This window comes from Salmo trutta, chromosome 27, assembly GCF_901001165.1.
Source record: "Salmo trutta chromosome 27, fSalTru1.1, whole genome shotgun sequence".
NCBI classification, from domain to species: domain Eukaryota; kingdom Metazoa; phylum Chordata; class Actinopteri; order Salmoniformes; family Salmonidae; genus Salmo; species Salmo trutta.
Genome location: NC_042983.1, coordinates 17,546,230 through 17,618,318, shown reverse-complemented (window position 1 = coordinate 17,618,318; position 72,089 = coordinate 17,546,230). Strand labels below are relative to the sequence as shown.

The following is a 72,089-nucleotide window of genomic DNA, read 5'->3' as shown; positions in this document are numbered from 1 at the left end:
GCAGGTGGAAAGGGTAAATCAGGAACTGGGTTGGTACCTTCGTGGTTTCTGTCAGGACCGGCTGGGGGAGTGGGCTGCATTTTTGCCTTGGGCAGAATACGCACAAAACTCACTCCGTCACTCCTCCACTAACCTCACACCCTTTCAATGTGTCCTAGGCTATCAGCCGGTCCTGGCACCGGAGTCAGACTGCGGTGGACAATTGGTTCCGGCGCACCGAGGAGGTATGGAACACTGTGCACACCCGTCTCCAGCACGTCGTCCTCCGGCAGAAGGCACAGGCCAATCATCACCTCAGTGTGGCCCTGGTCTTTCACCCCGGTGACCATGTCTGGCTTTCTACGAAGGACATGCCCCTCCACCTGCGCAGTCGGAAGCTGAGTCCGTGGTTTGTCCTGAGAAGTCCTGAGGAGAGTCAATGAGGTGACATCTCTCCTCAGGCCGGTGGCAGCTGGTCCCTTGGCTAGTGCTGGACCCAAGAACGCACCCCCCCGTCCCTTGGATGTCGAGGGGGACTCGGCATACTCCGTCTGCAGCCTGTTGGACTCATGCCGCCGTGGGGGTCTTCTCCAGTACCTGGTAGACTGGGAGGGGTACGGTCCCGAAGAGCGGTGCTGGGTTCTGGCGCGGGACGTCCTGGATCGTTCTCTCATTCGGGACTTCCACAGGCATCGTCCCGATCGACCCGCATCGTGTTGCGTCTCCGGGGTCATCCCCAAGGTCGGCGGCGCCCCACGGAGCAGCGCCTCAGAGGGGTACTGTTACACCAGCCTTCGCTTTGGCTCCCCCTCCTGTCCAGCTCAGGCGTTCGGCGTCGCCGGCCTTCTAGTTGCTGCCGAACCTACTGCTGGCAAATTACCTTCACTCATCAGCCCAGGACTTGTCTCGTCATCATTACACACACCTGGTTTCAATCCCCACAATCACTGTATATACAGTTGAAGTCGGAAGTTTACATCCACTTAGGTCGGAGTCATTAAAACTCGTTTTTCAACCACTCCACACATTTCTTGTTAACAAACTATAGTTTCGGCAAGTCGGTTAGGACATCTACTTTGTGCATAACACAAGTAATTTTTACAACAATTGTTTACAGACAGATAATTTCACTCTATCACAATTCCAGTGGGTCTGATGTTTGCCTTTAAACAGCTTGGAAAATTCCAGAAAATTATGTCATGGCTTTAGAAGCTTCTGATAGGCTAATTGACATCATTTGAGTCAATTTGAGATGTACCTGTGGATGTATTTCAAGGCCTACCTTCAAACAGTGCCTCTTTACTTGACATCATGGGAAAATCCAATGAAATCAGCCAAGACCTCAGAAAATAAATTGTAGACCTCCACAAGTCTGGTTCATCCTTGGGAGCAATTTCCAAATTCCTGAAGGTACCACGTTCATCTGTACAAACAATAGTACGCAAGTATAAACACCATGGGACCCCACAGCCGTCATACCACTCAGGAAAGAGATGCGTTCTGTCTCCTAGAGATGAATGTCCTTTGGTGCGAAAAGTGCAAATCAATCCCAGAACAACAGCAAAGGACCTTGTGAAGATGCTGGAGGAAACGGGTACAAAAGTATCTATATCCACAGTAAAACGAGTCCTATATCGACATAACCTGAAAGGCCGCTCAGCAAGGAAGAAGCCACTGCTCCAAAACCGCCATAAAAAAGCCAGACTATGGTTTGCAACTGCACATGGGGACTTTTTGGAGAAATGTCCTCTGGTCTGATGAAACAAAAATAGAACTGTTTGGTCATAATGACCATCGTTATGTTAGGAGGAAAAAGGGGGAGGCTTGCAAGTCGAAGAACACCATCCCAACCGTGAAGCACCGGGGTGGCAGCATCATGTTGTGGGGGTGCTTTGCTGCAGGAGGGACTGGCGCACTTCACAAACTAGATGGCATTGTGAGGGAGAAAAACTATGTGGATATATTGAAGCAACATCTCAAGACATCATTCAGGAAGTTAAAGCTTGGTTGCAAATGGGTCTTCCAAATGGACAATGACCCCAAGCATACTTCCAAAGTTGTGGAAAAATGGCTTAAGGACAACAAAGTCAAGGTATTGGAGTGGCCATCACAAAGCCCTGACCTCAATCCCATAGAACATTTGTGGGCAGAACTGGAAAAGCGTGTGCGAGACAAGGAGGCCTACAAACCTGACTCAGTTACACCAGCTCTGTCAGGAGGAATGGGCCAAAATTCACCCAACTTATTGTGGGAAGCTTGTTAAAGGCTACCCGAAACGTTTGACCCAAGTTAAACAATTTAAAGGCAATGCTACCAAATACTAATTGAGTGTATGTAAACTTCTGACCCATTGGGAATGTGATAAAAGAAATGAAAGCTGAAATAAATCATTCTCTCTGCTATTATTCTGACATTTCACATTCTTAAAATAAAGTGGTGATCCTAACTGACCTAAGACAGGGAACTTTTACTAGGATTAAATGTCAGGAATTGTGAAAAACTGAGTTTAAATGTATTTGGCTAAAGTGTATGTAAACTTCCGACTTCAACTGTATACTCCCTCTGCCATTGGTCTTTGTCGGTCATTGCAAATGTTACTTGTTTTCCTGAGAGGAATCTCCTACTATTTCCTGAGTACTTTATTTTTTGCACTTTGGGTGTGCCCTGTGACTTTTTGTTTATGAAGATATATTTTGAGCACAACAGCGTTTGGGTTTCGTCCCGCTTTGATCTATGGTGCTTAAATAAACTCAGTAGTTCTAAACCTGCGACTGCCTCCTGCCTACTCCTCTCTACACCAGTGACTGCCTCCTGCCTACTCCTCTCTACACCAGTGACTGCCTCCTGCCTACTCCTCTCTACACCAGTGACACGAATGATGCCATTGGAAACACGTATCTTTATCTTTGATTGCACCAGCCAATAATACATCACAATAAATACTCAATAAAATACCAAGACACACCGACACTAAAGCAGGACATCATCATGAATGTAAACTAGGTGTTCATGTAAAGCCTCATTGCATCTGGGTAAGAAACGACGAATCATCCTGGGTAAAATAAATCGTATTGCGATGCCCTAGCAGATGCTGTGGAAGGGGTTGCTTGTGTTTGCCACTATGTCACCACGACCTCACCATACTCTTGGCAGTAACAATGCCATCATGCCATAACGACTATGTGCAGAAGATACAGGACATAACAGCCAATGCATGAATTAGCATTAGCATTGCATCGGAAAGGTGATGAATACAGAGCCTTAACATGCACATGCTCCCATAAAAGCAATATCGGTAGCCATGCCATAATGCAAAACTGTGCGCAGATAATGAAGCAAATATGTCAGCTAACACCTGAATGTGTGAGCATTCACCATAGCACAAAAATTGCAGCATGAAACACATGAAGAACTAGTATGTTTAGACCTGAAGATAAAATGCAAGCAGAATAATTAATATGAGCTAAAACATGACTAGGATGAAGTGATCACTACAATAGCATACAATACAATAGCATATGATAGAATAGATAGTCACTAGGCTGTCACTACAATAATACTACTAGATTGCAAGATAGGCAGTCCCTCCCTGTCGGTCTATGTCAAATGCATGGCGCATGATAGAAGCATCGCTATAAATCAGCTTAACCTACTGTTGATAATGATGAAGTAAATATAACTACATTACTGAAATTATACCATAAAATGTATGTAAATAGGTGACTCATTGCAACAGCACTAATCAAAAACACATTTATTTATATAGCCCTTCGTATATCAGCTGAAATCTCAAAGTGCTGTACAGAAACCCAGCCTAAAACCCCAAACAGCAAGCAATGCATGTGAAAGAAGCACGGTGGCTAGGAAAAACTCCCTAGGAAAAACTCCCTAGAAAGGCCAAAAACCTAGGAAGAAACCTAGAGAGGAACCAGGCTATGAGGGGTGGCCAGTCCTCTTCTGGCTGTGCCGGGTGGATATTATAACAGAACATGGTCAAGATGTTAAAATGTTCATAAATGACCAGCATGGTCAAATAATAATAATCATAGTAGTTGTCGAGGGTGCAACAAGCACGTCCGGTGAACAGGTCAGGGTTCCGTAGCCGCAGGCAGAACAGTGGGAACTGGAGCAGCAGCATGGCCAGGTGGACTGGGGACAGCAAGGAGTCATCATGCCAGGTAGTCCCGAGGCATGGTCCTAGGGCTCAGGTCCTCCGAGAGAAAGAAAGAAAGAGAGAAAGAGAGAATTAGAGAGAGCATATTTAAATTCACACAGGACACCGGATAAGACAAGAGAATACTCCAGATGTAACAGACTGACCCTAGCCCCCCGACACATAAACTACTGCAGCATAAATACTGGAGGCTGAGACAGGAGGGATCAGAAGACACTGTGGCCCCATCCGATGATACCCCCGGACAGGGCCAAACAGGCAGGATATAACCCCACCCACTTTGCCAAAGCACAGCCCCCACACCACTAGAGGGATGTCTACAACCACCAACTTACCGTCCGAAGACAAGGCCGAGTATAGCCCACAAAGATCTCCGCCATGGCACAACCCAAGGGGGGGGCGCCAACCCAGACAGGAAGACCACATGAGCTTGCAAAAACGTTGGTTGCTCAGAGCAGAAAGCAGCAAGGTGTAGTTGTACAAGCACACTAATCCAGACCAGTCTGCACTTAAAGTGAATGCATTTGACCATAAATCATTTGTACAAAATGTAAAAAGTGACTGCCCGGCGCAAGTCACACTAATGTGACAGATGACACCATAAAATGTATTGCTGATAGTGTACCTTGCAGCAGTCTAGTGAGCTGCGTGACATGTAGTTATAGCTACACTATATATACAAAAGTATGTGGACACCCCTTCAAATGAGTGATTTTGTATATTTCAGCCACACCCATTGCTGACAGGTGTATAAAATTGAGCATGCAGCCATGCAATCTCCATAAACACACTTTGGCAGTAGAATGGCCTTACTGAAGAGCTCAGTGAAGAACTCTAGCGACTCTTTGTGGAGCTTGCAAGCTGACTTTGGTCGTCAGTGTTTCCTCCGACACATTGGTGCGGCTGGCTTCCAGGTTAAGCGAGCAATGTGTCAAGAAGCAGTGCGGCTTCGATTTCAACCTTCGCCGAGTCCATAGGGGAGTTGCAGCGATGAGACAAGATCGTAACTACTAATTGGATATCACGAAAAAGGGGGTAACGCCATGGGCCATAAAAGTTTGAATATATTGGCCATGCTGTCAATCCAGCATGACTTCTGCTGCATTCAAAACAACTGGAAACTCTGAACTGGGAAATCTCAAACTTCAATGAGTTCAAGACAACTGGGAAATCGGATAAAATTAGCTCCGACTGGGAAAATACGGAAAATAAAAAAATCCAACTCGGAATTCCAAGTCGGGATTTCAGGCCTCTTTCAAGAGCCCACAAGAAGGACCACCGAACCACCTTCCTGTTGAAGTGAGCACAGCACACCAAGGTGAGTCCAACAAATGTTTTGTATACTGCTGCATAAATGATGTAATATGCCAGGGAGATACAGTGCCTTCGGAAACAATATAATCCCCTTGATTTATTCCACATTTTGTTACGTTACAGCCTTAATATAAAATTTATTAAATCGTTTTTTTTCCCTCATCAATCTACACACAATATCCCATAATGACAAAGCAAAAACAGGTTAAGAAATTTTGGCCAAAAAATTACAATAAATAACTGAAATATCACATTTACATAAGTATTCAGACCCTTTACTCAGTACTTTGTTGAAGCATCTTTGGCAGCGACTACAGCCTCGAGTCTTCTTTGGTATAACGCTACAAGCTTGGCACACCTGTATTTGGGGAGTTTCTCCCATTCTTCTCTGCAGATCCTCTCAAGCTCTGTCAGGTTGGATGGGGAGAGTTGCTGCACAACTATTTTCAAGTTTCTCCAGAGATGTTCGATCGGGTTCTGGCTGGGCCACTCAAGGACATTCAGAGACTTGTCCCGAGGCCACTCCTGCATTGTCTTGGTTGTGTGCTTAGGGTCGTTTTCCTGTTGGTAGGGGAACCTTCTCCCCAGTCTGAGGTCCTGAGCGCTCTGGAGCAGGTTTTCATCAAGGATCTCTCTGTACTTTGCTTTGTTCATATTTCCCTTGATTCTAACTAGTCTCCTTGTCCATTCTTCTGAAATAAATCCCCATAGCCTGATGCTGCCACCACCATGCTTCACCGTAGGGATGGTGCCAGGTTTCCTCCAGATGTGACGCTTTGCATTCAGGCCAAATAGTTAAATATTGGTTTCATCAGACCAGAGAATCTTGTTTCTCATGGTCTAAGAGTCTTTAGGTGCCTTTTGGCAAACTCCAAAAGGGCTGTCGTGTGCCTTTTACTGAGGAGTGGCATCCGTCTGGCCACTCTACCATAAAGGCCTGATTGGTGGAGTGCTGCAGAGATGGTTGTCCTTCTGGCAGTTTCTCCCATCTCCACAGAGGAACTCTTGAGCTCTGTCAGAGTGACCATCGAGTTCTTGGTCACCTCCCTGACCAAGGCCCTTCTCCTCCGATTGCTCAGTTTAGCCGGGCGGCCAGCTCTAGGAAGAGTCTTGGTGGTTCCAAACTACTTCCATTTAAGAATGATGGAGGCCACTGTGTTCTTGGAGAACTTCAATGTTGCAGACATTTTTTTGTACCCATCGCCAGATCTATGCCTCTACACAATCCTGTCTCGGAGCTCTACAAACAATTCCTTCGACCTCATTGCTTGGTTTTTGCTGTCAACTGTGGGACCGTATATAGACAGGTGTGTACCTTTCCGAATCATGTCCAATCATGTCCTATCAATTGAATTTACCACAGGTGGACTCAAATCAAGTTGTAGAAACGATTTCGAGTCTCATAGTAAAGGGTCTGAATACTTTGTAAATAAGGTATCTGTTTTATTTTTAATACATTTGCAACCTGTTTTCGCTTTGTCGTTATGGGGTATTGTGTGTAGATTGATGAGGAAAAAAATATGTTTGATAAATTTTAGAATAAGTCTAACGTAACAAAATGTGGAAAAAGTTAAGGGGTCTGAATATTTTCCGAATGCACTGTATATCAATATTTGCTCATAAAGGTGTTTTCAACCACCATTTTTATGCATAATTCATTTTACAGACAAAAAAAGATCAGATCCTTTCCAATGAACAAATTATCTGTAGGCATTTATAACATTTTACTGAAACTTCCTGTTTCCATCACAGCTGTCATGTTTTTTTTATACGCAATGGCTTTACTCGCATAAAAAATGTAGATTGAAATGTAGTTTATGTCATGGAAAGAGCAAGTGTGTATAAGTAAGTGACTATTTACCAGTGGTGCACTACATTTTTGTTTGTTTTGGGGATGTCTGTAGAGACGTGGGACGGTTTTAAAATTGTATTTTGTCCGGCATCTCGCAAACACACTGTAAGCAGTGTCTGACTCTCTAGTTGCCTACTTGAGCCGACTGCGAGCTGGGGTAGTTTGTTTAACTTCTCAGGCCCTCTGTCTGTGCCGCGAGAGGGCTGGGTTAGCCGTTTGAGAGACTGGTGAAAGTACGCTAAAAAAGGCAAATCCGGGGACGCAGGCGAATATAACGAACAAACAACTGTTCACGATTCCACTCTTTCACAAAGAGGCAGGCGCAATATTTAGACCAGGGCTGTTCCTGGAGAGCTGCTGTCCTGTTGGTTTTCACTCCAACCCTAATCAAGCCCACCTGATTCTAATAATTAGCTAGTTGATTAGCTGAATCAGGTTAGTTACAACTGGGGTTGGAGTGAAACCCTACAGGAAGGAAGCTCTCCAGGAACATGGTTGGAGAGTCCAATTTTAGATGTTGACCCATAACTGATTTTCTTTGAGTACAAAATATACTCAAAGATATATACTGCTCAAAAAAATAAAGGGAACACTTAAACAACACAATGTAACTCCAAGTCAATCACACTTCTGTGAAATCAAACTGTCCATTTAGGAAGCAACACTGATTGACAATAAATTTCACATGATGTTGTGCAAATGGAATAGACAACAGGTGGAAATTATAGGCAATTAGCAAGACACCCCCAATAAAGGAGTGGTTCTGCAGGTGGTGACCACAGACCACTTCTCAATTCCTATGCTTCCTGGCTGATGTTTTGGTCACTTTTGAATGCTGGTGGTGCTTTCACTCTAGTGGTAGCATGAGACGGAGTCTACAACCCACACAAGTGGCTCAGGTAGTGCAGCTCATCCAGGATGGCACATCAATGCGAGCTGTGGCAAGAAGGTTTGCTGTGTCTGTCAGCGTAGTGTCCAGAGCATGGAGGCGCTACCAGGAGACAGGCCAGTACATCAGGAGACGTGGAGGAGGCCGTAGGAGGGCAACAACCCAGCAGCAGGACCGCTACCTCCGCCTTTGTGCAAGAAGGAGCAGGAGGAGCACTGCCAGAGCCCTGCAAAATGACCTCCAGCAGGCCACAAATGTGCATGTGTCTGCTCAAACGGTCAGAAACAGACTCCATGAGGGTGGTATGAGGGCCCGACGTCCACAGGTAGGGGTTGTGCTTACAGCCCAACACCGTGCAGGACGTTTGGCATTTGCCAGAGAACACCAAGATTGGCAAATTCGCCACTGGCGCCCTGTGCTCTTCACAGATGAAAGCAGGTTCACACTGAGCACATGTGACAGACGTGACAGAGTCTGGAGACGCCGTGGAGAACGTTCTGCTGCCTGCAACATCCTCCAGCATGACCGGTTTTGCGGTGGGTCAGTCATGGTGTGGGGTGGCATTTCTTTGGGGGGCCGCACAGCCCTCCATGTGCTCGCCAGAGGTAGCCTAACTGCCAGACCTGAATCCAATTGAGCACATCTGGGACATCATGTCTCGCTCCATCCACCAACGCCACATTGCACCACAGACTGTCCAGGAGTTGGCGGATGCTTTAGTCCAGGTCTGGGAGGAGATCCCTCAGGAGACCATCCGCCACCTCATCAGGAGCATGCCCAGGCGTTGTAGGGAGGTCATACATGCATGTGGAGGCCACATACACTACTGAGGCTTATTTTGACTTGTTTTAAGGACATTACATCAAAGTTGGATCAGCCTGTAGTGTGGTTTTCCACTTTAATTTTGAGTGCGACTCCAAATCCAGACCTCCATGGGTTGATAAATTGGATTTCCATTGATTATTTTTGTGTGATTATGTTGTCAGCACATTCAACTATGTATAGAAAAAAGTATTTAATTACAGTGCCTTGCGAAAGTATTCGGCCCCCTTGAACTTTTCGCCCTTTTGACACATTTCAGGCTTCAAACATAAAGATATAAAACTGTAATTTTTTGTGAAGAATCAACAACAAGTGGGACACAATCATGAAGTGGAACGAAATTTATTGGATATTTCAAACTTTTTTAACAAATAAAAAACTGAAAAATTGGGCGTGCAAAATTATTCAGCCCCCTTAAGTTAATACTTTGTAGCACCACCTTTTGCTGCGATTACAGCTGTAAGTCGCTTGGGGTATGTCTCTATCAGTTTTGCACATCGAGAGACTGACATTTTTGCCCATTCCTCCTTGCAAAACAGCTCGAGCTCAGTGAGGTTGGATGGAGAGCGTTTGTGAACAGCAGTTTTCAGTTCTTTCCACAGATTCTCGATTGGATTCAGGTCTGGACTTTGACTTGGCCATTCTAACACCTGGATATGTTTATTTGTGAACCATTCCATTGTAGATTTTGCTTTATGTTTTGGATCATTGTCTTGTTGGAAGACAAATCTCCGTCCCAGTCTCAGGTCTTTTGCCGACTCCATCAGGTTTTCTTCCAGAATGGTCCTGTATTTGGCTCCATCCATCTTCCCATCAATTTTAACCATCTTCCCTGCCCCTGCTGAAGAAAAGCAGGCCCAAACCATGATGCTGCCACCACCATGTTTGACAGTGGGGATGGTATGTTCAGGGTGATGAGCTGTGTTGCTTTTACGCCAAACATAACGTTTTGCATTGTTGCCAAAAAGTTCGATTTTGGTTTCATCTGACCAGAGCACCTTCTACCACGTTTGGTGTGTCTCCCAGGTGGCTAGTGGCAAACTTTAAACAACACTTTTTATGGATATCTTTAAGAAATGGCTTTCTTCTTGCCACTCTTCCATAAAGGCCAGATTTGTGCAGTATACGACTGATTGTTGTCCTATGGACAGAGTCTCCCACCTCAGCTGTAGATCTCTGCACTTCATCCAGAGTGATCATGGGCCTCTTGGCTGCATCTCTGATCAGTCTTCTCCTTGTATGAGCTCAAAGTTTAGAGGGACGGCCGGGTCTTCGTAGATTTGCAGTGGTCTGATACTCCTTCCATTTCAATATTATCACTTGCACAGTGCTCCTTGGGATGTTTAAAGCTTGGGAAATCTTTTTGTATCCAAATCCGGCTTTAAACTTCTCCACAACAGTATCTCGGACCTGCCTGGTGTGTTCCTTGTTCTTCATGATGCTCTCTGCGCTTTAAACGGACCTCTGAGTCTATCACAGAGCAGGTGCATTTATACGGAGACTTGATTACACACAGGTGGATTCTATTTATCATCATTAGTCATTTAGGTCAACATTGGATCATTCAGAGATCCTCACTGAACTTCTGGAGAGAGTTTGCTGCACTGAAAGTAAAGGGGCTGAATAATTTTGCACGGCCAATTTTTCAGTTTTTTATTTGTTAAAAAAGTTTGAAATATCCAATAAATTTTGTTCCACTTCATAATTGTGTCCCACTTGTTGTTGAGTCTTCACAAAAAATTACAGTTTTATATCTTTATGTTTGAAGTCTGAAATGTGGCAAAAGGTCGAAAAGTTCAAGGGGGCCGAATACTTTCGCAAGGCACTGTAGATTATTTCATTCATTCAGATCTAGGATGTGTTATTTTAGTGTTCCCTTTATTTTTTTGAGCAGTGTATTTTTAAAATCAGATGAGAAACAATTACTGAGGTCCGGACCTCAGTGTCCTTGTATGTAGTTACGGCCAGGTTAGACACCTACTTGTTTAAGAATAGGGAAGGGGTTTACAAACCTCTCCTCAAGACCCCCAGCCGTTCCATGCATTTGAACTATTCCACAGCTAGCACACCTGATTAAACTGTTCAATTAATCATCAAGCCCTTGAGTATGTGAATCAGGTGTGCTAGTTCAGGGCTACAACAAAACTGTGAAATGTCTGGGGATTCCTGAGGGGAGGGGGGGGGGGGGGGTTTGAAAGCCACTGGCCTAGGGTCTACATTGTCCCAAAAAGGTGTATTATTCTGTAATGGAGATAGCCCCAGAGGTAGCCTGGGGACCACCAGTCTGTTTGGTATAACAAGGAGTGACATGGATGGCACAAACATGTTTGGTATGGCAAGACATTGACATGATAGCATGAACACATCTGGGACCAGGCTACCCCAGAGGAACAATTGTGTGACCTGCATACTTTTGGTAGTGAGACAAAATAAATTGTGCCGCATGTAGCCTATTGTAGGCCTACTTCATATACCAGTGACAATTCTGTCGTCTTGTTGCTAAAAATTGGTGTGCTAATTATTTTTCAGAACCACCAGGATCCTCTTCAGAAACCAAAGCTGCAATAGATGGTCCATTGTCATTGCGACTGCTTTGTTGATGGGCTTCCTCTTTATGATGATGGACCTCAATGTCCCACCTCCAGATAGTGCTCAGACTGTGGCGTGTGAATCACACAGACTGGCACTGGAACACCTCTGCAACACCACCAGTCACAGCCCACTGTGGATGTTTTCAAGTGCTCCCTGAATGACAGCATGCAGAACATTCTGTCCTCTATCCCACCTCCGCACCGTAACTTCCTCATGTACAAACACTGCAGGACATTCCCCCGCCTGCTGTCTCCGAAACCCCGTGAGAACAACCTCTTTCTCCTGCTGGCCAATAAGTCCACAGCCATCCAGGTGGATGGCAGGATTGCACTACGGAGCACTTGTGGGAAGAGGGTGTACTTTCAGGGTAAAAGGGGGAAACTGTTGTTCTTAGTAGGCAAGTCATCAGACAGAATACAGGGATTCCCGCTGCAGCAGCTACTGGCGTATTAGAACAGGCAGTTTGCAGACATCCTGCAGTGGGATTTTGAGGACAGTTTTTTTCAACCTGACCCTGAAGGAGGTTTATTTCCTGAACTGGTTCAGCCTGGAGTGCCTGCGGGCCCATGTGTTCTAAGGGGACGATGACGTTTTTGTTCACACCAGCAATCTGCTGGAACGTTAAGGACCACAAGCCCTCTGATCAATTGTTCGCTGGTGATATTATTCCAAGAGCCTATCCAATCTGGCACATCCAATGGATGTACTTCATACCAGTGGAGATGTACCCTAATAAGCCAGACCCTCCCTACGCTGGCGGTGGGGGCTACCTGATGTCACGTCAGACTGCTGAGCCTGGGAGTGGCAACGTCCAGCTCTGATTTGTTCCTCATTGATGATGTCTTTGTGGGCATGTGCATCACACTGACGCACGCATCAGATCAGCACAGATGGTTAAAGAACCATTTAAGAGTACAGAGGTATTGATGGTACATTTTAAAAACAGGTAAATTGATTTAGAGGTAATGTGAAACAAACAGGTCTATTGTGTTCTAAGGGGGGATGTTGAGAGCTGTGGTGTAAAATTAGACACGGCAGAGGCAAAAAACGTATTACTTAATAAATAGTTTTTAAAGGGAACAGTGATTAAAACGGCACCATAGCTGTAATCTGTGTAATGTATATTTAAACGTGATGTCATAACTCTAGCTGAAACCATGAAGTGCTTACAGTACAAGTGGTCATTTCCAAGGCTTACAATCACTTTATTTTCAAAGAAACTGTATTGCTTAGCATAGAGTACTCAGGAAGTAATTGTGTACAGAAAATATTTGGTGAGAGAACTTTAAAAACAAATACTGTAATATGAAATTTGTTTGAAGGGTAAATTCCCATGAGCTCCTGCAACTGTTATGAAACAAACTTAAAATGTATCCATAAATGTCATTTATTTTTGTACAGATATTCAACAATCAAAAAGTTAGGTACAGAAATTCATGAGCATCATACCATCTGTATACAATATTTTATGCTTAAATTATAATTTAATTATGCATCGTTCTTGTAAAGGCCATTTAAAAAGGAACCAAGGATTTTAAACAGAGGAGAGGAATAAAGTGTGTGCAGTGCTTTAGGTTTGTTTAGCGGCTTCAACCTTGACCACCATCCCACACGGCCGAGGTAGTTTTTTTTTTTTAAACAAAAAATCAAATGGTGTTGTTTCACTTCTCCAACCCTGCCAGGCAACAGGCGCCAGCCACGCCCCTCTCCATGCCTGTCCACCACACAATTATCACAGACAGATTGACAAGGCAACTTTTTTTTTTAAGTACAAAGTATGTCCAAGTGTAAAAAAATAAAGTATAGCCTCATCTTTTGCACACGCTGAAGAGGGTCGCAACAAAAACAGCGGATTTTTTAAAACAAAAGTCCTCTACAATTCCCAATGAAAACCTTATCACAATACGTCGGCATTTCTGCCCCTTTCGCTAGTCAATGACGTGTGGGTGCGGATAATTAAGTTGATTGTTTTGAGACAACATCCTCCCATTAGAGCGCTTAGGGGCTTGTGCAAGAAAGACTTTCTGCACAAACAAACACATGCACACACCCATACAGTAGAGAACTCCATGTGCACTTGCGCACCGCAAAAGTTGAGATTGTGCCAAAGATGGTTCTAGAAGGCTTTAGATTAGAAGGTCTGGTCGTCGTTACAGGAGTCAGTCCAGTGTCCAAAGGCCTCACAGATGTCACAATAAGCTCTCTCCTCATCCTTACTGCCGTGGTAGGTGGTGTGGGGTGGGGAGTCCGGCATCTGCATCTGAGTGGGACAGTCTTCTGTATCGTGGAGGTCGAAGCAGTCACAGATGTCACAGAAGAGCCTTGGTGGGACCTTCTTTTTGGAGGGACCTTCATTAAAACCGCTGAAGAGAGGGTGGGAGACACACAGGGTCAGGGCGTGAGTATGTACAGAAGACTAGACAAATGAACAAGTACTGTATGGGGGGGCAAACTAGGACTATGATGAATTGTTAAAATATAAATACTGCTTTATGCTCTGAACTAACTTCATAAAATTAACAAAAAGTGAAAAAGTAAGAGGTTAGTGTGGGCTTGAACTTGTCTGACTCAGGGTTAGTGTTTAAAAGCATGGGAGAAGGCTGACCCGTCATAGTTATCAAGCTCTCTTGCATTATTCCCATTAAGGGAAGCCTCCGCCATCTTTTCCAGCTTGCCCTTAAGGTCTTCATTCTTCTTCTGCAGGTCCACGATAACCGAGTTCAGGAACTCGATCTGCCGCAGACAAGAAGGGAAATCACGGACAGTAACACAGTTCTTTATGCTCATACGGCACAAACTTCAGTTAAACATAAATGTAGTCAATTTAGAACTTAGGAAAATGGAACAAACAGGTCATCTAACAGCATCCATATCCCATTGAGTGCTAATATCACACAAGCTGTTAATAAATTCACCCCTTACCCCAACCCACCCTGCTACAAGAATAATAGTGAACCATCACCTTCACTAATGTGCTTGTCCAGTTTCTAAGTTATGAAAACAAACCCCACATCCTTGATTGAGCAATAGTAAAGAGGGCAACACTGAACAGTAAAACTCTGGATCGTCCACCAATGAGAAATTGTGGCATCCAGACATGCCAATTTGCTGGAAATCATAACTCTGGTACATTTCCTTTATGAATAGGATATGGTGTTAATTTTTTTTAAAGCTAATTGTAAATATATCCGTATGGTAAATTATGTCAGAGATAAGGCCTAATTCCTCCTTGGGAGACGACCAGAAATGTAAACCAACAGGAACTTTTAGGAATTATTTTCCAGCACACACAACAGCACAGATGGAACGAGAACCATGGGGAAATCTACAGACAAATAGACATGCATGAGTGGAGCTGATGAAAAACAGTAACAAACCGCTGCCTGATTTTCGGGTAGCATTGCCAACATCAGTGACAGAGGAGGAGGTAAATGAGAAAGAGGAGAGGGAGGAGACAAAACAGATCAAAATTAGGACCCACCTAAAGCCAGACAACAGACTCAAGTCATCACTGACAGAGAAAATAGTAGGCAAGCAGTACAGCTAGACTACATCATAGTAAATAAAGGGATGATGAACTATGTATAAAAGCCTGTTAGATTATAAAAAACATTTATTGATCTGCCAGTATATTCATTTAGACTCCAGTCAACGTTTTGATGTTAACTTTCATGTGTCCTATCAATTATCATTTGATTATTCACCATGGCAACCAATTGTTAGTATAAAAACAGAACTTATTTCTCAGTCCAGTTGGCTTTTGTGGAGATCAGACCCTTTTTTATTTGCAGGGATATTTGTGCATTTTTGACCAAATACCACACTCTGTTTCATCATTAAACTCCTAGACTGGCTTCTGTGTCTGTGATCACTCTTTGACCAGAGTGCAGTCAGGTATTTGTTTACTCCCAGTGGCCTATCCACACAGAGAGTACCAGACTCTGTTTCATGGCCCTTCGAGATGGATGATGGACATCGAGACTGAGGACAACCAGATCTCCCAAGGGACCCAGCCCCAAGGAGATGAATGTCCACGACGGCAGATACAGCAGCCTAAACGACTGGAGGACTACATAGTCAACCACCCACGCACTCGAACAACCACTCCTAGTGGGCATGCCCACCAAGGTGAGGGTATTCTAACTGGTGAGCCCTCCCCCATAGGTCAGCTTCAGGCAAGCCACACCCCCAAAGAAGAAGACCTTAAGGAGGATTCTGATGAAGAGGATCATCACCAACCTCAACAAAGCGAACTGTTGAGCCCAGTGCAGCCACAACAAGGTACGGCATTACAATCCCCTCCAAGGAAGGGGGTCGCCAGCCCCCAGTCAACAAAGCAGTAATGGCGACAACAGTGATCACTCATATATTCAAGTTCATCTTAAGAAGATAGCACTTGAAGAACTGGGACACCAGTTAGCTTAAGAGAAAGAGGCAGCGCGATTTAATTCCGAAAAAGAGATGGAGAGACAAACTCACCATGGAGAGAAGATACCAGGAGATGCAGCTGAAGAGTAGAGAAAGACAATGGAGGGAGCAGCAACGCCTTCGCCAGGCCCAGAACAAGCTGAAGAAGGTGGCGCGGCTTCTTCAGCTCCTAAAAAAATCATGTGAAGGGCACTCCGGATGGCCCCAGACCAGCCACCCGCTCATACCAGAGCAACCTCCAGCATAATCCCATGTCATGACACCAACCAAGGACGTACCTCAGGTCCAGGTGTCCACAACCATGGTCAAGTCAACCAGAGCGATGCCTCATCCTTGCTGCTAGGCCCATACCATTGGATTGATCCACCTCCATTGTCTAATTAGCCAGCTCTCGGCATCAACTGCTGGGCATGCCAGCACCACGTCTGCTCTTATCCTCCAAACGGTCTTGGGACGGCGCCACCACACAGGCTCAATCCATGCCAGCAGCCAACACCTGCGGTGCCTCTAGCACCTGTGACTCCAGGCCCAAACCTAATGGACCTAGTTGTAGCCTCCTCCTTTCGCACTGAGGATGACCAACGACAAGTACAGGTCTCATTCCTCGTGGCAAGATCTCGAGTGGCACCCAAGCGTCAAGTCTCAATGCTCCGCCTGGAGCTCAGTGCTGCCGACTGGAGCCCAACACTAGCTCGTCTTCTGCAAAACTGAGGTTACTTTTTATGTCCGCAGGACCACCCTGTGGTCAGATTCAACAACCCTCTTGAACTGGCTTCAATCGGAATCGTGTCATTACAAAGTGTTTGTCGGCACCAGAATCGCTGAGATACAAGATCTCACTGATAGCGGTGTCGACATATCTCCACTCCCTAACAACCCAGCAGATGACATTACGAGGGGGAAAACTCTGGCTGAGCTAACCCGTCTCACCACTCAATGCACCGACCTCAATGTTCTGACCAGAACGGACACAGATACCTTCCTGATGGCTCCCGCCGCTTCATTTCCCAATGAGAATAACCCTTTGAGATCCTGTCGGACAATGGGACCAATTTCTGAGGGGCGGACAGAGAGCTGCAAGAGTCCTTCATGGCCCTCGGGCCTGCACTCCAGGAACAGTTGGCTGAACAGAAGGTCACCTTCCGGTTCAACCCCCCGAATGTACCGCATTTCAGAGGCACCTGGGAGAGGGAAATAAGGTATGTGAAGTATGCTCTTCATGAAGACGTCCTCCTGACGATCCTTACGGAGGTGGAATGCATTCTGAGCTCCAAGACCCTTGGCTGTTTCAGCAGACGTAGCAGACTTGATCCAGTTAAAATTAATCTGCACGATGGAACGGCATGCCAAGTCTTCAGCAGAGGCAGAAGTGACGGATTGACACTCCAGACTTGAAGGTTGGACAAGTGGCCATGATAGTGGGTCCTCAGCTACCACGAGCTTTGTGGCCCATCGGACAGATAGTGAAGACGATACCAGATGCAGATGGAAGGATCCGGTCAAGGATCGAATCTACCTGCGTCCTGTAGCCCGATTGGTGGAGCTTCCCACCATGTTAGACGACGCAGACCTGCCTTCATAGAAAGGAAGATGGGACGGCTATATAAAAGCCCATTAGATTTGAATTTAGAATCCTCAAAATGTTATTAGATCTACAAAGACATTTATTGATCTGCCAGTATTTAAATTTAGAGACTCCGGTAAACTGAGGTTTCCTTTCATGTGTCCTATCAATTATTATTGGATTATTCACCATGGCAACTAATTGTTAGTATAAAAACATAACTTATTTCTCAGTTCAGTTGGCTTTTGTGGTGATCAGACCGTTTTCATTTGCAGGGATATTTAAAACATCCAGTGCATGTCATATGGCAATAGTATGGAAACATTAAGTGAATGCACAAATCGTCCAAAAATATACATATTGGTAAAAAACCAACTGAATGGCATACCCAAGTTGTGTTTTATATACCAATTTTTGCTAAATTGGGCCATAATAAGTCATGCATACCTGGCTCTCTGAAGCCTCCTTGTCCTCCTTTAATTGGTTCAGAGCTGCATCACCTGAAGGGAAAACATGTATATTAAGCATTCAGTGACAGTGGAGCTCAATCTGTAGAGTTAAGTTTTGACTGCCCAGTCATACCGGAGGCGCTGGTAAGAGTATCCTGTTCTCCTGCAAGGCTCTTCTCCAGGCTCTGAACGCGTTCCTGCAGCCGCGACTTGTCTTTCTCCAGAGACTGGACAGTAGACTTCAGTGTCTTTGCTGTGGCGCTCTCCCCTTGCAGCACTGAAAACTGCTCAGAGGGAAAAATACAATACTATGTCATATACTGGCCATTTTGAGCCTGTAACCGAACCCACAAATGTTGATGCTCCAGATTCACAACTGGTCTAAAGATGGCCAGTTTATTGCTGCTTTGATCAGGACAACAGTTTTCAGCTGTGCTAGCATAATTGCAAAAGGGTTTTCTAATGATCAATTAGCCTTTTAAAATGATACACTTGGATTAGCTAACACAACCTGCCATTGGAACACAGTAGTGATGGTTGCTGATAATGGGCCTCTACGCCTATATAGATATTCCATTAAAAAAATCTGCTGTTTCCAGCTACAATAGTCATTTACAACATTAACAATGCCTACACTGTATTTCTGATCAATTTGATGTTATTTTAAAATGGACAAAAAAATGTGCTTTTCTTTCAAAAACAAGGACACTTCTAAGTGACCCCAAACTTTTGAACGGTAGTGTACATTATACAATGAATATAGTATACAAATGCTGAAAAAAAAACATTCTCCTGAAAAGAGAACTCATTACAACTCCAGACCTAATAAGACTACCCCAATGCTTTTTGGCCTAGAAATAGTGCCAGGAAGCCTGCCATGAGGTTAGGGAATTAAAATGTCTAGAAATAGGGAAGAGCTCCAATTCTTACCTCACTCTTTAGGGTCTCCAGCTCCTGATCCTTCTCGGAGATCAAGGCACTGCTTTTATGGATGGACTTCTGGAGGGAGGCTTTCTCCTCATCTAACTGTTTCTTCAAGGCGGTCTCTCTGTCAAGGACAACACACAATTATTATGAATAGAGTTTAACCACTCCAACAAGGACTAGTGGAGCATTGACCATGCATAATCTGTGTTAAATCTAATGTATATTGGAATACCACCAACAGCCAATATAATGTGACTTTTACCTGCAATGAACTGTGGCCGGTAGTTTAAGTTTGGTAAAGATCGATCTTTATACAGTATATACAGTGTGGTCTGAAATTGTTGACACCCTTGTTAAACCTTTCACTATTAACAATAACAGGGGAGGTTAGCATGTCTTGGGGGTATGATCTTTGACACACAAACTCTCACTCATCATTATTCACTATTCATTCAGGATTATCCCCAATCATGGTAGCATCCACATTAAATGTAGACTTGTTTAGAAACAATCTATTTTTATTTACAATAAATGTGACTCCAAAATGACACCATACATTATTTACCATTCATTTTCATAATAATCTGAAACACAACCAAAACTAACTGCAAATGCATTCAGAAAGTTTGTAGAGTCACAAGCTTGATGTAGTCATTGCATACTAGGAATATGGGACCAAATACTCAACTTTTGACTACTTTATTTACAGTTGAAGTCAGAAGTTTACATACACTTAAGCCAAATACATTTAAACTCAGTTTTTCACAATTCCTGACATTTAATCCTAGTAAGAATTCCCTGTCTTAGGTCAGTTATCATCACCACATATTTTAAGAATGTGAAATCTCAGAATAATAGTAGAGAGAATTATTAATTTCAGCTTTAATTTCTTTCATCACATTCCCAGTGGGTCAGACGTTTACATACACTCAATTACTATTTGGTAGCATTGCCTTTAAATTGTTTAACTTGGGTCAAACGTTTCGGGTAGCCTTTAACAAGCTTCCCACAATAAGTTGGGTGAATTTTGGCCCATTCCTCCTGACAGAGCTGGTGTAACTGAGTCAGGTTTGTAGGCCTCCTTGCTCTCACACACTTTTCAGTTCTGCCCACAAATTTTCTATGGGATTGAGGTCAGGGCTTTGTGATGGCCACTCCAATACCTTGACTTCGTTGTCCTTAAGCCATTTTGCCACAACTTTGGAAGTATGCTTGGGGTCATTGTCCATTTGGAAGACCCATTTCCAACCAAGCTTTAACTTCCTGACTGATGTCTTGAGATGTTTCTTCAATATATCCACCTAATTTTCCTCCTCATGATGCCATCTATTTTAAGACGTGCACCAGTCCCTCCTACAGCAAAGCACCCCCACAACATGATGCTGCCACCCCCATGCTTCAAGGTTGGGATGGTGTTTTTCGGCTTGCAAGCCTCCCCCTTTTTCCTCCTAACATAACGATGGTCATTATGGCCAAACAGTTCTCTTTTTGTTTCATCAGACCAGAGGACATTTCTCCAAAAGGTACAATCTTTGTCCCCATGTGCAGTTGCAAACCGTAGTCTGGCTTTTTTATGGTGGTTTTGGAGCAGTGGCTTCTTCCTTGCTGAGTGGCCTTTCAGGTTATGTCGATATAGGACTTGTTTTACTGTGGCTATAGATACTTTAGTACCCGTTTCCTCCAGCATCTTCACAAGGTCCTTTGCTGTTGTTCTGGGATGGATTTGCACTTTTCGCACCAAAGTACGTTCATCTCTATGAGACAGAACACGTCTCCTTCCTGAGCGGGATGATGGCTGCGTGGTCCCATGGTGTTTATACTTGCGTACTACTGTTTGTACAGGTGAGCATGGTACCTTCAGGCGTTTGGAAATTGCTCCCAAGGATGAACCAGACTTGTGGAGGTCTGTCATTTATTTTCTGAGGTCTTGGTTGATTTAATTTGATTTTCCCATGATGTCAAGCAAAGAGGCACTGAGTTTGAAGGTAGGCCTTGAAATACATCCACAGGTACACCTCCAATTGACTCAAATTATGTCAATTAGCCTATCAGAAGCTTCTAAAGCCATGACATAATTTTCTGGAATTTCCCAAGCTGTTTAAAGGCACAGTCAACTTAGTGTATGTAAACTTTTGACCCACTGGAATTGTGATACAGTGAATTATAAGTCAAATAATCTGTAAACAATTGTTGGAAAAATTACTTGTGTCATGCACAAAGTAGATGTCCTGACCGACTTGCCAAAACTATAGTTTGTTAACAAGAAATTTGTGGAGTGGTAGAAAAACAGTGTATGTAAATTTCCGACTTCAATTGTACATAGAAGTGTGCTTGTAAATCTAATTCAGAAGCATGTAATGAAATGATGAAGTCAGCTGAAAGGGAAACAAAGGCATAACCTCAAGACAGAGAACAGAGAAAGGAGACCTGGGGGGCCTATAATAATCAGATAAATGTGAAAGTGCTCCGTTTGCTCTGTTCCGGCCATTATTATGAGCCGTTCTCCCCTCAGCAGCCTCCTGTGGATAAAGCAGGCATGGTATTGGACAGACATGATGGATCTCTGTTTAAAAACAAAGTCTACAGTTTGATTACAAACAAGGACAAAGAAATATTTGCATTGCCATTTTACAATCTACGGCACGTGAACTTCCGAGTCTACAGTTTGATTACAAACGAGGACAAATAAATATGAGATGACAAAAAGCAAGTGAATTAAGAGGGATTACTCATTGAAAAGCATTGAGCTCCTCTTACCTTCCTAGGGTAACAGTATGACACGTTAGGTAACAATTAAAAAAGGCATGGAAGTACCTGAAGGTGTTATTGGGCAAGCTTTGAAAGGCAAAAGAAGAGGATGTAATCAAACAGAGCAAGTGGGACAGAGCACAAGAAAGATATGCCACGTTGGCGAAGGGCAAATTGATGCAAGCATCCATGCTTAATTGCAGAACTGTTGGGAGTCTCCAATGCCATCTGACTAGAAATGTCAAATGATTATTTTTTGCACACTTGATTTGGATAGAAATGAAACAGTTTCTCACCTCTGCTTCATATCTTGCAACTGTTTATTGAGCTTGGACTGCTGCGTTTCCAGCTTAAAGAAAATAAACATTATGGGATTAAATTGCTTGGTTGGACAGGTGTAGTGACTCAATGTAGGCTATGTGTTACATTCTTAAAATAGTAGTGGCAGTTTGAGGGAACAGATCAGTAGTCCAGTGGTGGTACCTTCTGCTGGCCACTGGTCTCCTTCTTGCTGCTGCCAACCTCCTTAGTCAGCTTGTTGTTCTCCTCCTGTAAGACCACCAGGGACTGGGACTTCACAGAGGCCACTTGCTTCAGCTCCTCACTAAAACACACACAGACAATATTATAAACACATAGCTACATGAGTACAAGAATATACAGACAACTGGTAAGGGGCTGAGAGAGGGAAATAGGTACAAGGAAAGGTATGAGGAAATCACTTTCTACAACTGCTAGCTGCTAGGATTTGCATGCCAGATATCATTCACCTCACTGTCTACCTATCACCTGGCAGGACACAGGCACTTTCGCTTGTTCAACAACTTAAACAGCAAAACAATTGTAACTTTAGTGTCGCATCATTATTCATGGCTAAGGGTTTAAGTAGAGAATTAATTCAAGGCATGAATGTTGATGTCAACTGCACCATAAGATATGTACACAGTAGTGAATAGTGATTAAGTGACACATTTTTATGAGCATGGCACTGTGCCGTAGTTCAGTAAAAACAATTCTCTCAGATATTTGGGCCTTCAGGTTGAGTATGAAGACAGAATGTCTGACTCTTAAAAGTCTGAAGACTTTAGAGCAATATGCATGTGTGTATAATGTATTTCCACCCAAAATAAAAATGCCAAAGCAAGGAGGACTACAAGCATGGAGCAAAGAAAGCAAGTTTGCATTACTTCTAAGTAAATCTATAAAAAAAAAAAAAATAATCAAGACTCAGGTTTAAGAATGATCTTATTTTGAAAGAGTTGAATAAAAAAAAATAGAAAAAATTCAAGGGCCCTGGGGATCGACTGCATTGAGGTGGTCCCTGCGTCCAGGGTCGGTTACTGCGATAGGACTATACCTGCCCCCCCCCCCATATACTCACATCTCCTGGCACAGGCTGCTGATTTTCTGGTTCTCTGAGCAGAGCTGGAGGTTGAGCTCCTCTTGGTATTTAGAATTCTGTTGCTTCAATGCATCCAGCTGGGAAATAACACACACAAAACATAAAATCACTTCTAATGAATATAATACATTGAAGCTTGTTATTGTTGGTCAATCAAAGAAGCACTACAGTCAAAGGCTCATGTGTAGCAATTGAAGTGGGAGATTTCTAATTAATGCAAACTGGAATTATAATTGCAGAATTAAGTTGGTTAAATGAGAAGTAATAGGCTACAATGATCAACCAACAGGTAGGCTGTTGTTTAATATGAATATTGTTGTAGACAAGGATGGGGAGCGCTGCAAAGTAGCCTCAATTAGCCTTGCAAGCTAATTGAGTCCTTAGTGAGGACATTTAACATTTAAGTCATTTAGCAGACGCTCTTATCCAGAGGACCATTTATGACAGTAACAGCTGACTAGACTGATGCAGTCAAGACTGACAATACCAGATGAGATGATAGATATGAAAAGATGAAGCAACAAGTTTGTCTAACTTGCGGAAGTCGGTTTGGCTACTTTCTCTCCCTCCGTGTCAGACACACACAGGAATGGTCATGTGATCTTGGTAAGTGTGAACATGTCAGCATCTGTGGCTGAATTTCTGTTTATGTGTAACACTGTATTATGTTGTGAAGACTAACTTGTGAAAGTGGTTTGCAACTATGACACCCCACACACCAAACTTCTGGTAAGATAACACACAACACCCAGAAATGTCAAATTGATTCAGTTGTTCAAAGAGGATTATTCAGTTCATTTTGTTTATTTGATTCCATGTTAACCCTAAGGAGCACCTTCCAGAGTCGTTAGTGAGGACCATTTATGACAGTGACATATCATTCCATACCCACAAAATTTCAACCTTCTCAACATTCTCCATACCTTACTGAAAATACATGCTGTTCAACCACTACATTACACCCCATCTGAGGCATTGCATACTCCTTATCCCTGACTCACCTGACTGGTCATCTCCTGCTTGGCACTCCTGAACTCCTCCAGCAGAGACTGGGCCTCACTCTTCTCCTGCTCCAGACGGCCCTTCTCTTGTGTCAGCCGCTCCACGGCCTCAGCAGTCTTCCCTGAGGACTCTGCTGCCTAGGTAGTGAGGGAGAGGGGGGCATGTCAACCAGACGTATGTGATGAAAAACCTGCAACTTACTTGGATTGGTGTTGGTTGACGTGAACAGCAAACCCCTATGTCCTGAGATTTATCATCATTTGATGGAGACTTATTTTACAAAGCCCAAATCAACTCAGAGGTATCACTATTTACATTTTCTCATATCGTGCAGAATTAATTTGCATGCATTGCATGTCAGTCATCCAAATCACTCCAAACTTGATTTTGAAGCTTTAGTGGGTTACGATGATTGTGTTTCCGAAATTACTATGCAATTGATGTAATCCTCAGGAATCATTGCAATACCCACATCTACTACTACAGTCAGGTAACAGGCAACTAGCTTTGACTACAGTGTTGGTGAAAGACCTAAAGGCTAAAATGAAAAATTAGGAGTAGAGAAAAAGAAAGTAATTACATCCTGTGACCTGAGAACAGATACTTGCAGTAATGTACTTTGGCCCTAACATATTGCTTGACATCTCAATTGGAGAACAGAGACCATGGTTGTGGACATGACTCTTAAAACCACATTCTAAGGGAGATGAGATGTAACCATCTGCCTCAACCAAGGAACAGACCCTAACTTCTCAAACAACGTTCTAAGCCCACAGGAATATATTTCATATATAAACATTTTGCAGGAGACTAGAATAAAGATGGAGCAGTTAGTAAAGGAGATGAAACAAAAAGTGAGATAAATAGAAAAGGTGACCAGACTAGCATGCAGTGAGGGTGAAACATGACCACAGCCATTTCAACATGAGGGTTCGATACAGGATTTGTTAGTAGTGGAGTACCTCAAGCTGCTTGGAAAGAATGTTTTTGAGTTGAGCTTCAAGCTGGGTGACTTGCTGGGTGGCTTCGTCCCTCTCCTTGAGCAATGCATCCTTCTCGACCTTCAGGACTTCCAGCTTGGTGCCAATTTCTTCCCGGGCCTTGGCAGACACAGATGCCTCCTCCACAGATACTTTGTGCTGTCCCTCTAACCCTGCCTTCTCAGCACGTAAGGTCTGGGCATCTGCCTCAAGCTGCGTCTGGGCAGCTCGCAGCTTCTCCACTTCCTCCAGGAGCCTTGAGCGCTCCTCATCACCACTTTTTTGGCTGCTGTGGAGTGAGGAAAGGTTTTCCTCCAGCCTGGACTGTATAGCTAGGAGGTCTACCTTCTCCTTAGCCAGGGAGGAGCCCTCTTTGCCAAGCTCCTCCAGCTTGTTAAACAGGCACTCTTGGTCTTCAGCCAAGCCATCCTTTTCCTGGTCTCTCTGCTTCAGCTGTGCCTTCAAGTTCTCAACCTCCCTAGCCAAGGCTTTTCTCTCCTCTCCAATATCCTTAAGGCTGGCAGACAATTCATCAATGGCCTTGTCTCTAGTGACAGATTTCTGAGTGAGGTCCTGCACTTTGGCTTGCATCTGGGCATTCTCCTCAAGCAGACCATGTTGCTCACCTAACAATCCAGTGTGAGTCATCTTAAGTTGCTTTAAATCACAACACAAACTATTTTTCTCAGAGGCCATTGTGTCTCTTTCAACACAAACAGAGGCAATCTCTGCCTTCAGGATAGATTCAGCCTGCAGGAGGGAAGTATTTTTCTGTGTCAGAGTGGACAACTGACTCTGTAAGTCTTCTCTCTCTCTGGAGAGGTCATCCTTTGCAGAGGACAGTTTACTTCGTTCAGTGGCTTCAGTCTGCTGCTGCGATTCAAGAAGCCTTTTTTCCTTTGAAAGTGATTCTGTCTGACCCTTGAACTCCTGGACCTGCAGAAGCAGATCATCTTTGTCTTTCTGCAGGATCTGTAGGTTCTTATTAAGCTCTGCTTGCTGGGAGTGCAGGAGATCCCGCTCTTTTCTTAGGGTATCCCTCTGCTGGATGAGTTCCAAATGCACCTGCTCAGAGTTGCCTTTTAGTTTATGATGCTCTTCTGCAAGTTCAGTTTTGCTTTTTTCAAGGGCCTCCCTCTCAGAGCAACGCTTCTGCAGCTGTGCATGTAGATCAGCCTTTTCTTTTTTCAAGGAAGCTCCCTCAACCTCCACCTTTTGGATCTTCTGTTTGGATTCCTCTAGCAAGGACGTAAGGTTGTAATTGGCTTGCTTCAGGTCATCAATGGCCTTGGAGGAGCTGTCCAGCTGGTCTTTCATACTGCGGATCTCACCTGCCATCTTGTCGCGCTCTTTTGTTAGAGTAGCCTTTTCAGAGATCTCCTTTGTGTGCTTTTCTTCAAGCTCTTCCTTTTCATGTACCAAACGGTCACTCTCCATCTTCTGCTGTTCCAGTGTTGATTCCATGGCCAGCTTCTCTTTCCGTACGGAGTGTAGTGCCTTCTCTGTCTCTTCATTCTGGAGACAAAGAGCTTCCTTCTCCTTGGCAAAAGAGGACAACACCTCTTTGACTTTCTCCTTAGAGGTAGCCGCTTCCTGTGTAGAAAGTCTGAGCTTCTCCTTAAACTCTTCTATCTCCTTGAGAAGTTCATCCTTCTCAGAACACACCTTTCGCTGGGTAGCAAGCAGGTCCTCTTTCTCCTGCATGAGGTGAAGCCTCTCGGAGTCTGTAACCTCACTGCTGGTCTTGGACTCGTCCAGCATCTTGGCCAGGCTCATTTTGGAAGCCTGGAGCTCGCCGTTATCACGGACAGACTTCTCAAGATCCTTCTTGGTGATATTCAGCTGATTCTGAAGCTCCGTATTCATGGCTTGGAGGGCCTCTTTGTCAGATATAGCAGCATTAATTTGAGCAGACATCTCCTCTTTATCTCTGGCCAAGGTCTCCTTCTGGGCCTGCAATTGAGTGTTTTTCACACAGAGATCTACTTTTTCCAAGCTCAACGACTGACACCTTGTCTGCAACTCTGTATTCTTTGCATCAAGGGATTTCTTAGCATTTCTTGCTGCATCCCTCTCCAACACAAGGCTATCCATCTCAGAGATCAGCTTCTCCCTGCTTTGCTTGAGCTCCTCCTGGAGCCCATTCCTTTCCTCACAGGTCTTCTCATAGATTTCTGCTAGCTGATTCCTCTTAGTTTCCTGCTGCTGGATCTCCTGTTTGTACTTTAAGAGGACCTCCTGCTTCTCTGCATTTGTCTTTTGTAGCTCCTCAATTTGGGACCGATGCTCCATTTCAAATTGACTGAGGGATTCGTTTTTGGCCTGTGCCTCCTCAACAGCAACTCTGAGCTTCTCAATCTCTCTGGATAGTGAGGCCTTCTCTCCATCCAGCTGCTGATTTGTGGTCAAAAGTTCCTCCTGCTCTTTTGTAAGCTTGTCCCTCAGAGTCAGCAGTTCTTCAGTCTTAACCGAGAGCTCATTGTGACTAGCCTCCAAGGCAGAGAGCTTGGCCTGGAGTTGGAAGAGTTGCTTCTCAAGACTTTCCTTATGAGCTCTGAGATCTGAACTTTCCTTAGACATGTGTTCCAGTGCTGAGATTTGCTTCTCCAGGTCTGTGGACAATCGCTCAACATGCTGCATGGAGGAGTCGAGCTCAGCAGAAAGAAACTGAGGGAATGAAGTTGAAAGAAAAAAGGGGCATATAAAGGGAAAAGTTACAAAATAAGTCAAGAAGTAATAAAATGCAACTGGAAAGGTTAAGCTGGTGCAAGCATAAAAAACAGTTGGGAGAAAATAAACAGTAGCTGACGCCACAATGAAAACAGAATACATTGAAAACAGGGGCACGCCAATGGAGTGCTTATGCATGCCTATGTATGTGTGTGTGTGTTTGTCTTGTAAGTGTGTCTAATGATAGCTTCAGGTTTTCAATCGGTGTGCAGTGTATTAGGCGAGGATGAGACAGTGTCTGCGTAATTGTGTACTTTCCATTTAGACGAAGATTGACAAGTATATAACCCTTTTTTAAAAGGTGTTATAATTGGTGAGCGCAGACAGAAGCCGTACACTTTAACTCATCAAGACTGCCAGTATCAGTTTTTTTTATCTCTAAGATGTGCCCCTGTTTTTTAAGTAGGCCCTAAAACCACAACATAGCCACACTGTCAATGGTCAAATGAAGATGGTGCATATAAGACGATCATCCTTGGCTGTTAATTCTACATAGTGCAATGGACTTGAATAAACACAGTGAACAAAAACAATAATATGAGCAGATAAAATGCTAACATGAATCTCATAGCCTTAGGAATAGGCTTAGTGAGTTTAAAAAATATATATTTATGTTAGTGAAATCAAAGAATGAGGTCACCGTGATAAAATAATTATGGCATAAGAGTCTGTGAACCCTTCACAAAACGGACTTCAGGTACTTCTTACAGTACGTTAACTACCCAGACAATAGAAGTATGGCTGGGCGATATATTTCATTCATTAGATTCATTTGAATGTATGTTTTTGCACAATATTCCAAATGCCAGTATCGCAGAATCATATTTATTTGTGTATTGTTTTGTTTTTATGAGCGTTTATGTCTGTGTGTTCTCATATTGTCTTTTTGGTCTCGTCTCATTCGCTCCTTCTGTGCTGTGCACCTTCCCATTTATACCAGAGATCTGCATATAATGACGAGATGCTCAAGTCTTTCCGCCCTAACAATGGGAGCCGTTGTCCCAAAGGCGAGAATGCAGGACAAGCTTTGGTTCAAAATAAGTGCATAGAAACGCATTGGACTTATTTTGTATATATTTTTGCGAGAGTGAAACCTCTTGCTTCGCCGCTTTCTTCCAAGCCCCTCCTCCTACCACTCACAACAACAAATATGAGAGATCAGATCCCTTCTTCCTCTCTGACAAACGGTTTCAACTCACTATTTGCATTTGAGGTTTGGTCCAACAGAACCGGTCACCAACACCAAAACACATTGAGACATTATTTTACTGTAATAGAGACGTTAACCTTTCGAACCATACACTGTTTGTCTCAACTCTTCAAATTCCGAGCAGAGCAGACACTACTAAAACGGATGTACCAATGAACATTCATTCTGGAAAATGAATGCTAAGGTTTGTCGCGCGCGCATTACGTTACCACGTATCGCTAGCAGCATTTAGTCAAATCAAGATTGTTATACTAGCTGTTTAGTCTGTTTTATAATGTGCAATAAGCATAAAACAATTATACAAGGAATTGGCAACTCTTTCTCATTTTGAGAAATAAGGTAGGCCACTTGATTTCAACATCTGAACAAAGTGGACAGGCTAGCATGCTGTTCAAACAGTTGGAGACGGACAGAAGGTTGTGTTCATAACAATTCAACTGTTTTGCCTTGTTAGCTGAATTCTGAGCTTGTGAAATTATACCTAGATCCAAGTTGGCTAAACTTCAAATATAAATACTAGCTGGCTACTCACCAGCATGTGGGATTGTGCTTGAGAGAATGTTTATGAGACCTGTGTTAATTAAGCAGTAAGGCCCGAGGGGGTGTGGTATATGGCCAATATACCACAGCTAAGGGCTGTTCTTTGGCACAACGCAACGCGGAGTGCCTGGATACAGCCCTTAGCCATGGTATATTGGCCATATATCACAAACCCCCGAGGTGCCTTATTGCTATTATAAACTGGTTACCAACGTAATTAGAGCAATGTTTTGTCACACCCATGGTATACGATCTGATATACCAAGGCTTTCGGCCAATCAGCATTCAGGGCTTGAACCACCCAGTTTAGAATTTGCTATAATGCCTGCTACATTATTAGTGAATATGCATTATGCATGGTTATGGTTAAATTTGTTACAAAATGGCCATTTTTATAGACAGACCTGAAATCCAGATCAGTGATTATTGCAACAATAAAAAAAGCAGGTACAACTATTTTGATCAAATCAATACATTATTAGTGGGTCTTATGGTTATGGAAGGCATATATTCAGCTTAGGTATAATTTCAAAAGCTCTGAATTCGTTAGATTATTGCTGACTGTCTTAAATGCAGTGTTTTTTACCTTTAATTGAACAACAAAGCTTATATATCGTGAATCGCCGATAAATTTGAAAAAAATTGAGATATGAGTTTTAGGTCATATCGCCCAGCCCTAATTAGAAGAAGTGAGGTGGTCTAATTATTATCAAGTGCACATCCATCCTGACCATAGACCACTTAAGGTAGCACTTTTATTTACTTGGAAACTACATGGTAAAATGGTCAATTACACAATAATAACCATGTCATTTCTGTACCGTAAATAAAGCGCTACCAACCTCTCATAGAAAGTGGATGGCAACATACTTGAAAAAAGTTCTCACAAAAAACATCAGTCAACCTAAAGCAACATAACTACAAAGCAGTCAAAATTGTCATTAGGGTAGATTTTTGTACCAAAAGACAGCACCTCCTGAGAACTTAAAACATGGTGGTCCTGATAATGATATGGTGGGTGCTCACCTGGGCTTTCTCCTTGTAAGGCTGCAGCTCGGCCACCAGCCTCTCCAGTTCCTGGGCCTTCTCCCTGGAGACACTCAGCTCCTGCTTGGTCTGGTCAGCCTGACCCTGCAGCTCCTTGAGCTGCCTGGCGTGGTCCTCTGAGGCCTGAGACAGGGCTTTCTGCTGGGAGGTCTGCAGCTCCTTGGCCTGGGCCTCACCCTGTAGCAAACTCTTCTCCTACACACAACATAAAGAGGGCAAGAGTAGCTAACAACATCAATCATTTGCTGTTTGAAAGGGGGAAAGTGGTAGAGTGAGGTATTCAGTGTTTATGGTAGAGACAGTAAAAAGTATATTCCTGAGAAGAAAAATGTATGCTGTTTTACAACAAACATCTAATCATCTACTTTATCCCGACCATCAACATCTCAAAGCCTTCACTGGGTGGTCACTCACCAGTTGTGTGATCTTCTCCTGCAGGTTGCTTAGCTGACCCTGATGCTCCTGCTCCTTCCGGGCCACTTCCTGTTGTTGTTGCTCCTCAGAATGTGCTCTCTGCTCCTTCTCCTCTGCAAGTTGAGTCTGTAAGTCTTCCAGCTTCCTAGGTAAGGGGAGGAGGGGGAGAGGGGGGTGACTCTCTGACCAAGTGAGACAGATGGCATTCAAACAAACCGGGGATTCATTGTAGGGGGCAGATTCAAATGTTTTTGGACAGAAACTGATGAACTGAAAACCAGGGTGATGGAAAGGTCAAACCTGCTTTAAGGATAATAATAACAACCCATGAAAACTACAGGATCATGGCAAGTTCAGTCAATAAATAAGTGATTATACACCGAGTATACCAAACATTAAGAACACCTTACTAATATTGAGTTGCACTACCCCACCCCCACACTGGAAACTGAAAAGCGTGAAAAACCCAGGAGCGTTGCAGTTCTTGACACAAACCATTGTGCATGACACCTACTACCATACCCTGTTCAAAGACACTTCAATATTTAATCTTGCCCATTCACCCTCAGAACAGAACACATATCAAATGTATTTATAAAGCCCTTTTTACATCAGCCAATGTCACAAAGTGCTGTACAGAATCCCAGCCTAAAACCCCAAACAGCAAGCAATGCAGATGTAGACGCACAGTGGCAAGGAAAAACTCCCTAGAAAGGCAGGAACCTAGGAAGAAACCTAGAGAGGAACCAGGCTTTGAGGGGTGGCCAGTCCTCTTCTGGCTGTGCCAGGTGGAGATTATAACAGAACATGGTTAAGATGTTCAAACGTTCATAGATGACCAGCAGGGTCATACAATCAATTGTCTCAAGACTTAAAAATCCTTATTTAACCTGTCTCCTCCCCTTCATCTACACTGATTGAAGTGGATTTAACAAGTGATATCAATAAGGGATCATAGCTTTCACTTGGATTCATCTGGTCAGTTTGTCATGGAAAGTGCAGGTGCTCTTAATGTTTTGTATACTCAGTGCATGTTCGACGGTTTTGTGCATCGTTGTCACACGCTCATTAAATATTGTCACTAGCGGTTAACCTGATTGTCGACGGTGAAAGTAAGCCAATCTATTTGCGTACGTTTGAGAACACCTTTGTTCGTGACATTTCATTTCATTGTGTACCTTTCTTTCTGAGTGAGGTCTTCATTCATTTTGGTAAGCTGTGCTGAACTGTCGCCTGATGACGTCATCATGTCTGAAATGTCACTTTGAAGCTTGGCCTTGTCGTTTACGAGCTGATCAAGCTTCTCCTCTCCAGCCTTTAGCTTCCTCTCCAGCCCTGGGTCAGAGGAAAACATCATTCAGTCAGGGGTAACAAGCCTCAGTCCACATACACAATCACTAGTGATGGGGGGGGGTTACAGTTGCATATCGTAATATTATTTTGGACGATATTATATTGATACTTTGACTACCAAGTATTGATCTGTAAAAAAAAATACATATGATGTGCTAGGTAGCGTTAGCTAGCATTAGTCAGCTGTACTAGCTTTTTCTCCATCTTCTTTTTAAATAGTGAGCCAATGTTTTCAGCACTTATTTCCATGACTGATCAAAACTCATTTTCTCATGCTCTCTCGTCTCTCTGCAGCAGAAATATAGTGAGCAATGTGTTTGGAACATCAAATTGCAATAAAATCGCAGTATTGAATCGCAATACATATAGAATCGTGAGAATCTGCACTGTTGGTTAAGGGCTTGTAAGTAGCATTTCACAGTAAGGTCTACACTTATGTGACAAATAAAGTTATTTAATTTGATTCGCAATACATATCGTATCGGCACCTAAGTATCGCAATAATATCGTATCGTGAGGTCCATTGCAATTCCCAGCCCTAACAAGCTAACATACTGTATCAGTGCATTTATATTTTCCAACGGGCCTATACATTTGGGTGAGGTTTTATTCTCGCCTCAGTAGCCTCGTATCACTGCCAAAAAGAAAAAAAAACATCTAGTGTTCAGCGAAATAACAACACAATGTCAAATACAGGTAGCCTAGTCAAATAATTAACATCCACTCACATTAACCGTTACTCTCTAGCAGGAAAACTTCACTCTTGACCAGACATTTAGAAACGTGACAATTTGAAAAATAAGCCACGGGAATTTTTTGAGCGAGAATAAAGACGACTTTCAAGCATAAAAGCAACAGATACCATTATTAAGAAGGGACTAGAAGCGTCTTATATGGTGAGCTACCGAGTGGCTAGGGCAGGCAAGCCCCATACTATTGTGGAGGACTTAATTCTTCCTGCTGCAGCGAATATGCTGCAGGCTGGGACAATGCTAGGAGAAAAGGCCCAAAAAACTATACAGACAATGCCTTCATCAAACATCATTGACATGGCAGGAGATGTTTTGAAACAATTACTGCTTCGCATACAAGCCAGTGAATTCTATGCGTTACAGCTGGAAGAGTCAACAGACGTGTTGGGCCTGGCACAGCTCCTGGTATATGTCCATTACGTTTATGAAGACAGAAGACATCCTCTTCTGCAAACCACTGGAAACCAGGACAGCATGAGAGGATATTTTTAAAGTATTGGACAGCTTTGTGACATCAAATGGAGTTTGGTGGTCAAGATGTTTTGGTATCTGTACTGATGGCTCAAAAGCCATGACTGGGAGACATAGTGAAGTGGTAACGCACGTGCAAGCAGTTGCTCCCGACGCCACTTGGGTACACTGCAGCATCCACCGAGAGGCTCTTGCTGCCAAGGGAATGCCTGACAGCTTGAAAGACATTTTGGACACTACAGTGAAAAATAGTTAACTCTGTTAAAGCAAGGCCCCTGAACTCTAGTGTATTTTCTGCACTATGCAATGATATGGGCAGCGACCATGTAATGCTTTTACAACATACAGAAGTGTGCTGGTTATCAAAGGCCAAAGTATTGACACGTTTTTTTTAAATTGAGAGACGAGCTTCAAGTCTTCTTTACTGACCATAATTTTCACTTGTCTGACCGATTGTATGATGACGAGTTTCTCACACAACTGGCCTATCTGGGTGATGTTTTTTCTCGCCTGAATGATCTGAATCTAGGATTACTGGGACTCTCCGCAACTATATTCAATGTGCGGGACAAACTTGAGGCTATGATTAAGAAGTTGTAGCTCTTCTCTGTCTGCATTAACAAGGACAACACACAGGTCTTTCCATCATTGTATGATTTTTTTGTGTTCAAATGAACTCAAGCTTACAGACAATGTCAAATGTGATATAGCGAAGCACCTGAGTGAGTTGGGTGCACAATTACACAGGTACTTTCCTGAAACGGATGACACAAACAACTGGATTCATTATCCCTTTCATGCCCTGCCTCCAGTCCACTTACTGTTATCTGAACAATAGAGCCTCATTGAAATTGCAACAAGTGGTTCTGTGAGAATTACATTTTATCTGAAGCCACTGCCATATTTCTGGATTGGGCTGCGCTCAGAGTATCCTGCCTTGGCAAATCGTGCTGTTAAAACACTGATGCCCTTTGCAACCACGTACCTATGTGATACTGGATTCTCAGCCCTCACTAGCATGAAAACTAAAATTATTTAAGACAGACTCTCTCCAATACAACCCAACATTGCAGAGTTATGTGCATCCTTTCAAGCACACCCTTCTCATTAACCTGTGGTGAGTTATTCACGATTTTCGATGAACAAATCAAGTTTTATATGTAAGATTGTTAAATAAAGAGAAAAATTGTTGATGATTATTATTATTATATTATTATTTGTGCCCTGGTCCTATAAGAGCTCTTTGTCACTTCCCATGAGCCGGGTTGTGACAAAAACTCACACTCATTCTTATGTTTAATAAATGTATCGTATAGTGTGTGTGGCAGGCTTACAATGATGGCAGAAAACATTTGAGAGTGCTCTGACCCTGGTGCTAGAGGGGGTACGGCAGCTGGAGGTTGAACGTTTGAAGGGGTACGGGACTATAAAAAGTTTGGGAACCACTATCTACCAGAAACACTACAACAAAAAAAGCAGGTTTGGAGACCCCTGGTGTAGGTCACACAACAATGTATGTAGGGAGAAGCTGTGTGTACTGTAGGTTAAGAACCACAGCGCTGGCCAATGTTCTGACCTGCAAGTTGGCTTCTAAGAGCCTCTGATTCGGTGGAGAGCGATGTGCACTGCTCTTCTTTTTCGTCAAGCTTCTGAAGCAACTCTGAAAGAGAGAATTAAGAGACTGACACTATTAGCTTGCATCATTCAAGCGCTTAGCACCATGCAGCACAAATACATGTACTAATCTACTGTGTACTGCCTGGCCCTGTGGACCAATATAATACATTATTTTTTATAAAAACCACGTCATTCAATTAGCTTCAAGTCAACATTTTGTCTCTAGGAATATGATACGCCTTGCTGATAAAAACACATGTAACCCAAGTCATAAGAAAACCAAGACTAACGTTACAGGACCAACATGGTCAAAGTAAATATATTTACCTTGCATAGTTTGTGTTGACTTAGTCTGATCGTCTGTGCTTTCTGACAGTTTTTGTTTCTGAGGAAATAAAACTTTGATGAATACATCCGTGCATGCGTTAGTCAGAAAAGTATTCCATGGCAATCCTCAAAATGGTTGCCAATTACTAATGTTATACACAAGTTTCATCATAAGTGTATAATTGAAAGTCTACCTATAGGTACACTTTGTATCATTCCCATGAAAACAAAAAGCTAGCATTTCAATACTATGCTCTTCCTTACCTGACCTTACCTTAAGCCCTACAGTCCCATCAGTCATGCAAGGCCACCCACTCCTATTCCCTGGCTCCTCACCACCCCACATAAGCGCTAATACTCACCAGGTTGCCCAGCTCTTGCTCCAGAGAGCCCGTGTTCTGCTGCACAGAGGTCAGGCTCTGCTGCAAGGAGAGTATCTCCTGCTGCCTGCCCTCCAGCTCAGAGCTCAACTCACTGACCTACAGCCACAGGCCAGGGCGTGACACCATGGACATGGAGGATATTTTTTGGGGGGGAATGAATGAGTGACATTATGAATACAAAGGACAAACTAAAAATGAATCTAATTAAAACAAAGTAATGACTTTGAAGGTAAGGGTAAATCATAACATGACATACCAGTTGTATTTATTTCATGCCTATATTTCTGGAAAAATCACATGGACGTAAAATAGAAACTGGATACGGTCATGGACAATGGGAGGATGGTATGGGTATGGACCTACCTTGTTGCCCTGTGAGCAAGCTTGTCTCTGGGCCTCCTCCAGCTGGGTCCTCAGACTCTGGAGCTCTTGGTTACCTTGGCCTGCCTGGGAGCGCAGAGCCTCCATAGCTGCCACCTGCTCCTGGACCTCCTTGGCCCTGTCCTGGGTCTGCTGGACTAGCTTGGCCTCCTGCTCCTCCAATTCCTTTACCTTCAGCTCAGCAGTGTGCAGTTTGACTAGCACATCCTCCATCTCCACCAGGTGCTGCTCCTCAGCACTCTCCACACTGGACCGCAGGCTCTCCTCCAGGCCCTCCTTCTTCTCTGACATGACCAGCAGCTGTTTGTTGAGCTCCCCCGTCTCCTGTGCCCGGGCTGCAGCCTCTGCCACACACCTGGCCCCAGCCTCTTCCAGTGCCTGCTTGTGCTCCACCTTCAGCCTCTCCAGGGCACTCTTGGTCTCCACCAGCTCTGTCACCTGGGAGCCAGCCCCTTTGCTGAAGGAAACCTTCATCTCCTCCATGGCCTGCTGGTGTGAGGCGATGGCAGATTCCAGCTTAGAGCTCCACAGCTCTATGATGTCTGCATTCTCCTTCTCGTTCTGGCTGACGCGCAGCTTCAACTGCTCATTGTCAGTGGAAATCTTGGTGGATGAGACTTGGAGCTGGGCCATTGCCTCACTGTGTGCCTTCTCCTCCGCTGCCAGCTTCTCCCTCATCCCGGCAAGCTCAACCCGTTGCTGGTCTTCCTGAGAAGCCAGCTGAGCCCTCAGAGAGCTCACCTCCTCCAGGAGAGGGGAGGTAGTGGAGTCAGAGCCCTCTGACTCTTGCTGGGCCTCCAGACGCAGCCGCAGGTCATCCACCTCCCTGGTCCTCAGCACCAGGTCCCTCTCCAGCTCCATTATGCGGGACTTCTCTGAAACCGTGGCCACCTATGGGACGGCACAACTCTGGCTCAAACAAAACTGTGTTCTTCAACTTTTGGAAACATTGTGATTGTACATGTACTGACAGGAAAAAACGGGTAGCTGTTGAATGCCCCTGCCATCAGACAGGTCTACGGGGAGGAATCTTTTTCAAAGAGGGTCCTATAGAAACAGATGTCCACCATAGTTGCAGTAGTAGCGCAAAGCAAGTAAACAGTTACATAGGATGCCTACAGTTCAAATATTACACTGCTCTCTAGTGGATATAAAATGAAACCATATTCCTCACACGTAATTCTTGTGTATTGAACTACGCTCCCCAAGTGCTGCAGCATCTACTGGTTTTCATCCTTACCTTTTAATCAGGGGTCGATTTAGACCAGAATAAAACCAGATAGACTTTCTCGCCAACTATATATCAACCTATTAATTAAGTACCGGGGGAAAAGAAAACCAGTAGACTACGGCTCTTGAGAATGGCAGTTGAATACCCCTGCATTGGCTGACACCCCTGAGGGAAGCACAGACGAATTGCTAAGGGATGGGAGTAGGAGAGAGACTTACAAGAGGCGGGGGATACTAGATGGGCAGGGCAATTGGGGGGGTGGGACAAAGGACCACTGGGAATAAGGGACGGTTGTATATAGGGGTGCTGTCTGGCTACCATGTGCTAACAGCAAAGTCGTTGAGACTGTGTGCTAACTGTGAGCAGCGGAACACATGGAGAAAGAGGCAAAAGAATCAGACGGCTTTGCCGTTCTCTGGCTAAAACCTAATCTAAAAAGAACAGAATTGTTGTATAGTTAAACTAAAAGTATAGTAAAAAAAATAACCCTGATGTTTTCAAGTGTTTTCAGTGACAGCAGTAAAGTGGTTAAGACTGCTGTACTGGTGACACACAGGAATGTGAATGGTTCATGTTTGACAAAATGGGAAGAAAATGAAAGCCTGCATAAGATGCTGCATATTATAAAGCAACTTTGACATTGGTTCTTGGAACAACAGATAAGGCCAATAGATAATATTAGTTGCTAGCAAGTAAAAAGATTATACAACTACACCATTCAATGTTTTCTCAGTGACATTCAAATGCAGCTACAGTGCCTTCAGAAAGTATTCATACCCCCTGACTTATTCCACTTTGTTGTTACAACCCAAATTGTTCTTTCACCCATCTACACACAATACCCCATAATGACAGTAAAAACATGTTTTTAGAAAATGTTTCAAATGTATTGAAAATGAAATACAGAAATCTCATTTACATAAGTATTCACACCCCTGAGTCAGCGAATACAGCTGTTAGTCTTTCTGGGTAAGTCTAAGAGCTTTGCACACCTGGATTGTACAATATTTGCACATTATTCTTTAAAAAAATATTCTAGCTCTGTCACGTTGGTTGTTGATCATTGCTAGACAGCCATTTATAAGTCTAACCATAGATGTTTAAGCCGATTTCAGTCAAAACAGTAACTAGGCCGCTCAGGAACATTCAATGTCATCTTGGCAAGCACCTCCAGTGTATATTTGGCCTTGAGTTTAAGGTTATTGTCCTGCTGAAAGGTGAATTTGTCTCCCAGTGTCTGTTGGAAAGCAGACTGAACCAAGCTTTCCTCTAGGATTTGCTTAGCTCTATTCCATTTATTTTTATCCCCCCAAAAAACTCCCTAGTCCTTGCCGATGACAAGCATACCCATAACATGATGCAGCCACCACCAAGCTTGAAAATATGAAGAGTAGTATTTGCCACATTTGTTGCAGTTTTACTTTAGTGCCTTATTGCAAACAGGATGCATATTTTTTAATTGTTTTATTCTGTACTGGCTTCCATTTCACTTTATTATTTAGGTTAGTATTGTGGAATAACTCCAATGTTGTTGATTCATCCTCACTTCTCCCCCATCACAGCCATTAAAACTCTGCAACTGTTTTAAAGTCACCATTGGCATCATGGTAAAATCCCTGAGCGGTTTCCTTCCTCTCCGGCAACTGAGTTAGAAAGGACGCCTGTATCTTTGTAGAGACTGGGTGTATTGATACACGATCCAAAGCCTAATAACTTCATTATGCTCAAAAGGATATTCAATGTTTGATTTTTTTATTTATTTACCCATCTACCAATAGGTATTTATTAGGATCCCTATTAGCCGCTGCAGAGACATCAGCTACTCTTCCTGGAGTCCACATGAAACATGACATTATACAGAACATTATAAGTCAAGGACTGAAATACATCCAATATAAAACGCCCTTCTTTGCGAGGCATTGGAAAACCTATCTGGTCTTTGAGGTTGAATCTGTGTTTGAAATTCACTGCTCGACTGAGGGACCTTACAGATAATTGTATTTGTGGAGTTCAAATATGAGGTAGTCATTCAAAAATCACATTAAACACTATAATGGCACACAGAGTGAGTCCATGCAACTTTTGACTTATTATGAAAATGTGTTTACTCCTGAACTTATTTAGGCTAGCCATAACAAAGGGGATGAATACTTATTGACTCAAGACATTTCAGCTTTTCATTTTTAATTCATTTGTAAAAATTTCTCAAAACATAATTCCACTTTGACATTATACAGTTATTGTGTGTAGGCCAGTGACCAAAAAAAATCTAAATTTAATCGATTTTAAATTCAGGCTGTAACAGAACAAGGTGTGAAAAAAAGTCAAGGGGTGTGAATACTTTCTGAAGGCACTGTAAATATTGACTCCTACTGTTCCCAACCCTCTAAGGCAGAAAAGGTCAGAAAAACAGCATATGGAAGCCAGTGCTACAGGTATCTGGAGATCCTCTGTACCCCATCCCAAGATTTTCAACATTACCCTGGCCCCATCCCCACTCCACCCCTCTTTCTAAACGCAGAGCTATGTAGAGCAAGATCCATTACCCTAGTGTCTTCTAACTCTCTCTGGAGTTTCTCAGCTTTGGTCTTTTCAAAGAGCAGGCTCTGTTCAAGCTCCTTAATGTGGGCATGCTCCAGTTTGGTCTGCGTCTGTTAGTAAAGAAGGGAGAGGAAGAGAACACAACCAGTGCCACTATCACATGCCAGCCCAACACAGAGAGGAAGAGGGAGGTGGGAAGATCTGCGGGTGGGTGGAGGAGGGTGTGGAGGGAGGTGGAGTGGGGATATGGAGGGGAAGGGTACCCCATGCCTAGCACAGGTGAGCATTGGGGATGTTGCTGAAGGAAGGTGATGTGAGGATATGGGAGAAGGAGCAAGGGAAATGGGGAGATGTGTTATGCTTATGGGTATGCAGAGGAATACATGCAGAATGACCTGGTGAACCACGACAGGGACAGACTATGAAGGAATGCATAGAGTCATGTGTGAACTGAGTGAGTGAGCTGGCAAATGAGTGAAAATCTAAATGGAGGAGACCCCACGCTTTACTCCATGACATGGAAGGCCTTCGTGCACAGAAAAGGGACAGCAACTCTGCTCTCTCTCTCTTTTGTGATTTCTCCCATTTGTAAAGATCACTGATCAGTAGATCAATAAAAAAATACCAAAAACCCATGTACATTTATAAACAACTTAGAACAGACAAAATCAGTAAACACTGTAGAATATGGATATATGCAAAAATATATAAAATGGACTTGTACTCTTATAATGTAGGCCCCACCCTCTGATAAACACCTCCCCCCTCCCAAAACTGATACATTAAGTTTAATATTAAGGTTAAAATGCCCCTAATAATTCAATGCTACCAAGTGCAGAACATTTACTTTGGATTTCAACAGATTGCAATGGGAAGGTCAGAGGTCAAGCCTGTGACTAGGCTGTGAGATGGTGGAGGGGAGCATCTCCAGTGGTTCCATGCTTAGCACTGGGCCAACATGAAGGACAGGGGGAGGAGAGGAAACAGAAGCAGTAACATCACTGATTGAAGTAGGTAGAGGACAACATTAGTACACCATCAACTGTTGCCGTGTTGGTTTGGTTTTAGGTTTTTTTTGTAAGTTTGTTTTTAAAAGCTGCATGCATGTGCTTAATACATTTGTTGCAGTAATTAGTACACAGACCGTTAGTACGCAAACAAAATAAGATAAAAAAGGGGTATTACTTCTAACCCTGTGGCACTCATTTTTAAAGAGAATGTTTGTAGTGGAATGCCTTCAGGGTAATTGGGATGGTCCCGATTGTAGTGGCACTGTGGGATAGATAATGACAAATCATGTTCATGTTAACAGCCACCCTGAGCCCACTTGCTTTCGAGTCTCTGCTCCGTAACCAAAGATATGGGTTGCCAAGGGAGAGGCAGAAATAGTTTGTTTTCCTCCCCCAAAATTGCCCACCTTTCCTCATTCCCATCAAATAGAACTAGAGAGATGTGTTGGGGAACAACACTGTGCTAACCTTAGTCTGATGTACCACTGGTATTTTCTAATTTCTTACATAGTCATGAAATGAGAAAGACCTCCAGATTTGTGCAGATCGGCCTGAGAAAGGCACTGCGCAAATTTGGAATAGTAGTTTGGGGGCGTTATTTGTAGATCAGCGAGTCTGCGCAGTGCCATGCTCAGGCTGACCCTCTACAATGCGCAGTAGCATGACTTCATGGATACTAGAAGCGCATGAGAGCCAGGCTCAGTCAGATCTGATTCTGACACAACCCTGCTCCATGTGGGAATGGATGACCTTGCTGTCACTTGTGAATGCCATCAGCACCATAGAGAGAATGAGATTTCAGTCAGAGTCTCATTTTACAGGGCATATGAGATGGCTGTGGGCAATGGGCAGGACGGATCTCTGGTCTACGTAGACAGACAGGAGAGAATATGTAATGCTCAGTCCTTGGCATACTAGACTAAGGAGATGTCACTGATCACTACCCTGCCAACTTAGAATCACAAGCCGAAGGCCAAACTGTTGATCTAATGCATACAGAGTATCTAAATAGTGACCTTCGGTAAGATATATTAATTCCTTACGTTAGAAACTATAAGACACATTCTGCACCACTCTAACCTCAGGGATCGGGAGCAGGGATGTTGCAGAGTGGCTTAATTCCAGAGAGGAAATCCAGTCTGCATTGTCATCAAAACGCTTTTACCTCGAAATGTCCCAATTTGACAAGACAGGAAGTTTCAACGGCAGTCCTGATGAGCGTTGGTGTACTTCTGATACACCTCAGCATCAAAGTGATTCATTCCAGTCGCTTAGGGGCAGATTTCGACTCGAGATAGGGGCATGTGAATCAAAGATTCTACTCTGTGCATACAAAGGAAAGCCGTATACATATTTCTGGAGTGTGTGTAGAACAGTGTGTGTTTACCTCCAGATCGCCTTTGGTAATGCAAGCTTCCTCCACGCGAAACTGAAGGTCCTCCACCTTTCTATCACACAGAGGACACTTCATATTATAGTTCAGAAACATTGAACACAAGAGGTCTGAAAAGGAATCATGGGTCAAGAGGTCTGAAAAAGCGTTTCAAATCTGAATTTGGAATCAAATTCTAGGTTCTAAATTCAACACTCCACTGTGGAGATTGGATACGCATACTTCATCTGCCCCCCCCCCCTTTTCCTTTTGTGATACTGTGCTGATAATCTTAGAAACACATATTTCCACCATCAGAACATAGTTACATCCATAGTAAGACCCCATGCCCCCAGGTCTCTTGTCACCCCACACCCCTCTGAAGCCTCACCTTTTCTCCTCCTCCAGCTGATTGAGCAGCTCAACCTTCTCCTTGTCAGCAGCCTCCACCAGGGTGCGTAACTGGTCCATCTTGGCCTCCATCTTCACATGATACACATGAATATGCATTAATTAAACAGGTCATGAATATAGGTCCTGAGACACCCAAGAAAAAACTATATTATTATCAAGGCAGCTATGCATCCGGCAGCTGGCTGTAAAAACACAATCCTGTTTTTTATTTTACAGTGTTGAGCATTGACAGCAGATGGCAGTGCAGAGGTTTATGTGATATGAGTGTTTGATTGAGGTACAGCACTAAGGTGTTTTCATGGCGCCAGGTTTGTCATTGTCATGCATGACATAATACACTTTCACTAATGAGAGTTCCAATACTGGAACGTCCTGGATCTCATCTGTGGGGAATGTGTGTGTAAATAATCCTGAGGGCGAACCTTGTATGCTGTGTGTGTGTGTGTGTGTGTACGTGTGTAAACCATGACAGGGGACGTATGTGTGTGTGTATGCATAAGCCATAAGAGGGAGTGTGTATTGACCTGTTCCTGGTCATCTCTCAGCAGGGTCAGTTCCTGCTCCACCTCGCCCACATGGGTGGTTGCCTTGGCCACCTCTGCCCTCTCCATGTCCCGCTCCGCCATCAGCTGCTCGATGTGCTGCTGCTTCTCCTTCAGCACCTCCTGAACTGCTGTGGTGCCAGAGATCTTCCTTGAGTACCGTGATGACGTTTCTGTCAGCTGTGGTAGGGGCCCGGAGAAGAGTGTTTAAGACTGGTGAATTGGGGGATGGAGTTCTACCAGACAAGACCCAATTAAAGAACAGACATCTTGTTTACACTGCAGGTGTGTACGTGTGTGCACTTATGTGTGTGCGTCTTTGAGTGTGTGTGTGTGCACGTGTTTCTCACCAGGCCTGTGCGACTGGGCTTGGCGCTGACAGAGGAGGTCACAGAGCTCATGGAGCTGATGGAGGAGGTGCTGGGGCTGCGCTTCAGGCCTGAGGGCGTGGCCACCACCTTCCGCACCGTGGTCTTTGCCTTGGCCGGCGTGGTGGAGGGGAAGCCGATGCGCGTGACCTTGTGGACCGGGGCAAACAGGCCATACTTGGGTTGGCACTGAAAGTATCTGGGGAAACACAAATGAAGGGCATAAGACAAAAAAACATGTCAGTGCCAACTTTGTTTTCCTCTACAATATATGAATAACACCCATGAGACTTGGCTGTGCTTAACTCTCTTTTATGCAAATTGGTTACCAGGGAGTGGCATCTTTCTCAAGCCTGTGATAATCCTCTCTGGTCTGATTACCTGGTTCCTGCCACTGCCCCATCGTTCTTTCCCAGGGGCTCATCCAGTTCCACACCACACCACTCTCCCTTGGCAAAGTCCGTTTCACCAAGAAAGCGAACCACACCAGCTTTTGTGCCACCAACCTGCAGAGACAGTACAAAGAAAGAGTTCAGAAAAGCCTAATAAAAATAATACCAATAATAATTTTACTTATAGAGCACTTTTCATTACAGAAAGAATATCCACGCGCCTAGAGGGTAACTAGCTTGGCTTGCAATAAAACCACTAAGGTTTATAGTCAGCATTTACTTTTCCAATTCTCTAAAGGGAGAAGTGAGAAAAGCACCCTCCCTTCAAGTGAATATTGCGAATATGTGATCTTGTATCTCCACAGACGAGTTTGTTTTAGTTTGCTACTATATATGGTATTTTTGTGGACAGTCCCTGTCACATTTCCTCTGAGCATCAGTGACACACTTCCTCTCAACACAACGTGTTACACAGCCTGAAGCTGACTATGAGAGAAAGAGAGAGGGGCCTTGGCCAACACTCAGGAAGGAAGGTGCTCATAAGACAGAGCTTGGCTGTGAACCGAGTGACTATACACAGACACTGAGCTCACCGAGGCCTGTTAGAACGTACGTTCTCATTGGTCAGTGAGAAGTTGGGAGTGAGGTGGGTGGAGACTTTGTTCTGCAGACACATTCCTGAGTGATTACCATGGTGAAAGGGGTCAGTCATGTGACTCTGAGACCAGCCTGTATTTACGGCAAAGTCGCCACACAAGGGGCAAGAGCAGGGGGTGGAGCCAGGGCTTGCCCAGGGTAGAGGGGGAACATTTGAGACCAACTTGCAAAGATGAACTAGCGAGCAGTTGCAGAAAAATAAACATTCACACCTATTAACCGAACGGAATGAACCAGGCTTCAGGATAAAAGCTGCCTGATCCAAAATAACCGCTGCTTTCAAAGTGTTAATGAACTAAGCCATACCAAAACACGGTCTCCATTCTTCAGCTCCCTCTCTCCCTTCTTGACCGAGCCGGTGTCTGAGAGGTTGGAGATAGACTCGCTGTTTGTGCGTGCCAGGTTGGAGGCTGGAGTGGCGGGCATTGCAGTTGAGGCCTTCTTGACAGAGGGGGTGTGAGAGGCCAGGCTGGCGGTGGAGGGGGTGGGTGACCCAGCCCGGGATGGAGGTGCTGTCTGAGTCCCGTTGGCCTCGCCCTCTGTGTAGGACAGCTTGGAGGGGCGAGTGAATATCCCCTTCAAGGGCTCACACTGGAAGTACCGCACCCCTGCCACCGAGCCATCGTTTTTCCCAATGGGCTCATCCAACACAATGCCAGCCCACTGTCCTGGTGCAAACTGAGCATCCCCCAGGAACTGCACCACGCCAGGTTTGTTCCCATTCACCCACACCCGCTCCCCGACCTGGAAGTTCTCCCCGCCATCTTGCGTTCCCACTGCACCGCCACCGGGAGTGGACTTGTCGGCTGTGACTACTTTGGATCCGGCTGCAGGGAAACGGGTGGAAAACATCCAATTACTGCCAGTGAGCCAACTTCACTGAGCTAACAGATCTAACATGAAGGAGTTAGCTCACAGAACATGACACATTTACCTTGTTATTCAATACTTCCAAACCCTTACCCCATAGTGCCATATGTTACGTACCATCAACAATTACTGTTGCCTGATATTCTATATACAAATAAACTTGGTCAAATGTTAACAGCTGATCAATGTACAAATAATTGTTTATTGGATGACATCATGAGGTCAAACTTCACAGTCACATTTTCACATGACCTCTGACTGTCAACACTTTGAAACAAAATAGCAGCACATTTCACACAGCAAGATAAAGAGCACTGTGTCTAAAGCTTCTAGTGGACTCAATTCACCCAATTTCTCCTACTAAAAAATATAGGTAATCCACCATTCAGCAGATCCAGACTGATGAAGCCGTAAAGCCCCTTTTATTGCAACCGTAAGCCGATTGATGACATCCAAGCCAGGGGTTAAGTGCTGTAGCTCCCACAGCCTGGAATGAGAAGCAGCCAGGCCACGTGAACTGCTGGTGCTGAGGAGGAGCTCTTACCAGTGGAAGGGGAGGTCTTGGTGGCTGGCGCCCCCGTCGGCCTGCCTATCTTGCTGGGCGCTTTGAGCCCGCTGGGCTTGGCTTGGCTCATGTTTCCTCTCTGCGTGCTGTGAAATCCACAGGGCCTTTCTGTCCGTCAGTGGGCGCCGGCTGACCCCAAACCATCGACGTAGTTGTACTCAGCCTCTAAGATGACAATGCCCTCTGAGTAGCAGCACCAAAATAAATGAACCAGAAATAAAAGACAGGAAAAAGGGGCGAGGGAGGGAAAAAAGGACCCTGTTAAGAGAAAGGAGATACATTAGTGCAACAAACAGCTTTGTACAGTATGCACTTTTTAAATATTAGCCTATTTACTTTGAATAATAGACTACTAATGATAATAAACCAGCATAATAAACCACATTAAAGGAAATGGGATTTTCAACAACCATAGGCTACTTCAATTAAATGGAAAGCCAGGAGGGAGTGTTGTTCCACTGGTATATTTTTTACTTTGTGGAAATGACTTTTCAAAACACTGGCTTCTTACATTGATTTGTTCATTTGGTTCAACTTCAACATCATGGGTGGCACTGCCAAGGCTTATTGTTTCCTATGGATTAATGGTGAGAATAGATGGGCTGAATGGTCTGTCCTCGACATTCAAATGATCTTATGTCAATGTAGGCAGTCTGTTATCACAACAAGCAGAATCTCTCCCCCCGTCACAGTGAGCTCTAAACTAAAAATACTCAGTCACAAGCCAGGCCACATTCAAGTGTCTCTGTGTCTGTATTTGTCACCACCATACGAAAACAAGTTCTCTCGCTTTCCCTTTCACTCTCTCACACATGCAAAGTCGATCAGTCTTCTGTATCAACGACCCCAGTACCATTCATTTGCACTCATATTCGATGTTTTGTTGTTGTTGTGAAAGACAAACAGTGTGAGGCACCTGACCAGAGCATAAATCATCTTTCAACACCAGACATAAAGACCCCAAGGCCCCTACTTGTCAGCCAGAGTACACTTCTTTTTTGTTGTTGCTCAATAACATGTTGTTCTATCCTCACGCAGTTCTTAAAAATGGGCCCATTACATTCATTTAAAAGCACAATGACATCTTTCTAAATTCCTCACATTCCCACCACTAGTGCTCTGCTGTGTTAATGTGTGTTTGCCAGGGTTTACCAACCAATCAGGCCTAGCCTACAGCTCTGTCCTCATCAAGCACAACTCGTGAGTCTTGGGCCCTCCCTCTTCACCATAAACTGTAGAGTTCGTGTGAAGAGGGAGGGATTAGTGCATAAACAGAAAGGAGTAGGGTGTTTAGCAGCTCTTCTACAGGACAGACTACTTTAGCTAATAACAAGGGTCTAGCCTACCCGTTACTACCAGACTGACAATGAAAGAGTGACCTGGCCATAATCCGGAAATGTTTGTGTTGTCTTTTAAAGATCTCTCAGTAAGGATAGATAACACTACAATTGGGATACCTATTAATATGTGAGAAATAGCATTAATAATGTAGTAACTGATTATTTTTTTATTTCACCTTTATTTAACCAGGTAGGCTAGTTGAGAACAAGTTCTCATTTGCAACTGCGACCTGGCCAAGATAAAGCAAAGCAGTTCGACACATACAACAACACAGAGTTACACATGGAGTAAAACAAACCTACAGTCAAAAATATAGTAGAACAATAAGTCTATATACAGAGAGTGCAAATGAGGTAAGTTAAGGCAATAAGTAGGCCATGGTGGCGAAGTAATTACAATAAAACACTGGAATGGTAGATAAATAAATAAATAAATACAGTATGGGGATGAGGTAGATAGATAGATAGATAGATAGATAGATAGATAGATAGATAGATAGATAGATAGATAGATAGATAGATAGATAGATAGATAGATAGATAGATAGATAGATAGATAGATAGATAGATAGATAGATAGATAGATAGATAGATAGATAGATAGATAGATAGATAGCCCATCTGTAAGCAGCCCATCTATGTACAGGTGCAGTGATCTGTGAGCTGCTCTGACAGCTGGTGCTTAAAGCTAGTGAGGGAGATATGAGTCTCCAGCTTCAGAGATTTTTGCAGTTCGTTCCAGTCATTGGCAGCAGAGAACTGGAAGGAAAGATGACCAAAGGAGGAATTGGCTTTGGGGGAGACCAGCGAAATATACATGCTGGAGCGCGTGCTACGAGTGGGTGCTGCTATGGTGACCAGTGAACTGAGATAAGGCGGGCTTTACCTAGCAGAGACTTGAAGATAACCTGTAGCCAGTGGGTTTGGCGACGAGTATGAAGCGAGCGCCAACCAACGAGAGCGTACAGGTCGCAATGGTGGGTAGTGTATGCGGCTTTGGTGACAAAACAGATGGCACTGTGATAGACTGCATCCAGTTTGTTGAGTAGAGTGTTTGAGGCTATTTTATAGATGACATCACCGAAGTCGAGGATCAGTAGGATGGTCAGTTTTACGAGGGTATGTTTGGCAGCATGAGTGAAGGATGCTTTGTTGCGATATAGGAAGCCAATTCTAGATTTCATTTTGGATTGGAGATGCTTAATGTGAGTCTGGAAGGAGAGACAGTCTAACCAGACACCTAGGTATTTGTAGTTGTCCACGTATTCTAAGTCAGAACCGTCCAGAGTAGTGATGCTGGACGGGCGAGCAGGTGCGGGCAGTGATCGATTGAATAGCATGCATTTAGTTTTACTTGCGTTTAAGAGCAGTTGGAGGCCACGGAAGGAGAGTTGTATGGCATTGAAGCTCGTCTGGAGGTTAGTTAACACAGTGTCCATAGAGGGGCCAAAAGTATACAGAATGGTGTCATCTGCGTAGAGGTGGATCAGAGAATCACCAGCAGCAAGAGCAACATCATTGATGTATACAGAGAAGAGAGTCGGCCCGAGAATTGAACCCTGTGGCACACCCATAGAGACTGCCAGAGGTCCGGACAACAGGCCCTCCGATTTGACACACTGAACTCTATCAGAGAAGTAGTTGGTAAACTAGGCGAGGCAATCATTTGAGAAACCAAGGCTGTCGAGTCTGCCAATAAGAATGTGGTGATTGACAGAGTAGAAAGCCTTGGCCAGGTCGATGAATACAGCTGCACAGTAATGTCTCTTATCGATGGAGGTTATGATGTCGTTTAGGACCTTGAGCGTGGCTGAGGTGCACCCATGACCAGCTCGGAAACCAGATTGCATAGCGGAGAAGGTACGGTGGGATTCGAAATGGTCAGTAATCTGTTTGTTAACTTGGCTTTCGAAGACCTTAGAAAGACAGGGTAGGATAGATATAGGTCTGTAGCAGTTTGGGTCTAGAGTGTCACCCCTTTTGAAGAGGGGGATGACCGCGGCAGCTTTCCAATCTTTGGGAATCTCGGACGATACAAAAGAGAGGTTGAACAGGCTAGTAATAGGGGTTGCAACAATATCGGCAGCTAATTTTAGAAAGAGAGGGTCCAGATTGTCTAGCCCGGCTGATTTGTAGGGGTCCAGATTTTGCAGCTCTTTCAGAACATCAGCTATCTGGATTTGGGTGAAGGAGAAATGGTGGGGGCTTTGGCGGGTTGCTGTGGAGGGTGCCGGGCAGTTGACCGGGGTAGGGGTAGCCAGGTGGAAAGCATGGCCAGCCGTAGAGAAATGCTTATTGAAATTCTCAATTATAGTGGATTTATCGGTGGTAACAGTGTTTCCTAGCCTCAGAGCAGTGGGCAGCTGGGAGGAGGTGCTCTTATTCTCCATGGACTTTACAGTGTCCCAGAACTTTTTTGAGTTAGTACTACAGGATGCAAATTTCTGTTTGAAAAAGCTAGCCTTAGCTTTCCTAACTGCCTGTGTATATTTGTTCCTAACTTCCCTGAAAAGTTGCATATCACGGGGGCTATTCGATGCTAATGCAGAACACCACAGGATGTTTTTGTGCTGGTCAAGGGCAGACAGGTCTGGAGTGAACCAAGGACTATATCTATTCCTAGTTCTACATTTTTTGGATGGGGCATGCTTATTTAAGATGGTGAGGAAGGCACTTTTAAAGAATAGCCAGGCATCATCTACTGACGGGATGAGGTCAATGTCATTCCAGGATACCCCGGCCAGGTCGATTAGAAAGGCCTGCTCGCTGAAGTGTTTTAGGGAGCGTTTGACAGTGATGAGGAGTGTTCGTTTGGTCGCAGACCCATTACGGATGCAGGCAATGAGGCAGTGATCGCTTAGATCTTGATTGAAAACAGCAGAGGTGTATTTGGAGGGCGAGTTAGTTAGGATGACATCTATGAGGGTGCCCGTGTTTACGGATTTGGGGTTGTACCTGGTAGGTTCATTGATAATTTGTGTGAGATTGAGGGCATCAAGCTTAGATTGTAGGATGGGCGGGGTGTTAAGCATGTCCCGGTTTAGGTCACCTAGTAGCACGAGCTCAGAAGATAGATGGGGGAGCAATCAATTCACATATGGTATCAAGGGCACAGCTGGGGGCAGAGGGAGGTCTATAGCAAGCGGCAACAGTGAGACACTTGTTTCTGGAAAGGTGAATTTTTAGAAGTAGAAGCTCAAATTGTTTGGGTACAGACTTGGATAGTAATACAGAACTCTGCAGGCTATCTTTGCAGTAGATTGCAACAACGCCCCCTTTGGCAGTTCTACCTTGGCGGAAAATGTTATAGTTAGCGATGGAGATTTAAGGGTTTTTGGTGGTTTTCCTAAGCCAGGATTCAGACACGGCTAAGACATCCGGGTTGGCAGTGTGTGCTAAAGCAGTGAGTAAAACAAACTTATGGAGCAGGCTTCTAATGTTAACATGCATGAAACCAAGGCTTTTACGGTTACAGAAGTCAACAAATGAGAGCACCTGGGGAGTGGAGCTAGGCACTGCAGGACCTGGAATAACCTCTACATCACCAGAGGAACAGAGGAGAAGTAGGATAAGGGTACGGCTAAAGGCTATACGAACTGGCCGTCTAGCATGTTCGGAACAGAGAGTAAAAAGTGCAGGTTTCTGGGCACGATAGCATAGATTCAAGGCATTTTGTACAGACAAAGGTAAGGTAGGATGTGAATACATTGGAGGTAAACCTAGGCATTGAGTAATGATGAGAGAGATATAGTCTCTAGAGACGTTTAAACCAGGTGATGTTATCGCATATGTAGGAGGTGGAACAACATGGTTGGTTAAGGCATATTGAGCAGGGCTAGAGGCTCTACAGTGAAATAAGACAGTAATCACTAACCAGGACAGTAATGGACAAGGCATATTGATATTAGAGAGAGGCATGCGTAGCCAAGTGAACATATGGGTCCAGTGAGTGGTTGGGCTGACTGGGGACACGGCGATTCAGACAGTTAGCAGGCCGTTGCTAACAAGCTAACAGTTAGTAGGCCAGGGCTAAACAAGCTAGCAGTTAGCAGACCGGGGCTGGCAGTAAGCGGACCGGGGCAGGCAAGTTAGCAGTTAGCAGACCGGGTTAGCAAGCAAGCACTTAGCAGACCGGGGCTAGCAGTTAGCGGACCGGGGCAGGCAAGTTAGCAGTTAGCAGACCGGGGCAAGCAAGCTAGCAGTTAGCAGACCGGGGCAAGCAAGCTAGCAGTTAGCAGACCGGGGCAAGCAAGCTAGCAGTTAGCAGACCGGGGCAAGCAAGCTAGCAGTTAGCCTTTGATGAAGCCGTTGGCCCGGGAGTGGCAACATGTGTGGTACTGAAGGTAGGTCAGACGGAATTTTATTGACAGTCTGCTAAGACTTGCACCAAGTTAGGAACTCCAAAGCCTTGAAATAATGCCTGTGGTTAAGAGACAGAGCAGCAGGTGGACAGCAAGGTTAGGGCAGTGAGCCTCCAGCCTGCACATATCAAGTTACCACCTTACCCCTGGAGGTCAACCACACACTACTGCAGTACTGCTGCTATTGCAACACAAACTATGCACTATTGTAGTAGTAGGGGGTATGTGGTCCTACAGAATGTCATCCAATAGGACCCCATTGCCTACACAACCATTCTACATCTGGCGTACTCTTTAGGCTATAAGGTGAAGCAACATCCGTAATGGAATAGTTCCAACTTCCTACATCCATTTCCCTGACTATTATGCTGCCAGCCCTCTGAGTGAGAGCATCTAACATTATCAAGTCGCCTTGCATAACGGAAAACTGCTAACTAAAATAATTCAAAATAGATCTTGCAGCTAAGTCACCGACACAAAAGCCTAGATCTATCGAGCGCTCTCTCACACACAAACACACATCTGCCTGAATGCCAAAATAGATCTCTCAGAAGCACAGAATAAAGGGTGAGTCAGCAGCATTGACCCAGTTTCCATGCAGCACTCCAGTTTTCCCTCGCTGTGTCTTTGAATGACACTGATTAGTGCCCCGAGGTCAGGAGGACGAGCACAGGCCCTCAAGGAAAAATCACAGAAATTATTGATATCTTTGTGGCAGCGAATAATGAGAGGATACATAGAAAGAGTAGAGGGGTCTATCTATTGTTGTGCCTGTTCTATTTAAGATAAGTTCACTATGTACTCACTATCTGTCTACTCTATAACAAATAAAAAAAGAGCCACTTTACCCCAAATGTCTAGGCCTACATTTTCAAAGCTGTAACAGTATTTAACAAAAAACAACCTCCCCAAAAACATGACTATGTCTCGTACATTGCGTCGCAAACTTCTTATGTCTTGAATCCATAGCAATGTTTGGAAAATGCTAGTCAACTTGCTTTCCCAAATAGACCAGCAATTTCTAGATTTGAAACCTGAGCCTTACATTTAGAAACTGTGGACGTCTTGTGCCTATGAAAGTGAGAGAATGTTCTCAGCTTTCAGTTTATCCCTGGTGTAGTCAGCTGGTAATGGTAGGCCTAATCCTTTGCTCCTGACTCCCACTCTAATCTCTCGTTAGGAAGGCAGCCAAACACCAATGTTCTGTCAATGCAGGTTTTGGGCAATTCACATATCCTAGTGATGAATGTGCAAAATGACATGGTACTATGGAAAAGTTACCATACCAACTTCTTAAACTAGGTTACTAGTCAGGGTATTTTCATTAAAATAATTCCCATCCAGGTTAATTTAAATGAATTAACTTTGATTTGTTTAAATTTAAACTTACTTTCAAACCAGGATCATTTGCTGAACCGCTTGTTTGACCCCCTTCCTGTAGTGTGCAGACATTTTGTATTTTAGTGTCTCATTACATGTTTCCTATGGCACTGGGTTCACATGCCACCTGCGGAAAGTAAAGCACTTATTATGAATTTACACAACGAACTCCACCAGTGCATGCTGTAAATTTAGGAGATATCAAAAATCAGATAGCTTGCTGGTCCAACATTCAATTGTACTTCCAAATAGTTTTTTAATGAAGACGGCACTGTAAAAATAAACATAACCTTGGTGCTCTGTTGGATACATGAAATGGGTGGGGACTGGAAGAGGACGTGTTCTGTAAATCAAATTTACTTCTGAAACTGATTTGAGGGCCCAAAACAGAGATAATCAACTTCCATGTATGATTACTTGTTGCAGGAGCTTATCTACAGCATATCTGGCTTAGCTAAACCATGCACAGTAGGGAAGCATTGCTCTGACAGTTAGTTAGTTCTCTGAATGCAGGAAAAAGGCAAAGGGACCTTGCATTTTTCACTGTACAATATACTTTTTCTGACATCAGTGGTGAAAAAGCCTCACTAAATGACACCTCTAATTTGCTTATTATGAATAATTGCAATGTACTGTACCCTCCACTTCCCCATTCCCTTCATGAAGGGCAAAAAGAGTAATTCACTTTCTCAGAGAAATGGATGCACTTGTAAACAGTTACTTGTCTCAGGGCATAAATCTTGAAAAGAGTGTTTAACCACTTGGTACTACAGACTAGGGTTGAATGGCAGGAACCCGGTTACTGAGATTTACAGAACAAAACCACTCTCTTTTCATGGGATAAATAACTGTAGAAACCAGTAAATTATAATAAAATATTTATAGGAACAGCATGGCGTGAAATGGAAGCGTTAAATTATATCCAATGCCTAAATCTGGCTTCTCTACAGCCTCTGCATGATGGAACAACAAAACTCAGGGTAGGTACAGACCATCTCAGATTGGAGCGCAGTTCACAATCCATGTAGATCTATCATCTTACCATGGTCTCTCTTTGCTACAGGTCGGCCTACATTTGCTGCAGCATAGTTTATAATATAAAGTCTGAATGCACGTTTAATTGACCCATCTCCATCCGGCTTTCAGGGATCACTTAATTTTTTTCATTGTAAAGATAGGCTGTTTTAAAACACTGCAGCTGCAATAAAAAAAAAACTATCACTCGAATACCGTTGGTTTAAGTCAGTGCACCGCGTGAGTACCCTCTCGCAGTCTTTCTTTCCATCAATTCCATTCAAATAGATAATCCTGTTCTAGATTGATATATATCAATCAATGTCCTAGCCTACCTCTTTCAGCTAATACGTTCAATGCAGTATTAGCCTTATATTTAGGTAATTAATGATGGGTCATGCATAATAAGCTTCTAACTTATAGCCTCCGTCTCTTGCACAATACGCACCTGAGCCATCGCTGGTGTCGCTCCTTAGCTCTTGGAGTCCCATGTAGGAAAAGATAGACTTGAATAGCTTGCTGGACATAATTTCTTTTTGCATTTCTTATACCAATATACTATTTGAAGAGGTACGCAAGCTCTTGTTTCTGAATGTTAAATACAGCAGCAGCCAATAGAAATCACAGGTACTGTCATTGGCTGCCACCTTTCCAGCAAGTCAGTTCGTCAAATTTCTGCCCTGCTAGAGCTGCCCTGGTCAATTGTAAGTGCTGTTATTGTGAAGTGCAAATGTCTAGGAGCAACAACGGCTCAGACGCGAAGTGATAGGCCACACAAGCTCACAGAATGGAACCGCCAAGTGCTAAAGGATGTAGAAGTTGTCTGTCCTCGGTTGCAACAGCACAAGAACTGTTCGTCGGGAACTTCATGAAATGGGTTTCCGTCGCCGAGCAGCCATACACCAGACTAAGATCACCATGCGCAATTCCAAGCATCGGCTGGAGTGGTGTAAAGAGAGCGAGCAGTGGAAACGTGTTGTCTGGAGTGATGAATCACCCTTCACCATCTGGCAGTCCAACTGAAGATTGTGGGTTTGGCAGATGCATAGTGCCAACTGTAGTGTTTGGCGGAGGCCCTTTCTTATTTCAGCATGACAATGCCCCCATGCGCAAAGCGAGGTCCATACAGAAGTTTTGTTGAGATCTATGTGGAAGAACTTGACTGGCCTGCACAGAGCCCTGACTTCAACCGCATCGAACACCTTCGGGATTTAATGGAAAGTCAACTGCGAGCCAGGCCTAATCACCCAACATCAGTACCCAACCTCACTAATGCTCGTGGTTGAATGGAAGCAAGTCCCCACAGCAATGTTTCAACATCTAGTGGAAAGCCTTCCCAGAAGAGTGTAGGCTGTTATTTCAGCAAAGGGGGGACCAACTCCACATTAATGCCGATGATTTTGGAATGAGATGTTCGACGAGCAGGTGTCCACATATTTTTGGTCATGTTGTGTATGAGTCAGCCTATTAATTATACAAATAGGCCCCATTATATTTCAAAATGAAAATCAAATTTGCTAGCCTATACTTGTAGCTTTGTAGGCTACATGTGCTGCACCATAATCCCATGTTCTCTGCTTTAACATGGTTTGAACGATGTACGTAATTCCAGTCCATATAATACAGCACAGCAATACAATTTACATTGAAAAAGATTAGCCTACAGGAGCTAGTTTCATTTATTTACCCAAGAGAGCATATAGCTAGTTGTGTAATGTGCAGCAGCCTATATCATATATGTGTTGGATCACAGCATGATCATTTGGGCTAGGGCTCCTTAAAATTTTCGATCAAAGCTCTTATCAAATCCAGACATAGGCCTATTTATATGCTTTATAATGCTTTGAATGACACTTCCGGTTTCAGCGGGAAATACCGGGTTAACATGGAGAAAATATATTTATTCTCAGGATGGAACATTTTTTAAATACAAGGAAAATATTCAACCCTACAACAGACTGTGGTTGTAGAATGTACAAGAATCAGACAAGACTACTTGCCTAACCAACCTGGTCCAATATAATGTAGGCTAGGTGAAAATAATAATAAAAGTTCTAGCAGGAATTTTAAATCTAAGGACAAGGTCAAAATATCTGTGCCAGGGAACACAGTCCAACTTTTCTCTGCATTAGATGCACCACAATAGCAATGAAATGGGCTGTCCCATCAACCTTGTACTAAGCAAGCCGTTCTTCCCATCATTGTCTCAATGGAAATGCCAGTGTTGCTAGTGTATTGATGCAGATTCCTGGCCGATTTCCCTCCAAAGAAAATACCAAGAATATAATTAGGCCTATAACGGAATGAAAGAATATCAGGGCAAATAACCTCATATTTTCTTTGTAACTATAACTTGTTACAATACTATAACCATGTTAGTACTACTTTATTCTGTGGGGTGCTGTAACAAACATGAAGCTGTGGGAAATCAAAGTGCAGAAAAAACAAATGTGCCCTATATGCTTTGTGTGGTTAACAATTGCATGCTGAAAAAGAGATTCAGGGACATGCAGGGACACTCAGCATGGGACTCATGGCTCTTGGTCTAAAAGAATAGCACTTGACTAGTCTTGACTTGTGCACCAGCCAGTGGGCAGGCTTAGCCTAAAGAAGAGCCTTGGCACCTGCCACATCTCTTGAAGAGCCTGCCCGAGCGAGTGGCTATAATCACAAACAATGGAAGGAGCTGAGCTGTGTGCCATCTGCACTCTCATTGGTTTTCTTGGTAATCATAATCATAAGGCCTACTATGTCCCTGTCCTCCCTCAAATCGCTTCCCAATATTGTACACTGTTCGACTGTAGAAAGTGTGAACACCACATCACACATTCGAATTACATACACCCCTGCTGCCCCCCACCACATATTGAACGCACTAAAGACATGCTCCAGCTCTTCTCTTTGAGGAACATCTACTGGGGGTCATTATATAGCCCCCTTAGTGATGGCAGCAGAAGGTGTGCGGAGCACAGACACTTCATTAGCTGTTAACAAAAAGGCAGGATCCTGCCACCCCCAATACCTCCCCACTTACAACCTCTGATAGGCCAACACGAACACAACCAGCCTGGTTCAGCACTTGTCTTCTAGAGCTAGAGTTGAGTTAGGCCTAATGCCCCCCCCCCAAAAAAAAAAAAAAAAAAAAAGTTTGTTTTCATGGCTTGGTTGTGAAATAGGCTCATCAATACAGACACATTTTTCCTCCAGCGTTGACTGTACTTTAAAAAAGACTAAACTTTAGGACATTCAAAAAGCATTGTTGGGTTTACTTGTAATACCAAATAACTGTTCTTTTTTAAGGGCCAGTTTCATCATAGCAGGCATAGAAATCGTACATATTAAATCGTAAACAATAGCCTCAACAGACAGCTCAGTTTGGGATCGACTCAATTCTGAAATATCAGTAGTACAGTGAGCAAAGCAGGAGTTTAAGACAACCAGCACTTTCTTGGATCAAAAAATTAAACAAATGAGATCAAACAAGCCTGGCTGGTTTGTTTTAACATTTAGCAGATTCATGTGAAAACAATTAAACTGTAAACTAATTTCTTGTAGTGGTATGTTATGTTATTGTTTGTTGATGGTTTTGCTGTAAATCAGAGATGGTAGTCAAACACCAGACTCAAGGCCATAGATATTATTCAATAATAAATGGTCAGCTCACTGGCACACTTTCTGTTACTTATCTTGCTCTAGTCTAGCAATTCAAATGAGCTTTCAGAGCAGGGCCAATACCAAAGAGTCCTCACTTCTTGGGCACCTGAGATGAGGAAGTGAGGAAACCAGGTTAACTGTTGGCAACCTAAAACCTGCCTGAGCTCTTCTCCCCTGAGTATATAAAGGGCCTGGCTGCCTCTGCAGAGTACAGCCCTGAGGCTGAGAGCAGGGTCAGATCCACCACCGAGCCTTGTACAGAACACAGAGGAACGTAAGGTCAAATAAACCTTGGTCGGTGCACCTGCTTCTGTTACCGGTAGAGGTCAAACTTCTTGAGCCTTGTTTGTGGACTTTGATCCAAGCATAAAAAGAAACCTAAGCCTGAAGTTCTCCATTCTGCTGAACTCTATCAATTATGAGGCCAAAAACTAGGCAGATGTTTTTCATGATCAAATGTCACCCAAACAGGTTTATCATTTAATCATTACTGAAGAATTTAAACTGAGAGCATGGTCAGTGTCAAACAAGCACTGAAACCAAGTCAAGGTCACAGATATGTTTACACATGTCTTCCGTTTCATTTTTCTGTATTTATTTGTTTTTGTTATTTTAACTACTCTATGGTTATTATTTAAGCAATAACACATGAGGGGGTGTGGTATATGGCCAATATACCACGGCTAAGGGCTGTTCTTATGCACGACGCAACGTGGAGTACCTGGACACAGCCCTTAGCTGTAGTATATTGGCCATGTGGTGGCTGGTAGCCTAGTGGTTAGAGTGTTGGGCCAGTAACCGGAAGGTTGCTGAATCGAATCCCTGAGCTGACAAGGTAAAAATCTGTCGTTCTGCCCGAGCAAGGCAGTTAACCCACTGTTAACCGGGCGCCAAAGACGTGGATGTCGATTAAGGCAGCCCCCCACACTTCTCTGATTCAGAGGGTTGGGTTAAATGTAGAAGACTCATTTCAGTTGAATACATTCAGTTGGACAACTGACTCGGTATCCCCCCCTTTCCCCATATATAGCAAACCCCCGAGGTGTCTTATTGCTAACCAACGTAATTAGAACACTAAATAGAAATGTTTTGTGATACCTGTGGTATACAGTCTCATACACTACGGCTGTCAGCCAATCAGCAATCAAAGCTTGAAACACACAGTTACTAATATTGCTTAGATAAATCAATACATAATAGTAGATTATGGTTATTTTCATTCTTTATGCAGTGTGCACTGACCAAAACACAGGAATAATTATCACTGTGAATCAATTTAATGTTTGTGTGTCAATTAGCCCCATAAGTAAGGGATGGGATGGGATGCCAACTGGCGATTTGACACGAACATGAAAATGTAATTCATTCATTCATAGAATAGATTACCTTGACCTGAGGTTAGGTACAAAGTATCAAGTGATTTTAATCACTACCATTTTACTCCACTACATTCCAAAAAGAATGTACTTTTTAGTCTATACATTCTCACTGACATCCAAAAAGTCGTTACATTTTGATTGCTTAGCAGGCCCGGAGTGGTCCAATTCGTATCAAGAGAACGTCCCTGGTCATCCCCACTGCCTCGCATTTGGCAGGCTCCCTAAACAAATGCTTCGTTTGTAAATTATGTCCGAGTGTTGGGTGTGACCCTGGCTATCCATAAACTAAAACACGAAAATCATCCCGTCAGGTTTGCTTAATGTAAGGAATTGAAATAATTTATACTTTCACTTTTTGTTTTGATAAGTATATTTGAGCAGTTACATTTACTTTTGATACTTATATATTCAAAACCAAATAATTTGACTTACTCAGGTAGTAATTTACTGGGTGACTTTCACTTGAGTAATTTTCTATTAAGGTATCTTTACTTTTACTCAAGTATGACATTGGGTACTTTTTCTACCACCGAATAGCATTTCCTTGAAGTTAGCTAGCAAGGTATAAATAAGCAAGCTGACAGAGACATATGGTTCGTTGAGTTTGCGTTGTTCTTCATGATCGTCCATTCGAACGGTTCCCTGGGACATCTCCCACGTGTCATAGTCCCACTGACGCATTACCATTCCAGTGTGTTGTTTTCAGTGTGGTCGATGAGGTGGCACATCTGGACATCGTTTGACAGTACCTTCGAAAAGTGCTATGATGCGAACTTGAAGAAAACTCGATTGTTAACCAAATCTAAATGTATTGAAACACTTGCTAGTAGATCGTCTCGCAAAAAAACTACACAAGCGAGTTAGCTAACATTAGTAGCTATACTCTGCCAGGCCTGTGCCTGCCAACTCAGCTCGCTAGCTACGATACTAAGTTATCATTACACTTGAGAAAACAGTGATTAAACTAATGATCCATTTTCCCGTCTCTGCTCGCAGCAAGGCTATCAAGAAGTTTCGAGAAAACTGACAAATACATGGCGTTCCGAAAGTTAGCTACCCAGTTGCTACGTTTTCATACTATTTTAGCTTTCCTAAGCCACGCAAACATGGCACACTGACAATGGGTTGCCATTAACGTTACTAAGAAAACTAACGTTAACTAGTTCTACTGATTGACGGAATCACAGGTCCGAACGCCGAATCGTACTGCAATGTCACCGCTGACAGACAACCGGTCTTGAACTAGCGATTATGATCTCTGGTTAATTTAAAAAAAAAATCTAAAATCAAGTCTTCTGTTAACATATCTCCAAATCAAAACATGCTGAAAATGTGGTTAGTTACCGGTTGTTAGCTAGCTAACCTTGAAGGCCCAGGTGGTAGTGGCTGGCTTGGCTTCTACCTCCAGTAGGCTAAACGATGTAGCCGTGAGCTAAGATGGGGCTTAGCAACTCCCTTTTCCTCCGTGGGTTGTTGTGGGCTCATTGACCTGGCGGAGGGCCCGCCCGGCTAACCATAAAGCTAACGTGAGATAGCGGATGCAAGTCTTTTCACCAATCCTTACCTGTGGCACTCTCGTATGAACTATTTCTTTGACGAAAAGCTAGATAGAAACAATCCCACAGACACTGCTGAGTTGTCTCTCCAACCGAAGCCTTCTGTTTCGAGTCCGACCGAGGTGCTGATTGAGTGATGCAATGACGTAAAATGGTCTCGCCCCTTTAGACAGTACTTTTTTTTAAATCTAATACTAGACCACAAATTGAACAATAAGTTACCAGAATTGTTATACGAACACGCAATAGGTTATAAGATCCATTTGCTAAATATATATTTTTTAAACAAGCTACTAAACTTGCATTATTATTGCTCGTCTGTCAAGACGAAAAATGTAAGTCGCTCTGGATAAGAGCGTCTGCTAAATGACTTAAATGTAAATGTAAATGTAAAAATCATTTACACACTTCAATTAGGACCATTTGCTCGGATTACCATTTTTTGAGCATGCCATTTCTGTAAAATATTTTTCAAAAAAATCCATAGGCAATTCCCTGTAGTGATTTTGAAACCCTGTGTGGAACTTGCTTCCTTTTACCGTTCAAATTCTGGTAAGAGTTGGGTTCTTTTCTAATAACGTACTTATTACATGGTTTGACTGGAGAGAACAGTTGTACAATTTCAACCATCCAAAACACATACTGTACAGACCAATCATTTCAACTATGAAAGGCTATATTAGAGCAGGGCTGGTAGTAAAGAAATGGAACAACGCTTTAGACCAGTCCATTTCTAGATCTAATTTTGGCCAGTCTCCATCAAGCACCATCAGGGCACGGCCCTTAAAAATCAGCCCTCCAAATGGTTTATAACCTTTAACACTATTTAATAACAGAAACATGAGAAATTCATACTGCAAGCAGCCTCCCCAATACTGTGTACGTTTAATTCAGCCATTCCATGGCAAAACTACAATGACAGTCTAATTTAGAATAACGAAAACAAACCATTGACCATTGAAGTAGGCCGATCTCCTTTGACACTTCTGTAGACAAGTTGCTCTTAGTCAAATTTAATATGGTTACCTGAAAATGTCAAATTAGGTTTTGCTGCTCTCTAGTGCCATTATTTAGTAGCAATAACCAGATGCTTAACCAAGTCTATGACGCTGACGAAAAGACATACAATGGTTGTTACTTTTTTAAATAAACATGCAATATTAAGCAGAGCCATATTGCTGTAGTGAAATTCTGAATTAAGACACCAACTTCCTGTGTCAAAATAGAATTAAAATAATCCAGTTAAAAATCACCTCAACAATCCAACCAAGTTTCAAATGAACTTAAAATCGAGATGAAGATGTCCTTATTTGATAGGAGTAGCCAATGGGAGGCTACTTTAACCATGAGAAGAGGCGCCAAGACTGCAAAGAGTCATAGAAAAATGATCAATCGATGTTAAAAACAGAAGAGGAAAAACATTTTATAAAATCTTATCTTTACACCTAAAAGAGCAATATAGAGGTGTCATTGCTACAAAAATGATTTTATGTGAATGGCAAAACAGACACGCCAAAACTGGCTTATGGGGTTTCCTTAAAGAAAAAGTATTCTAAAAAACCTTGCGTCTTTATAGACCACAGCTAACTCATACGCATAAAATACATTCATTTTGGTACCAAAAAAATAAACCATTAAAATTAAGTTTGAATGACTAGTCACCAAACTGTTCAGCTCCAACTTTTGTGGCACACTTAAAGAAAAGTGTATGAATACCACAGATTTGTTAAAAAAAAATAAAAAATAAAAGTGTTTATGCAAAAGAATCCCTGGATTTTAATTCAAGCCAGTCTTTTCACTTTTTCTTCGCCATATTTCGAGGGGAACCTTTCAGCAAGTCTCGGATTCGAAGGTATGTCCCGGTGGCCTCAGCAACCTCAGTGAATTCTGGCGTTTCCTCAAAGGGAATAATGCCATGTGCGAACCTACTCCGGTGAGGCACGGCTGTTACCTTCCCCACAGAGTCAGACAGATCTCCCTCGACAGCATCCTGATCTGAGGGGTCTGGCTGACGGCTCTCTTGTTGGACTGGTGTTTGCAGCAAGCTGGGCCTCTGTGCAAGCACATTGCCTCTATCTGCAGCAGCTTCAGGACTCATAGGGCTCTCCTCTTGGACTGGTGTTTTCAACAAGCTGCTCTCATCTTCAACCACCTTGCCTTTATCTTCAGCATCATCCTGACATTTGCTAGAAGATGGATCAACACTTATCTGCTCATCACTGTTGTGGCTGGAAACCTCCACAGATCCCTCCTTTTCCTCATCTTCAGCCTCACCTTCCTCCATCTCAGTTTCAGTGTCGACTTGGGCAGGTGTGGAGACGCTGGGCGAGCTGGGGAGGGGTGTTCCAACAGCTGGTGTCTCAGAGTCACTGTTGGTGGTGGTGTCAGCATTTTCCAATGCAGCCCAGATCAGCCTCTGCTGCTCCTCCAGCTCCTCCAGTGTCAGCTCTTCCTCCTCCCCACCTACAGACTCCTCACCCACTCCCACCGTGCGTCCCCGTAGAGCCGGTGAACCATTAGTGGGTGTGGGGGGAGGTGTTCCCTTAGGAAGAGGGGGTGGAGTGGGAGTGGCTGGTGGTGTACCATGAGGTAAGGGAGGGGGTGAACCAAAGGATGGTGAGTCGGGGGGCAGCGGGGGCTGGAACTGGAAGCTGTCTGAGCTCCGGTGGCGGCGGGGTGTAGTATCCTGGTCTGGAAACAGACACTGACAAGCGTTATGCACTGCCAGAGCAGGGAGGCCATTGCACACATACAACATAAGTGACTTTTGTTTTCTGCAAACAGACAGACCGCCCAGTCATGACAGTGAAAAGCAGAATTATCTGCTGGTTGCAATAGAGTAATTGTTTATACATTGTATTCAGACACCTGGAATAATAACACCGCTACCTGAATCAACATCCATATCTGAACTCCTGGCATCAGATCTCCTTTTCTTCGTCTGCTGCGGAGTTGATTCGGATTCATGCAGTCTCTTATTGCAGTTGGCACCAGGCTATTGGCAAAATATATTAGTTTATAGTGTGCACACATACAGTGGACAAACAATTTATTAAAATGTGGAATAGGAGAATTGTAGTTACCATTGGAAAATTGTTGGACAGATAGTCAGCAAAATTCTGCCTCATATGGTTATGCTGTATTGGAATAGAACCATATAGCCTGTAGTCCTAAAAGTCAGGGGGAAAATGTTGGTTGTAAAGGTCTACAAGTGGTGGCAAAAATCGGTATGCTTGTACCCTAATGATGGCCAGCAAACTGATTTCAAGAAGACTTACATCCTTCACACTAGGTGGTGCAGATATGTTGAAGCCTGGGAAATCTACTAGCTTGGAAACATCATAGGAAATACTTTGTCCATGGTCAACCTCTGTTAGTTCTCCATCTTTTGACACTATAAAGGGTGAACACAATTTAAATACACAGCAGCCCAATATTAATTAAGAATCAGGAAAGATCAGTGATTCAACAAAAACTGCAAAGCAAGTGTTTAGTAAAGTGGTTATGGTCTCTCCGGGTGAAATCTTACCCTTCCCATCATATAGCGTGAGACCTGAGTTCTCCATCTCTGCCTCCTTAAGCCAGCCAGGTGGGTAGCCTAACCGCCTCATGCGGTATATGTGAGGGGGTAGAGCGTTCATTTCAACTCCCAGTGCAGACATCAGCTCCTCACTGATCCATGCCAGAAACACAAGCAAAGGGTAACAGATTTGCGATACCAAAAACCCTAGTTCTACAACTTCCCTTAGACCTTGCAATAACTGAAAACAAATTAGTTTGTGTCAGTGCCTTCAGACATTTCAAATGCGCCTTACCTCATGATTCCAGGTTTGTATCTGGCAAATCGCTCCTCCACTTCCTCAGCATGGTAACGCTGATTGCTCAGGTTGCCCTGGTTACCCTGAGAAAACTCCTTCCGCTTCTCATTGATTCTGGCCATGTCCTTTGGCTAAGAGAGGAAACGAACAGAGCTGTTGATCAGGTATCAAACCTGGTTTAAGCTCTTCTGTCTGCCCATGGTAAGTAAACAACTTTCATGTTATAAGATACATATTAAAGTCAAATGATATTCAAGACTTACCTGAGGACAGTCTCGCAGTTGATGACCATCCAACCCACAGTTGAAACAACAAGGCTTAGGTCTGTAGTGTAGGCACAAAAGCAACAATAAAATGTACAGATATTTCCTGCATAAAAAACAAAACCGCTGCTATACCTTTTCTCTTTCATCTGTACTTCCTGTCCATCTAAGGCGATGACCTGGCTGAAGACCTGCTGATATCTTTGCAACAATTAAGGAACTCAATTAAATGATGCAACTGTAGTTTCAACGTACGTAACAAAACAGCACACTTTTTTACTCATATACCGACTACCATGTACATTAATACACCCAATGAAAGATAGAAAAGATAATGGTTCAAAAAGTGAGATTTCTTTTCAGTTGACGTTCTCCAACAAATAAAGCTGGATTCTACACTGAAATGTGTCATTTTAGAAAAAAGAAGTGACTGAAGGACACAGGGCTGTCCACAGAGAGCAGAGCAAGCAGTGTTGAGGATACTTTGGAACCTCCCATCCTTCTGTCTGCTGGGGGTTATCATTAAGCAGGGGCTGTCCAAGTTTGTCCACACAGAAACTGGTGAAATACAGGACACTTCCAACCATCTGTGAAAAAGACACAAATATATCCAGACAAACAAATGCAAATGGTGCATTTCACAAGACATGCAGGGGACAGACACCTAGATGTTTTATTTTTTTTAAATGACAAACACCCACACTGAAGGCCTCCTTAATCTTTTTGATGCCACAGGTCTTGGTCTTCTGATCTTCTTCCATAATGAAACTTGAAGACTGCATGTGGAAGGAAACAGATGTGAAATATTTTCCCTGTAAAACATATTTTCTTCTTTGAAGCTTGAGCAAGACCATCTCCAAATCCGAAAATGTACCTGAGGGTTGACATTGCCGGAGGGATTTCCTTTTTCAACTTCTCCCTGCTGCTGATGTTTCTGAACAATACTACAGATGGAGTCTTCAATTTCTTGACGGCATTGCCTGGGAAAAGAAGATTAACAGTTCACATGTTAACACCCATAGATATAGAAATAAAGTTACAAAATCATTGGAGAAATTTACTAAGAAACCAAAAATAAATCCTACTTTGAGATGCTATTATTGGCGAAAAGGATCTGGAGAAGAGGCCCATCAATCTTGATGTTTTCAACATTAATGCCACTGGAAGAAAAACATTTGAATGAGGACATTACACACAGGTTATGCCTGTAGTGAGTAGCGCAACAATAACTTACCTTGGCCTTGCGAAAACTTTCAATTTTCTCTTCAACTCTTGATGTGGACAATAGGTTAAGAAAAATAATACTGTGGCATTTTTGATCAAAACAGATATCAAGCAAGTTCAACCAATCTGCTAGTTTGTTTGGAAAAGGTTATTCAGTTTTAACCACAAACTATTTATAATTGGATGAATGGAAAGTGGATCTGCCTCTAGCATTGTACATAAACCCTGCAGTGTTTAATCAAGAGTGACTAAATGTAACAGTTTTAGGCTGACGTTATCGTTCCCCCACCAAATTTGGGAGTTACTAGCAGATTAAACTCAACTCCACGATTAACGAATTTGAGCGGCGACGAGTGTCAGATGTCACATAAAATTAAGGTTTTATGTGCAATTGCAGGATATTCTTTCGGTGCTGAAATCAGTAGTTTTTGATAACTTAATTTTATGTGATCTCGGAGCTCCAGTCCACCCACACTAGTTGCCGCTCTAATCCATCGTAAATCGTTGAGTTTATTCGGCTAGGGAGTTAGCGTCCTAGTCTTCTGTCGATGTTTTTTGCTTGGGTTCTAGCTAGTATGTTTTTTAGCTGCAATGACAAAATAGTTTGCAAGTTAGTGATCTGAAATGCTGTCGAGAGGCACGTCCAACCAGTGACTGGTTGAGCGGTGAAATAAAGATGCCTCGTTTGCTAGCTAAAGTTAGGCCACAGACATGGTGGCTAGCTAGCACCCGCTAGCATCTCACACAAGGATATTCTCTTCTATTAGACTCCGGATTGTCTCCTCACACTCCTCCAATCTTTCATTGAGCTCAGAGCCTTCCTCTCCACCCTCCTCCGTAAACCGAATGTGAGTAGCAACAGGCATACTCTCTTCCAATTGTTCAAAGAGCTCATAGTCACCAAAATCAACCTCCGCCATCTTCACTCTGTTGTTGCTGACCAGAGTTCAGAGGTCAAAACTTAATCACGCAAGAGCGTTGATTGGTTGTTTTATGCCACATGTTCAAGGGACGCCATAAAAACAGATATTTGGATATAGTGACCACGTTAACATGCGCGCAGTTTTAGGGATAGTAGCTCATATCCCGCTTAAGGTCGTATTCGGGATAAACTGTTTACATGCACCTTTGTTATCCTGCTTACAAGTATCCCTGTAACCATGAATAAACATAATATTCCTAATTTAAATTCATATGGGTTAAATGGAATAGTAACTGAAATATGGACACTGACTGTAGGCCTATACAATTTCACATGTAGCGTAAAATAATATTAACTGCAGTAAAATGATACAACAAATGTTAATTTTGTCTCGGGAACAGGAGTGGAGAAATATGATATCTTTCTTTCAGCATCTCTTGAGAAAATGTGAATGCGTGTCTGTCTTATCTTTGACACTTGTTATGCAAGCAGACAGTATTTCAACCACATAAAATATGCACCCAAGTTTTCTCAGCTTTTCATTTCCTTAAAACTGGTCAAACTGATGACATTTTGGTCCCGTGTGGCTCAGTTGGTAGAGCATGGTGTTTGCAACGCCAGGGTTGTGGGTTCAATTCCCACGGGGGACCAGTACAGAGAAAAAATGTATGCATTCACTACTGTAAGTTGCTCTGGATAAGAGCGTCTGCTAAATGACTAAAATGTAAAACATTTTTGCACAATACCAATATTTCCACTGTTTTTGTGTTTTCTCCCTCATCCCTAAAGGAAACAGACAGCTTTACAGGTGTTAACTAAACTAAACTAAAATATAAACGAATGTAAAGTGTTGGTCCCATGTTTCATGAGCGGAAATAAAAGATCCCAGACGTTTTCCATACGCACAAAATTCTTATTTTTCTCAAATTGTGCACAAATTTGTTACATCTCTGTTAGTGAGCATTTCTCCTTTGCCAAGATAATCCATCCACCTGAAAGGTGTGGCATATCCAGAAGCTGATTAAACAGCATGATCATTACACAGGTGCACCTTATGCTGAGGACAATAAAAGGCCACTCTAAAATTTGCAGTTTTGTCACACAACACAATGCCACAGATGTCTCAAGTTTTGAGGGAGCGTGCAGTTGACATGCTGACTGCAGGAATGTCCACCAGAGCTGTTGCCAGAGAATTGAATGTTCATTTCTCTACCATAAGCCACCTCCAAAGTTGTTTAGAGAATCTGGCAGTACATCCAACCGGCCACACAATCACAGACCATGTGTAACCACGCCAATCCAGGACCTCCACATTAGGCTTCTTCACCTGTGGGATAATGTGAGACCAGCCAAACCCACAGTTGATGAAACTGTGGGTTTGCACAACTGAAGAATTTCTGAACAAACTGTCAGAAACCGTCTCAGGGAAGCTCATCTGCGTGCTCGTCGTCCTCACCAGGGTCTTGACCTGACTGCAGTTTGGCATCGTAACCGACTTTATTGGGCAGGTACTCACTTTCAATGGCCACTGGCACGCTGGAGAAGAGTGTGCTCTTCACAGATGAATCCCGAGTTCAACTGTTCCAGGCAGATGTCATGGGCAATCATAAGCTACGGACAGCGAACACAATTGCATTGTATAGATGGCAATTTGAATGAACAGAAATACAGAGACGAGATCCTGAGGCCCATTGTCGTCATTCATCCGCCGCCATCACCTCATGTTTCAGCATGATAAAGCATGGCCCCATGTCGCAAGAATCTTTATACAATTCATGGAAGCTGAAAATGTCCCAGTTCTTCCATGGCCTGCATACTCACCAGACATGTCACCCATTGAGCATGTTTGGGATGCTCTGGATGGACGTGTAAGACAGCGTGTTCCAGTTCCCGCCAATATCCAGCAACTTTACACAGCCATTGAAGAGGAGTGGGACAACATTCCACAGGCCAGAATCAACAGCCTGATGAACTCTATGCGAAGGAGATGTGTCGCGCTGCATGAGACAAATGGTGGTCACACCAGATACTGACTGCTTTTCTTATTCATGCCCCTACCTTTTTTTAAGGTATCTGTGACCAACAGATGCCTATCTGTATTCCCAGTCATGTGAAATCCATAGATTAGGGCCTAATTAATTTATTTCAATTGAAAAAGCTTTGAAATTGTTGCATGTTGCGTTTATATTTTTGTTCAGTGTAGATTACTAATGCATTCATTCTATCATGTAAAACATTATTCTTGTGAGCACTACTTTATAGTCTTCTGGGGCAACAAGTTATGACAGAAGATAAGCTGCATGTATCTAACTATAGTTCACAAACAAATGGCCTACCAAATGTCAGAAATTATAATATGGCCTACCAAATGTTGGAAATGATAAGGGACAGATCGCAATTTACTGGGGGATGGGTGTTTTTTTATTGGGCACAGGGGAGGGTAGTATGTTGTTTTTCCACTGGTTTACATTCACTATTTGCAGGTTTTACTATATAATTTCTTCCTTCCTAGACAAATTTCCTCATCTACTTGCATGTGGTTCCCCTATATCAAGGTGTTTTGGTACTTTCCTTATACACTGTGCTTTTCCATGTGCTAACTTTTACTATACCACAGGTCACTATACTTTACCAGTCTAACGGTCTATCCGGCACTCCATCCACCATTCATAGTGACAATTGTGGTAGGTGGATAGTTTGTCCAGATCTGCAATAGGCTAACTAGCAATCATGCCACATATAAAAGCATTTAAAGCTGCATCAATTGTAATATGAATCCACAAGAACAAATAGGCAGTGGAGAGGCCAGGTGCATCATTGCGCATGAAAGAACAGTGAAGGCATGAGACACACAGCTCAAAAAGCTCCCCTATTGATCTTGTTAGGGACAATACAATTATCCTACCTAAACTAGCATAGAACACCACAATGCAATGAATAATTGCATTTTATTGTTTTCAAGCGAGTACAAAATTCTACTCTAGGCTGCATTGAAAATGTCATTTGAATAACGACAAAAATGTGGCCACATATGCTCCCGGCAGACCCAGTTATTCAGGAAAGCAGACCCAGTTATTCAGGAAAGCAGGCCTAGTTATTCAGGAATACTTAACACACACTCTGCCTCCTTTCCAATTCGAGCAGCTATTCTTTGTGCATTTGGAACCCAACACTTCAATATAGGCTAAATATTTATCATTTAACTTTTAAAATTTATTACCTTTTATATGTGTCATAAACACAACCAGTCACCATGTTTTAATCTGATTAGGGTACTTAAAAAGTCTCCTGTAGGCCTGAACACGTTCATCCAAAATATACATTTCACCATTCTCAAAATGGCTTGGCATTAACCAGGTTTCCATCCAACCTTTTTATGAGAGTAAAGTAGCCCACACGTCAGATAAAAAATAATAATGACATCAAGTCAATTTAATGGAAACACAATTCTGATGCGCCAGGGTTCCCCTTAGCCGGTAGGTCAAATTGGCAGCTAATAGCCAGCTGTTAAAATTGTAGCTGGCCATAATGTCCAGGATTGGCTGTCTATTATTGTCTATACCCTGAATTCGCACTTCAGCACCATTCTCTCACGCCTTGAGTGCACGTGTGCCTGCTGCTGAGGAGAGAGAGAGAGTGAGAGAGGAGCCTTGGCCTATACTGTTGAGAGGAAAAAGAGTATGCCTATATTGATAGATAGATAGATAGATAGATTATAGAACTGGTTTTGATGAATAAATAGGCTGACAATGATATACAATAATGATAAAAACATATAAATAAATGTACGTTTAAAAATGACATCCTATCTGAATAGGAAGTGGCACTGTAGCTTACATGTGGCTGCGTCAAAGTTCTTCTCATCTAAGTCCTCTACAATATTAAAACTTCAATTAACCTTGTAGGCTACCTACAAGGTTACCTACAAGGTTAATTGAAGTTTTAATATTGTAGAGGACTTAGATGAGAAGAACTTTGACGCAGCCACATGTAAGCTAGTGCCACTTCCTATTCAGATAGGATGTCATTTTTAAACGTACATTTATTTATATGTTTTTATCATTATTGTATATCATTGTCAGCCTATTTATTCATCAAAACCAGTTCTATAATTAGGCCTATGCAAACCTGTTTAATTTCATTCTTTTGAGACATTTTTATTGGCTAAATTACATTTGATGTGTCTTTTTAATTGTGTGCTCTCTTTCGCCAAGTGAAGTTCCGACTGTAGATCCAATGCTGTGCTCGCCACAATATAATAGCCCGCTCATATTTCCCTGTTTTTAACCTTTATTTAACTAGGCAAGTCAGTTAAGAACAAATTCTTATTTACAATGACGGCCTACCCCGGCCAAACCCTAACCCTGACGGTGCTGGGCTAATTGTGCGCCACCCAATGGGACTCCCAATCACAGCCGGTTGTAATACAGCCTGGAATTGAACCAGTGTCTGTAGTGACACCTCTAGCACTGAGAAGCAGTTCCTCAGACCGCTGAGCCACTCGGTAGCCCCATATAAACAATGGCTTGACTTGACTCGACAATGGCTTGATATTACCCTAATCAAGTTTAAAAACTTTTGTTAAGGTTTGGTATGGTGTGGCTGTTATTAAGCTCTTAGCTACTGCAGGCCTATGATATGAAGGCAGTTCACACTGGCGCTCCAACTGACTCCGACAGTTGAACTTATCTTTATACAAAATATTCTGATAAAAAAATCACCTTCTGTAAGTCTATATCTGTATAGCAGACACACTAGCCATCTGACATAGAGAGAGAGATAGCGATATGCTGGTGGCATGCTACGACACCGACATGCATTTCTTTATCTCTCTGGGGCTTGGCCTAAGCTTCTCTTCCTTTATATACA

At 43.3% G+C, this 72,089-nt stretch overlaps 2 protein-coding genes across 10 annotated transcripts; both read right to left on the bottom strand.

The window, feature by feature from the left end:
• Window positions 1-12,990: 12,990 nt before the first annotated feature.
• LOC115164471 (CAP-Gly domain-containing linker protein 1) lies at window positions 12,991-61,143 on the bottom strand. Of its 9 annotated transcripts, XM_029716994.1 has the most exons (29): window positions 61,002-61,142; window positions 53,401-53,517; window positions 46,289-46,567; window positions 45,181-45,701; window positions 44,207-44,331; window positions 43,808-44,024; window positions 43,440-43,637; window positions 42,893-42,984; window positions 42,517-42,577; window positions 41,305-41,391; window positions 40,125-40,229; window positions 36,330-37,238; window positions 35,946-36,062; window positions 35,584-35,641; window positions 35,216-35,299; window positions 32,242-32,398; window positions 31,064-31,208; window positions 30,629-30,844; window positions 25,105-27,789; window positions 24,142-24,279; window positions 23,120-23,217; window positions 22,222-22,342; window positions 22,035-22,087; window positions 18,994-19,111; window positions 18,197-18,347; window positions 18,062-18,114; window positions 15,000-15,005; window positions 14,228-14,355; window positions 12,991-13,985 (listed from the first exon to the last, which is right to left on the bottom strand). In XM_029716994.1, exons 3-29 carry the CDS (start codon window positions 46,377-46,379, stop codon window positions 13,754-13,756), a joined length of 6,966 nt encoding a protein of 2,321 aa, XP_029572854.1. In that variant the 5' UTR covers window positions 46,380-46,567; window positions 53,401-53,517; window positions 61,002-61,142; the 3' UTR covers window positions 12,991-13,753. The 9 variants fall into 9 exon arrangements, with proteins under 9 accessions (XP_029572854.1, XP_029572852.1, XP_029572853.1 ...); XM_029716992.1 differs by lacking the exon at window positions 53,401-53,517 and having other exon boundaries at window positions 60,782-61,142; XM_029716993.1 differs by lacking the exon at window positions 53,401-53,517 and having other exon boundaries at window positions 60,801-61,142.
• A 704-nt stretch (window positions 61,144-61,847) lies between these two features.
• On the bottom strand, window positions 61,848-67,264 carry LOC115164476 (zinc finger CCHC domain-containing protein 8). The gene is made up of 14 exons (XM_029717007.1): window positions 67,053-67,264; window positions 66,309-66,351; window positions 66,160-66,234; window positions 65,949-66,054; window positions 65,776-65,850; window positions 65,558-65,661; window positions 65,210-65,275; window positions 65,075-65,135; window positions 64,809-64,942; window positions 64,523-64,665; window positions 64,272-64,387; window positions 64,077-64,163; window positions 63,883-63,988; window positions 61,848-63,684 (listed from the first exon to the last, which is right to left on the bottom strand). Exons 1-14 carry the CDS (start codon window positions 67,216-67,218, stop codon window positions 62,789-62,791), a joined length of 2,178 nt encoding a protein of 725 aa, XP_029572867.1. The 5' UTR covers window positions 67,219-67,264; the 3' UTR covers window positions 61,848-62,788.
• Between the last annotated feature and the right edge of the window lie 4,825 nt (window positions 67,265-72,089).

Excerpts from the sequence above, each read along its gene's own strand:
- LOC115164471 (XM_029716992.1), bottom strand. The coding sequence starts at position 46,379 with ATGAGCCAAGCCAAGCCCAGCGGGCTCAAAGCGCCCAGCAAGATAGGC. Across the intron at positions 45,702-46,288 it reads CAAGACCTCCCCTTCCACTG|CCGGATCCAAAGTAGTCACA; the intron begins GTAAGAGCTCCT and ends GTTTCCCTGCAG. Across the intron at positions 44,025-44,206 it reads GGGGCAGTGGCAGGAACCAG|ATACTTTCAGTGCCAACCCA; the intron begins GTAATCAGACCA and ends GTGTTTCCCCAG.
- LOC115164476 (XM_029717007.1), bottom strand. The coding sequence starts at position 67,218 with ATGGCGGAGGTTGATTTTGGTGACTATGAGCTCTTTGAACAATTGGAA. Across the intron at positions 66,055-66,159 it reads GCCAATAATAGCATCTCAAA|GCAATGCCGTCAAGAAATTG; the intron begins GTAGGATTTATT and ends TTCTTTTCCCAG. Across the intron at positions 65,136-65,209 it reads GTACAGATGAAAGAGAAAAG|ACCTAAGCCTTGTTGTTTCA; the intron begins GTATAGCAGCGG and ends CCTACACTACAG.